This window comes from Ammospiza caudacuta, chromosome 14 (genome assembly GCF_027887145.1).
Source record: "Ammospiza caudacuta isolate bAmmCau1 chromosome 14, bAmmCau1.pri, whole genome shotgun sequence".
NCBI classification, from domain to species: domain Eukaryota; kingdom Metazoa; phylum Chordata; class Aves; order Passeriformes; family Passerellidae; genus Ammospiza; species Ammospiza caudacuta.
The window spans coordinates 4,288,603-4,348,983 of record NC_080606.1 but is presented as its reverse complement, the minus strand read 5'-3'; the positions used below and the strand labels follow the sequence as shown (position 1 = coordinate 4,348,983).

The window sequence follows — 60,381 nt, the reverse complement described above, 5'->3', positions numbered from 1 at the left end:
CTGGGATCACTCCACTTTCTCAGGTGCCCTTGGGTCAGAGATACCAGGCTCTGCAAGTGGAACCAGTGCTGAGGACTGTGCTCCATTGAGGTTGGAGGCATCAACAAGGTTAAGCTGACCTGCATTCCATATCAGAATCACTCCTGTGGAGAGAAAATACAGGTTATTGCCATAGAGACTGATTTCTGGGGGAACAGAAGGCCCAGTGTGTGGACTTTGGAAGCAAGGACAGGTTACACAGGAAAATGAGGGAGATGCTATTCAACAGTTCATGTGGCCAGAGCTTGATCAGTGTTCAAGCTTGCCAGTGCTGTGAAAGACAGCAAAAAGGACTTATTAAAACATATTAACAGCAGAAAGAGGTTCAGAGATCACATCAGTCTGCACTTGATGAGGTCAGACACCTCACAAACAGGGACATGGACAAAGCAGAGATGTTTAATACCTTCTTCCCCTCTGTCATTAACATCAGATGAGCCTTGGAGCTGTGATTAGGGGCAGGATAAACTCCCAGCCCAAATTGGACGTGTTTGAGGCTTGCTGCTCCAACTGGATGCACACAAATCTATGGGGCACAATTCTTAACCCCATAAATCTATGGGGTTCATCCCAGGGTGAAATGAAAATGCTTGGGCCGTCATCACAGGATCTCTCTCCATTATTTTTCAAGTCTTGAGAGCCTGGAGAGGTCCCTGCGCACTGGAAGCTGGCCAAAGTCCTGGTTTTCAAGATGAGCAAGAAGGAAGACCCTGGTATTTACAGTCCTGTCAGTCTCACTCCAGCGCCTGGTAAAAGAGAGTTATTTTTCTGGGCATTATTGAAAATCACTTGAGAGACAACACAGTCTTTTGGCTTCCAGCAAGGAGCAGGTTTCTGGCTGAGAAAATTTCTCTGGATAAATCTCTCATTCTTTTCAAGTTTTGGGACAGGGGGAGGGTGAGAGCTGCGTTTATTTATAGATGTATGTGTGTTTGTGTTTCCAATTTCTCTCTCTCACGGTGCAGAGCGCGCTGCCCGTGTCCTGCAGAGGGAGGTGACCCGCTCCCACACGGTGGCACTGCTGGCCTGCCTGTGTCCCGCACGTGTCCCCTGCAAGGGTCCTCAGAATGGCCCTGTGGACGCTGGCATCTCACAGAAGCCCAGCGTCGCGGCCCTGTGCAGCTGGCTGGTGAATCACAGAGCGATCTGGGTCACCTTCTGCTCCTCCCTGCAGCATTTTGGGGAAGGGGAAAGGCTGGGTTACAGCAGCACTGAATGGTGTGGTGAGAACAGTCCTGCTCATCCTGCTCAACCCTCGCTGCCTCGGGGCACTCATGGGGCCAAACCCCTCCTGCTGCTCCTGCTTTCCCTGCCTCAGCTTCCCCCAGACCCCTCTTGTTTCTCCTCACTGCTGCCATGCTGAGCCACTTTTCCAACATAAGCTCCATCAATGCCTTTTCCCTCAAAGCCTGCTCATCTCTCCCAGCACCCCTATAACTCCTCTGTAGCCCCATATTTCTCTTCACAGAGAAAAGCAAGGCACAATTCTTCCCAAGAATATTTCTGGGATTTGCAAGGCACAATTCTTCCCAAGAATATTTCTCTGAACCTCAGAGAAAGAAAACACAATTCTTACCTTATTTGCTGTGCCTGTGTTGTGCCAAAGTAGAATGCAATATGGAGATTGTTTACCCAGAGTGATGGTGTTTTGTTTCCTTGGCCTGTCAGGGCCAGGTGTGTGTGTGTGTTGGGACTGTTGGGTGACAGTCACAAGATTCTGGGCAGTGTGTGCAGGGTTGGGTGCTTGGCACATCCAGTTTTAGATGTATAGAATAATACAGTAAAATAAAGTAATTAATTCAGAACTGGCTGGATGGCCGGGCCCAGAGAGTGGTGGTGAATGGTGTCACATCCAGCTGGCGACCAGTCACCAGTGGTGTCCCTAAGGGGTCTGTGTTGGGGCCAGTTTTGTTCAACATTTTTATTGACGATATGGATGAGGGCTTAGAGTCTTTTATTAGTAAATTCGCTGATGACACTAAATTGGGAAAGAGTGTAGATCTGCTAGAGGGGTGTAGGGCTCTCCAGAGAGATTTGGAAAGGTTAGATGCATGGGCAGAATCAAACGGGATGAACTTCAATAAATCCAAGTGCCGAGTACTGCACTTCGGCCACAATAACCCCCTGTACCGATACAAGCTGGGGATGGAGTGGCTGGATAGTGCCCAGGTGGAAAGGGACCTGGGGGTGCTGGTTGACAGTCGATTAAATATGAGCCAGCAGTGTGCCCAGGTAGCCAAGAGGGCCAATGCCATCCTGGCCAGTATCAGAAATGGAGTGGCCAGCAGGAGCAGAGAGGTCATTCTTCCCCTGTACTCGGCACTGGTGAGGCCTCACTTGGAGTACTGTATCCAGTTCTGGGCCCCTCACTTTAAGAGGGACGTTGAGTTACTTGAGCGTGTCCAGAGGAGGGCAACGAGACTAATAAGGGGCTTGGAACACAAGCCATACGAAGAGCGACTGAGGGAGCTGGGGTTGTTCAGCCTGGAGAAAAGGAGACTAAGGGGTGACCTCATCGCTCTCTACAACTTCCTGAAGGGTGGCTGTGGTGAGCTGGGGGTCGGTCTCTTTCTCCGGGCGATAACAGATAGAACAAGAGGACACAGTCTCAAGTTGCGTCAAGCGAGATGTAAGTTAGAATTAAGAAGGAAATATTTCGCAGTAAGAGTGGTCAGATACTGGAATCATTTACCCAGTGAGGTGGTGGAGTCATCATCCCTTGAAGAATTCAAAAAAAGACTGGATGTGGCACTTGCTGCCATGATCTAGTTGAACAGTTAGAACATCGACTGGACTTGATGATCTTATAGGTCTCTTCCAGTCTTGAACTTCTGTGATTCTGTGATTCTGTAATTAGCCTTCGATATCCATGGAGTCAGATGCATCATTCTTTCTCCCCTCATCACAGCACTGCAATACTCCTCCATGCTCTTTTTCCCTCCTGTGCTTTCCTTTGTGCCCACATCCCTTTCCTCTTTGCTGCCTTTGAGGCCTGGCCAGAGCACAGACTGGCAGGTGGGGAGGCCTTTCTTTTCCTGCAGTCAGGCTTTGGATTCTTTCATAAACAGCTCAGGCACCCAGGGCTGTGTAAGGTGCAGGGTCTGGCTGTGTTTCTGGACAAGCAGCTGTGGCTTGCAGGACCAGCATGGCTCTGCTGTGGCCACACTGGACTCTGCTTGTGGCTAACACCCTGCCAGGCTCGGGCTGAGCTGGATTTTGGCCTTTCCATGCCATGAGGGCATCCATCCGTCTGTCCAGCCCACGCAGCTGCTAAACTGGGTCCCGCCTGTGTTTTCCTTGGAGCGTGACAGTCTGTTTGTTAAATAATGTAGCGACACGAGGTTCCTTGAACTCAATTTATCTTCCCGGGTAGCCATGGGAACAGCCGGCGGTGCTGAGCCGGGCTTGCCTCAGATCTGCTGCGAGGAAGGCTCTGGTGAGCCCTGCTCCCTCCATCTCCAGCCGATGCTGTCCTGCCTGGCAGCTGCCCTCATTCAGCCTTGTCTTCTTAAACTCTCCTTACTCTTCTTCAGCCAGCAGCATGGCTGTGGTCACCAATTGTTGTGGTGTTGTGAGGGTCCCCAGGATGGGGTGAGAGAGGAGAATTGACTCCAAGTTCTAAGAAGGCTGATATATTATATTAATTATATTATATTATATTATATTATATTATATTATATTATATTATATCATATCATATCATATCATATCATATATCATATCATATCATATCATATATCATATCATATCCTAAAACTATGCTGCAGAAAGAGAAAGGAGACATCGGAAGGCTAGACAAGAATAAATAATATTTATTATTTATTACTCAGAGAGTCTGACACAGCTGGCTGTGATTGGTCGTTAATTAAAAACAGTTCACATGCTGGGTAAACAATTCTCCAATCACATTCCAGAGGAGCAATATACCAAATCACATTTAGTATAGTCAAGAAAATGATATACTAAAACTATACTAAAGAAAGAGAGACATCAGAAGGCTAGACAAGAATGAATAATAAAACTCATGACAGACGCAGAGAGTCCGACACATCTGGCTGTGATTGGCCATTAATATAAAACAATTCACATGCTGGGTAAACAATTCTCCAAATCACATTCCAAAGGAGCAAAACATGGAGAAGCTGAGGCTTCTTATCTTGCCAGGAGCAGAAATCCCGGTGAAGTGATTTTTCATAAAATATCACAGTACACATGACTGTATTTTAAACTTGGAAATGTTGAGGATGATGGGGAGTTTGAGGAAGATGAGGGTTTGGGAGCAGCCAGATGTGACAAAGGGAAGAGGTTGCACCCAAAAGATGCTCCAGCTCCCTGTGCTGCCTGCAGTATATGGTCCATGGGAAGAAAACAAGGGCAAGTGCAAGTAGTTCAATGTTGTTCAAACCTGAGGTGGTTTCCATCTTGAAACCTGATTTCCTCCTTCATACCTTAAATGACTGGCTCCAGGGAGCTGAGGAGAGCCCACCCTTACAGTCACACATTCCCTGTCCCTCCTGAAGTGCATTCTTTCACCCAGGCCGTGGGTGTGGAGGAGGGGATGTGTGGGTGGCCAGCCAGCATCACCCCTTTGACTGAAACTCGTCATTTTACCTGGAAAGCCATGAGGCATGTGACAGAAACCAGTGCTTAGGTGATATCACCAAACGTGTGCTGTGTGCATTTCCTGAGAATCAGAGTTGAGCAATGCAGTGATGAGGACAGAGATCCCCATGCTGCATGGTGAGGGTTGTGCCACATCATTTCCTCCTGGAAAGGGCTGCATTTATAACTCACAACTTACCAGAAGGAACTTTCTCTCTTGCTATTGCAGGCAGAAAGGACATGTCTATACAGCCGTGGGGTTTTTTGCAGTTTGTAGGACCTGTGTCTGTCTCTACTATTCCTGATCTCCTGCTTGGTTGAATCCTGTTTCACTTCCAGCTCATCTTTTGAGATTTCAGAGCTGTTTCTGTGACCTCTCCTGACTTTTTCAGATTGTGTTGTTTACTGTGTTTCCAGGTCAGTGCTGCAGGTGGGAACACTTGAGACTGAAGGTATGCCCCTTGTCTCCCTCCATTCATGGTTTGAGAGTAGCATTTCTTATCTTCATTCATTGTTTGGTGTTTTGCTTCTGACATCTCTCCAGCCAGTCCTCAAACCACAGGCCTACACCCCAATCATATTCAATTTTCAATAGAGCTGTTGAGAAGATTGAATCTGTACCAGGATATTGCAATGAGCTGAAGTTTTACTTTAGCAGTGTTTGGGATGCTTGCACCAGTTATTATGGTTGCATGAAATACATTTTCAGAAGTACAAAACAGCCAATGATCTTGGGAGCATCCATGCTTCTGACCATTCTGGGAAGTTTTATCCCCAAAGCCAATCATGCTTTGAAGCATCAGCCCTGGGTGGGTGAAAAGACAGACCTTTATTTTCTTCTCCAAAGCTGCTTCTAAAGCAGGAAATGTCCACACCTCCCTCAGACTTGATCTCAATGTTCTTCACGGCACATATGCGTAATCTTAGCTGCTGCTGCTCCTCCTCTTTGCATCTTTTTTTATTCCCTCCCATTTAAGTAGCTCTGTGATCTGAACTTTATCCCTAACATACTTGACCTTGTTTTTCAGCAGATTATTCACAGACATCCCCGGAGTTTTTCATGGCGTGTGTCAAGCCCTTGGGCTAAAACCTGTCTCCTGGTTTATTCCTGCCTCCCAGGGAAAGGAGAGCATGGCTGAGTGATTGTCGTGGTTTAACCCCAGCTGGCAACTCAGCCCCACGCAGCCTCTCACTCCCTCCCCACTGGTGGGATGGGGGAGAGAATTGGGAAAGTAAAAGTGAGAAAACCTGTGGGTTGAGATAAAGACAGTTTAATAACTAAAGCAAAAGTCATGTATGCAAGCAAAGCAAAACAGGGAATTCATGTACTGCCTCCCATGGCAGGCAGGTGCTCCAGGAAGGCAGGGCTCCATCGATTACTTGGGAAGACAAACCCAGAATGTTCCCCTTCCTCCTTCTCCCCAGCTCTGTGTGCTGAGGGTGATGCTGTCAGGTCTGGGGTGTCCCTGGGGTCAGCTGGGATCAACTGTGCTGGCTGTGCCCCCCAGCTCCTCTCTGGTGAGGGTGAGGAGCAGGACAGGCCCTGGCTGTGTGCAAGCCCTGCTCAGGGAGAGCTCAAACACCCCTGGCTTACCAGCACAAAACCAAACCCAGCTGCTGTGAAGGAAATTCAGTGTGCCCAGCCAAGCCCAGCATGGTGATGTGCAGAAAACAGACACTGAGGAGTCAGTGAGAGGAAGGGGCTGTGCTCAATGAGGAGGTGGTGAGCAAAGGGCAGCTTTGATGCAAGCATCCATCAGCAGAGAGCCGTGAGCCTGCGGAAGCGTTCAGCAGCCTGTGAACAGCCAGCAGGCTTCATATTCTCACCTCTCTGTGTCTGACATCAGCAGCAAGATAAAAATATATGCTCCTTACAGCAATACATGGGTCTTTTGGCATTTCTTGAGCTGATTTGTTTTCCCCAGTGTGAGGAAATAACACACGAAGTAGTTCTGTGATGGAGCGTTTCCTAAATGGATGTAGCTTGGCAAGCTGCAGCTATTAATTTTCCTTGGATAAGCTGGTATCAGAGTAGCTGGGCTTGAAACTTGGCACTTCTCTTCTGCATCTTTCAAAACTCTCTCGAGGATGCCAGCGCCAGGATTTGCTGCCAGAGTAGTTTGGGGGATTAAATTGTGTAGTGGAGATAAACACATATTGGAGGTGAGGAGGTCAGAAAGGCATCTTCAGAGATAAGGATGTTTGGTAAAGCCTTCTCCTCCCAGTGCACACTGTGCCAGCACCGTGCTGTGCCCCATGAAGTCCTTGGCTGCAGCCAGCAGCCCTGGCAAGGCTGTGGGGACCCAGCCTGTCCTGCCCTTGGTCCCAGCATGGCATGGGGGTGTGCAGGAGCAGGCAGGGGTGCAAGGAGCCAGGGAAGAGCAGTGGTGTATTTCCCCTCAGCTCAGTCTGCTGAAGGCACTGTGGCTCTCTTCATCCCATCACTGAGCTGGAGCTTTAGTCCTGCATTTCCTGGGCAGCCTCCCTCTGCTCTGCAAAGATCTTGCATGGGAAAGGGCAGCTGCACTCAGGGACAGCTGAGGGAACCTTGTCTCCTCACACAGGACTGGGCTGCCTTTGCACTGTGTTTTGCACTGATTATTCCCTTTTATTCCCCATGAGGATTTTTCTCAGTGCTGAAGTTGGCTGGATTAGCTGCACCTGTGGCCTGTGAGGTAAAAGAGTTTCCAGCTGCAGAACCCCAAGGCAGGAATCAGCCCTTGGCACGCTGATCACCCAGCACAGCAGAGAGATGGGGCTCCCTGAGCTTTGGGAATGAGGCCATAACCCCCAGCAAGACCCTTGTTTGTGAGCAGGCCCTGAGGTGTCAGCTGCAGGCACAGGTCTGCCCAGGCAGGTGGAAATTTATTGTGCACTAGCAGGGTCCTGGCAGCTCCCTGGCTGGGCTATGGGGACTTTGTTCTGGGAGCCACTTCCAGGGGCTTTGCCTTGCAACAGGGGGGACCTTCCCCTTACCAAAAATATCCCTGGACCCAAAGCCTGCTCTCCTTGCTTTGAAACAAGGAGCTAATTGTTTGTCTCCCTGATATCTCTCCCCTGCCACCTCCCCAGCAGCACGGAGGTGGAGTGAGCCTTGCCCTGCCAGCAGCCAGGCCTGGGGTGAGACATCATGCCAGTTCACCATCTGGAAACATTAAAATAAATGGTGTTTGGGAAGGGCAGGAGGCTGAGGAGGAGGTGCTCATTTGTGGGAGGATCAGAGGCTCCAGTGATCAGTGAGATGTGTGCCTGGCTCCTGTGGCAGTGGGGAAGAACAGAGACAAAGAGCAGTGCCCTCGTTCCTGTAAAAGTGTGCTGGAATTGTTCAAAGGGCATGTCAGCATCACAGTGGTGCATCCAGGGATAGCTGAGGTCAGCCCTTAGCTCTGTAATTGCTTTTCTATGCCCTGAAAAATACTGAAGGCTGAAACTGTGCCCACTGCCTCAAAAGGAAAGGGCTAAAAATTTGAGTAATGAAAATGCATCTGTTGGAGAAATCTTGGGAGCACCTGCCAGGCAGAGCTGGTGCTGTGGGACTTTGCTCCAGTGACCTGAGAAACCTAGAGAGACAGCTTTTCTGGGAAAGCAAGTTCGAGGCAATCATGCTGCTTGTGACGTGAGTCTTGTTCTGCTCTCAGCCCTTTCTAGCAGGCTGGACATCCCAGAAATAGAGGGTGTTGTAAGTTCTGTGTAAAAAGACACCTGACTTAGGGAAAGATTAGCTTGCCAGTGAGGGAAAAACTTCATTCAAAGCACACCCTGAAATCCTGAGTGGAGATAAAAGGCAACCCCAAAGCTGACTGATTTCTCTGCTTATGGGGAGATCTGTTCCTTCCAGACTCGTGGTGCTCAGCAGAGACCCTGGAGGGGCTCAGCTGTGCCTGGGGTCTGAGCATCTTCTAGGCATGAACCTTTGTTAGCAGCTGCCAAAATGTTGGTGCCCTTGGGCATGGAGGTGTCAGGATGGCAGGGATTGCTTGGGGTGATTCTCTAGACTTGCTAAGAGGGTTGCAGCTTTGTTTGTCCATGCAAAGGTGTTTGGGATTCTCTGCTCTTCCTCTCTTCTGTCTAGCATGATGCTGTGGAACCATTACCACTTATCTGCAATTCTCTAAACCAGTTCTCCAAAGTAGATTTTGGCAGATTATGGAGATGGACTATGTTTTTCCTAATACTTCTGTAAAATCTGTAGAAGACCTTATCTTTTACCACTATAAAAGTATGCCTTGCTCACTGAATTGGTGTGGGTTCTACTACAAAGCCTTTTTTTTTGCTGCTACAGATTGCAGGTACACGAGGCTTGCTGAGATCACTAACCTGAAGCTCCTCCAGTAGCGATTAGCCTCCAATTATTATGGAACAATCTGATTGTGATGTTAATGCAACGCCTGGAAGATCAAACATCCGTGTCCTCTCCATGGGTATCAGCTTTTCTGAGATAAACACCTTTTATAACCCTCCTGATTGATTTCTGAGCTGCTGTTCAAACAGGAAGGTGCTTTCTAGCAATCTCCAAAGGCCTCTGTCCCCTGCAGTGTCATGGGGTTCATTCTGCCCTCATATCTTTCCTCCAAGACTGGAGGATCCTTTAAGGTGCCTTTAAACAGGTCTCACCTGGGAGGCTGTGCACAGCCATGAGTTTGTGCATCAGTTTTTCCCCTGATAGGAGGTGTTTTCCAAAGAGGAGCTTGTTCCTCACGCTCAGTGCCAGGTGTCCCAGCAGGACCAGAAGAGCTGGGCACCAACAGCCCATGCTTGCTGTGTGCCCTGACTCCATTCAGGGCCATCCCCACAGCCCCAGGAGGGCAGGCAGCCTCTGGAGGTGAAATGTGAGTGCAATTGCCAGCTGAGCACCACAGATACCAGCGCTGAATACATCAGGCTCTTTCCTGGGCTCAGGGGCATGGCTGGAGCAGGGAATGCCTCTCCCATTCTGTCGGAACTCAGTGCATCCCTCCAGGTGTCCAGAGTTGCTGGGACCCTGCCCAGGGGGCTCAGAGACCCTGGCACACAGCCCAGAACACCTGCGGGTTTGATTTTGACCCTTGGAGCAAGTTGCCAGCTTTGTATGAGGACATGAAAGTCACAGAGGTTTGAATGGTGTAGTAACAAAATGATCACAGGGTGAAAATGTAGATTTTAGGATTTTTGGTATGGGGGTTATGGGGACAAGATGGAGGAACTTGGGCATGTCTAGCTTTTCTCCTTCTTCTTCTTCTTGTTCTCCATTTTCTGCAGTGATGTTGGCACTTTGGGATTGGTTTAGAGTAGAAGTGCATTGTCTAACATAGGTGATGGGTATTGGGAATTAAGTGTAAATATGTTATATGTAGTTTGTAGTATAAAAGGACAACACCACCTCAGGGGCGGTCAGAGTGCCTGTGGCTGCCCTGCTGAGCAGATCTCAGCTGGGCAGAAAGAAAATTTTATAGATAAGAATTAATAAACAACCTCAAGACCAAAAAGTGAAGAGTCCAGATTCGTTCTTCAGTTGTATGGGCTGAAGCAGAGACATCCTGCACATCTCGGGCAACAATTAACAACAGCAACCCGAGACCATTCCTGCCAGTGTGTGACTTGAGCCCAGCCTGGCAGTCAGGATCTGGGGTGTCCAGAGCAGCCCCTTTTGGTTGTGTATCCTCTGCTGCTCCGGAGAGGCTGCTGCAGAGCCATGGGCATTGTTCCATATCAGTCCTGGCCTGCTGAGGGGCCAGGAGGCTCTGGCATGGCGTGGGAGGCAGCTGGGTGTGTGCTGTGGCTGGGGAGAGGGTAGAGGAATGTGCTGGTCCTTTCCAAGTGCCCCAGCCCATCAGGAACCTGGCCTGAACCTCCTTCCCCCTCCCTTCTCTCCTATCTGAGCAATTCCTGGGGGTGGTGGGCAGAGATGGGCCCTCCCAGAGAGCTTGCATGGATTGTTTGCTGCTGCTCCAGGTCAGCTGTGCCAGGCAGAGATAAGCAGCAGGTTGGGAATGCCAGAATGAGCTCTGCTTGTCTGGAGGGCTCCAGGGAGGCAGGAGATGTGTGATCCTGGTGGCTCTAGGGCAAACCTGTGCCCTTTTCAACCTGGGCATCCCTGCCCAGTGCTCTGCATGAGAAGAGGCTCTGCTTGCCCCTGGGGCAGTGTTTGGTGGGCAAGGGCTGGGTGCAGGGCCCTTGCAGATGGGCTGGGCTGTTCCCTCTTTGGAAGAAGAAGTTGTGACTTTCTGCACATTTCTCGTGACCAGCTGATGAGGTTGCAGTCCCTGATCCTGGGTTGGGGTGTACTGAGTGTTTATAGTGCCTCTATCACTTCTGAAGATAAGGGCACATTATTTTATTGCTCCTTCCATCAAGGCATCATCCAGAGGGGAGAGAGGGGAAAGACTCATTTCCTTATGGCAGGGGATTAGTCACTGCAGCCTGGCCCTCCAGAGAGGGCTGCAAGGCTCCCCATTCCACCACACCATCCTGTGAGATGGGGGCTTGAGATGGAGAGAGCCCTTCCCCACCCAGCCCTCTCCCCACCCAGCCCTCTCTCCAGCCCTGCTTCCCCATCTAGTCCTGAACTTGGCTGTGCCCTCCTGTGCCTTTCCTGCAGGAATCCTGGGGCACCCTCAGCTTTTGCCACGGAGCTGGTGAGGGGCAGGAGCCTGCAAGGTGCTGGTTCTGTGCTGGCTGTTAGAGCTCCATCCCTTACCTCACACTGTCCACCAGCAGAGCTGCCCCTGGGGCAGTCTGGGCTCCTGTTCTCTCTGTCCCTATGCTGGGCCACATCCAGGTTGCCCTCAAGAACCTGCTTTATCAATAATGAGAACATGGTTATTGCAGGATGCAGAGATAACCATTGCCACCACAGCTGTGCACCCAGTGTCCTCCCCTCCCTTTCCCCATCCTCCTACTCAAGTGGAAAATCTATGTCACTGTGCCTTGCCCTGTAGCCAGGTTTCACATCTTTGGGTGCATTCACATTGAAGGCCAGGAAAGCTGGAGGGGAAAAATGTTCCCTTCCCCGAACCCACCCAGTGCTTGATGCAGGGGCTCCCCTGTGGCAGGGCTGGTGGCCCAGGGGCCTGGGGACCTGGTCCCTGTTCAGTGTGATGGTGTTTCTGTACCCCAGCTGTGAGCTCTGCCTGTGCCAGCTGCCTTTTTCCTTCTGGGGGAAGCTTCCCTTCTGCTCCTTGAATTAAAGCATTAATAAGCCCAGCACCAATCAAGCTCTGAGCGTTTCAAATGCCCCTTTGTTTAATTAGCACAGCCTTTGCCTGCAGACAGCGGTGGGAGGCGAGGGGCAAGGACTCAGTGCCCAGGAATTCCTCCTCTTTAAGGTGTGACGTTTTGTGCCAACTATTTGCTCTCCCACTCTCTCCACCAGCTGCCCAGAAAAAATAATAAATTAAAATTTATAGCCAAAGCACCCTCAGAACTTGCAGCATCTCCTGGGGACCTGCACCAGCAGGTTAAGCCTCTTGCATACCCCAGGGCATTCTTTTCCTCAGGGCAGGAATAAATAACCCAGCTGGTCCAGAGTTGATGCTGTGCTTTGTCTCTTGGCCATGGAAATGGGGTCACTGGCCTTTGCCTGGAGATCCACCTTGGTCCCTTCAGTGACTGTCACCCCAGGGTGGGTCCCTGGTATCTCCTTGCCCTCTGAGGAGGGGAGAAAGCGTGACCCAATGTTATCAGGAGCGTGCTAACCCCACAGCAAACACGGTTTCACTGGTGCAAGGGTGACGCTGGTGACGTTTGAGTGCGCAACATGGTCCCCTCCTCTCCATGGCCTAATCTAAATTGCTTTATGAGGGGTCAGCAGGTAGACCAAGGCCTGCTGCTCCCTGGGGTGGTCTCTGGGTGGCCCTGAGCTGTGGCACAGCAGGGCAGGGGTTCTCTCACTGGGTTAGTGGTACAGCACATGGATTCAAATGTTCTTGCTCCCTGGTGGGCTGTGGGGCTGGTCTGCCTGCACCTCCTCTCCTGCCATGGCCTGGCATGTGCCAGCACCCCCCAGTGCCACCAGCAGCCTGTGTGGATGTTCCTGTGCAGGGCTACAGCCACACAGCCTGTCCCTCCACACCATTGCCTCCTGCCTGCCCATCCCTTGCAGCTTTCCAGTGTCTCACTGGTGGCATTTTCTCCCAAAACAGACCCTTCAAGGACCTCGGGGCTCAGGACCTGCCTGTGAGGCCTCTCTGCAGCTGAGCTGGGCTGCTCAGACTCCACCATAGCCAGGAGCTGCCCCTGGTCCTTGGGACCATGTGTGCCCAGGGTGCCAGTGCTCATTGGGGTGGGGATGTGGGAATGCCAGGGCTGCCCAGCACCTGGGGACTGGGGTGTGCCACACACAGGGGCAATGAATCCCCAGCCTCATAACACCTGCACTCCCAGAAGCAAGAAGCGCTGAGGGAACAGAGGGAAGGTGTTATTATCCCACAGGGAGCTCTGCATGTCCCTGCTGGCACCTTGGCAGTAGTGGTGCATGGCAACGTCCCAGCGTGGTGCCCAGGGACAAACTGTGCCAGGGAGTGGCCCTCCTCCCCCTCAGCAGGGCTCCCACCTGCCGGGGCTCCCGGGTGACAAAGCCATCAGCCGTGGGGTGGGGGAGGCAGCCAGAGCAAGGGCCAGGGGCACCTTTCACATCCTGCCCCCCTCCACAGCCCCTCGGTGCCGGAGAAAAGCTCGGATACAGTGTGGCTAGAAAGACGTATTTATTGCGACATCGGTTTGCAACCAGCACTCACCCCCAACCCCCGGCAGCACCTGCAGACCCACGCACATGCCCTTGACCCTGCTGCGGTGCCTCCATGGCCAGCGGGCCGCCCCCTGAGGCCACGAGCCCGCTCCCCTCTGCAGGCAGGGTCATTGGGGCTGCGGGCTGGGGTCCCGCCGCGCCAGGAGTTGCACGGAGGAAGGAACAGGAGGCGGGTTCAGGGTCCTTCAGCAGTGTAAGCCACCGGCTGGGATCTCCGAGCAGACACAGGCTCTCAGAATGCCGGGGAGAGAGCGGGGCCAACCCCCCCAAGCACACGGCGATGCCCGTGCCCTCTGCTCTTACCGCGCTCCCTCGGTGCCAACCCGGCTGCCCTGGGAGCCGGGAGAGGTGCCAGCCTGCTTCCCCCTGCAGCCACTACACGTATCCTGTCAGGTTGTAGGAATTGACTTCACTCTTGGTCTTGTGCACCTGGCTGACGGAGGGCTGGGGGCTCTTGCTCGCCAGCAGCTGGGGCTGGTAGGCGCTGGAGTAGGCGGTGGTGGTGTCCCGGGCAGGGCAGGACGTGCAGAGGATGCAGCCGCCGACGAGGGAGAGGAGGGAGGAGATGATGCCGAGGTAAAGAGCCTCGCCGAGCTCGAACTTCATGCTGTCGGGGATGACGGGGTTGCGGAAATCCCGCAGCACCACGTGGATGTTCCACACCAGCGGGATGAAACACAGCAGCCCCCCGAGCACGAAGACAGCGCCGCCCGCCACCGCCACGCGGTCCTTGCCCGGCGAGCCCTGGCTGAACACGGTGCACCTCATGCCGAACACGGAGAGCAGGCAGGCCAGCGAGGACACGGCGCAGGAGCTCACCATGAGCGCCTGGGCCGCCTGGATGTCGGCGGGCAGGTTGAGCAGGGAGCTGTAGATGTCGCACTGGGTGATGCCCGTGCTGTACGTGGCGCACTCCATCCACAGCCCCTTGGTGAAGCTGATGGCTGTCACGATGCTGGAGCCGATGTAGGAGCTGGTTTTCCAGCTGGGCAGCAGCGTGGCCGTCAGCGTGCCGATGTAGCCCAGGAAGGCCACGGTGTAGCCCAGCAGCTGGAGCCCCATGGACACCATGGTGGCGGCTGGCTGTCACCTCTGTCGCTGGCCGAGGCTCGCAGCTTGTCGCCCAGGTCCCTGCCGTGTGCTCACGTTCCCATGGCCCTGCGAGAGGCTCCGCTCGCAGCGCTGCAGCTCCACCCCGCTGCCGGGGGTGCCGGTTTTGTGCGGGGTGGGAGCCCGGGGAGTTACCTGCGGGAGCGGAAAGCAATCCCTCCCGATTAACGATTGACCCGAGCCCGTGCAGGAGCGCCAGGCGCCCTTTCACCCCCGCTATCTCCCCGGGCAGGCTCCAGAGGCAGCGCTGCCCAGGACGGACGCCAAAGCCCTCCCCTGCACTGACGCCGCGGGCAGGGATGGAGAGCCAGCTGCTGCTGGGGGGAAAGTGCCCACTGCCTTCCTCGAGCAGTCTTCCCTGTCTGCTGTGATGCCTCGAGCTGAGGAAGCCAAAAAAGCCATGGCTGCACCATCATATTTGGGACTGCTGGAGGTGACTGCAGGTGGTGAAGGAAAAGCTCCCCCAGCTGAGGAAAGGGGATGGCACCTTGTCCCCATCTGCATGGGGCTCACCCGAGGCATCTGCAGCCACCCACGACCCACCCCGAGCTGCTGAGGCTCCTTTGGCATAAAGGGACACGGCCACCTGAGATTGAACCATGGATATCTGCCTTTCTGAGCTGCTGGGGACAAGGATGAAGAGGGACGCATGTGACAGTGACACCTGCATCTCCAGGAGAGGCTGGAGGCCCACAGAGGGCAGAATTACATCAGGGCTGGCATCTCCTTTGGGATACTTTGTGGAAGCATGCCAGTCAAGCGGGGTGACCTGTCCTGTGGAGGGGTGACCTGTCCTGTGGAGGGGTGAGCAGTTCGGGGTGCAGCTCCTCTGGGATTTTGAGTCAGTGCCACCTCCCGCCCACAGCCCTGTACACAGGCAGGGGAGGTTGGCAGAGGTGGTGGAGAGGCTTGGTTTGTTTTCCCTCTGCTTTGTTTAAAAATTCCTCCTCCTGTGGTGCCTTGCGAAACCGGGCTGAGCCCGGCATCGCGGCCAGTGGCCTCCCTCCCCCGGGAGTGCTCCTGGCTGAGCGTGCTGCCACCACCCGGGCCTGCCCCTGCTCCCGTCCCCCCCGCTGCCACCTCAAATGCTCGGCACCAAAGCTTGCCAGCTTTCTGTCTGCTCTCCTGTGCTCTCACCAAGTCCTCCCACACCTAGAAAAGAAAAACCTGGGTGCTCTGGGTGCTCTGGGTGCCGGCAGAAGGCGAGGGAGGGGGCTCTGAGGTACTTACGGAGGTGGCTGGAGGTGCAGGGTGGGACCCGGGGTGGCTGCAGCCGGGGGTCACCCAGGACTGGCGGCGGCTGCTCGGGACAGGGTGAGCAGCCAGGGCCCCAGCCCAGGGGATCAGGGGCTGCAGTTGTTCAGCTCCAGCTTTGCACAATCCACCTGCAAATCTCCTGGATCAGAGGCTTATTGCAGATCAGAATTAAACCCTTTGGGTGTCGGAAAGGATTGGGGAGCTTGCTTTGCTGGTTGTCTATGAATTATTGGGGTAGGTTCACCTAATGGGTTCAGCTTTGAGGCTTGCTGTCATCCTTCTGGACAGCCTTAGTGGCTGGCAGGTGACTGTGCCACCATCCATGTGTCCACTCTGGGCTGTGCTGCCTGTTTTGGGGTTCGAGGGGCAGTGAAACACCAGCAGGTTGAGCTCCCCACTCCTCAGAGCCAGCCTGAACTTTTGGTTTACTCTTCCTGGCCCTGCTTGTCCTCCACGGGGTTTGTTGTTGTAAGACTGCTGGCCCAAATGAGGAGCAAATGGGGAAGGTAATGAGAGCCGTGCTGGCCCCGTGCCCCCTCCTGCTCACCGGCTGCCACAGATGGACAGGGGCAGGCAGGGCCTCTGGTGACAAATTGTGCTCAGAGCTGAGCAGGGTCTGGCTGGAGTTTGTACAGCAGTGTTTGGATGCTGATAGCAGAGCTACAGAAGGGACCATTTGCTATTTTCTTTCCTTGTCCCAAACTGAAACTCTCCCAGGAGCTGCCAGTGGCATTTTCTTCAAGTGCTTGGGTAGGAGCAGTGGGCAGGGACGGGATGAGCGGCCCTGCTGGAACCAGGGGCTGCATCAGCCTTGCACCCTCACTTTGAGGAGCTCTTCTGTCCCTCCTGATGTGGTCCACATCTCAAAAACTCACAGGAGAGGGCAGGGAACACTGGCAAGTGCTTGCTCTCCCATCTGTGGGGATCAATGGGATCTGGCAGCTCCCTGGGGTGATGGGCCATGGGTGCCTGAGCAAGACCGTTGACCTGACAGTGCTTGGGGTCGATCCCTGCAATGTGTCCTCGCTCCCTGTCTGCCCTTGAGCCTCTCTGGAGCCATCAGCTGCCTCCTGGTGGCTCTGTGCTTGTCACCACTGTAGCCCATCACTGTCCTCCTCGTGCCCTCTGTGCTGTCCCCAACACAAAGCCACCACACTGTGCCCATGGTATGCCAAACACGCAGTCCCATCCCATGCCCACTGCACTGTCCCAATCCCATGCTCATCATACTGCCCCACCATTTCCCATCCCTTTCCCATCTCCCTTGCCTCCCTTATGCAAATGGCTACAAAGAGCACTTAATCATCCTTGTTAATTGTCTCTACCCTCCCCTGTTCCCCCCCGGGGATTTTCTCACAAATGGTGTCCAAATTTTCCCTTTTGTGTTTTGCTTTTCCACCAGAGATCGCAGCCCCTCCGCCCCCAGCCTCCCCCCGGCCCTCTGTTTACACAACTGGGACAAATTTCACACCGCTGTCCCCACAGCCCCAAAGAATTTGTGAGTCACGGCCCAGACAGAGCTATAAATGTGTCCCCACCGAGGGTCTGCAGTGTCACAAGGGACAGCATCTCCTGCCACCATGCAAGCTGCTGCCTGCTGCCTGACTGCCCACGGGCTCCGGGTGCCGGTGCCCAGTGCCTGCCCAGCCCCGGGGCTGGAACAAGGGACAAGGTACCAGGGGAACGGGGCTGGCAGGAGGGATGAGGGAGCTCCAGCTGGGTTTGGGTGAAGGCTGCGGTGCTGGGGACACTGATGCCATCAGCCATGGATGGCATGGAGGGTGCTGGAGACACCTCTGATGCCAGCGGCCGTGGGTGGCACAGAGGTGCTGGCAGTCAGGCAGGACTGGTCGGGCGGGTCGGGCTGTGGGGCTGCCTCACCCGAGCAAGGCAAAGGGAGCAGGTCAGGGTGGGTGGCTGTGGCGCTGAAGTTCCTCTCTCTCTCTCCCCCTTAGAGCCCTTCCTCTCTGGAGACCGTGGCTGCCCCGAGCCCAGGAGGGACACGCGCCGCGGCGGGAGGAGATGGACGCTGTGAGTTTGGCAATGTCCCCATGCCCCTGGGGTCCCTGCTGGCACCAAACCAGCCTCTCGGTCACTTTGTCCCATGGAGTCCTTTGTCCCAGGGCCGTGCCGTGCCCAGCTCCCTTGGAGCACCGGCCGGACCAGGCTGAGCCCCTGAGGAAACAGGGCCACAGCAGCCCTGAGGGAGCCGCCTGTTCCCAGCCGGGCGGGCATTCCTCAGGGCGTTAGCGGCATGCCTGGGCACCTGCTCTGGAGCACGGGGCAGAGATTACACTGGCAAAAAGCCCGTCGGGAGGGTGTGGGGGTAGATGCCAGCTTCCCCGCGGGGCTGTGAGCGCCTCAGCTCGGGGGCAGGGGAGGGGGGAGTCGCTGTGTGTGTGGCACCCCGGTGCCAGCCCGGGCAGCGGGAGCGCGGTACCACCCGGCTGTGTCTCCTCAGGCTCGGGCAGCGGAGGGGCACGGCGGTCCCGGCAAAGTGTTGGCGTCCTTCCAGCACCCGGTCAGGTACGTGCCCTGGCCCGGGGCCGCGGGCGGGCGCGGGGGCGCGGCGGGCGGGGGCTCACCCCGGCTCTCCCCACACAGGCTCCTCTGGCCCAAGTCCAAGGCCTTTGACCACCTGTACAGCGTGGGGGAGAAGCTACTGGAGAACTTCCCGGTGCAGGCCACCCTCTGCTTTTATGAGGACTCGGGCAGCGAGGAGGAGGATGATGAGGAGGAGGAGGAGGAGGAGGAGGAAGAAGAAGAGAAGGATGATGAAGAAGAGGAGGCGACAGGGGATGTGACCGCGGGACACCCGCGGAATGCTGGCAGCCCTGACCCCAGCAGGCCGGCGTGAGGCAACAGGCAGGGGAAGGCACACAGCGCTGAGTGCGGCAGCGGGGCCAGACCCGCCCGGAGCCTCGGCCAACCCCCGGGGCCGCCCCCGGGCCGCGCCCGCGCTCCGCGGAAACACGGAGGGGCTCAGGACTACAGCTCCCAGCGGCCACCGCGGCACCGCCCGGCAGCCGCAGCGCGCTCTGATTGGCTGCCGATCCATCCCCGAGCTGGGGGAGGAGCGCGTGGCCACGCCCACTCTCCCGCCCCGCATCCCCATTGCAAGAGGAAGGCGGCGCGCGCGGGCCGCGGAGGGACGCGATTGGTGGAGGGGCGGGACGGGGCGTGTCGGGGGCGGGGCCTGCCCTCCCCTGCCCGTCGGCGGGAGGGAGCGGCTGCGGCGGGCGCGGGGCCGCCATGAGGTACCGGCGGGGCGCGGGTGCGGCCGCGGGCCGGGGGGAGGACAGCGGAGCCCTGGGACTGCGGCTGCGGGGCTGGAGCGGGGATGAAGGGGCTGCTGCCGCGGAGAGGGGAGACGGGAGCCCTGGGACTGGCGCGGCGTGTCCGGGTGCGCGGCGAACAGCAGAGCGGCGGAGACGAGGAGGACGTGTCGGTGGGGCGGAGGGTGGGGCTGGAAGGACCCCGCACAGCCCGGGAGGTGGGGCTGGGAAACCCTGCTGTGGGGTGACAGGGGACATGGGGGTCTCTGTTGTAGGGTGACAGGTGAGATAGGGGACCCCGCTATGGGGTGGCAGGTGAGGAAGGGGACCCCGCTATGGGGTGGCAGTTGAGCTAGGGGACCCCGCTATAGGGGGGCAGGTGAGCTAGGGGACCCCGCTGTGGGGTGACAGGTAGGCAAGGGGGATCTGCCATGGGGTAGCAGATGAGCTGGTGGTCCCTGTTGTGGGGTGACAGGTGAGCTGAGGGTCCCTGTTGTGGGGTCACAGGTGAGCTGGGAGTCTCAGCTGTGGGGTGGCACTTGGGCTTGAGGGCGCTGCCGTGGGGTGGCAATGAAGGCTGAGGGGGGACTGGAAAGCCCCTGCACACCTGGGCAGGTGGGCTGGGGGTTCCAGCCGTGGGGTGACAGGTAGGCTGGGGGTCCCTGCTGCAGGGTGACAGATGAGCTGGGGGTCCCAGCCGTGGGGTGGCTCGATAAGCTGAGCACAGTGGGGATCATTGGAGCTGGGTTTGGGCACAGAGGGGCCGGGCTGGCACTGCCAGGGCAGCTTGAGCAGCAGGCAGGGAGCAGGCTGGGGTGTGACGGTTGTTTTGGGAGGGCGAGGCTTCCTGCCCTGTCAGGCGTAGCCGGCGTAGCCTCTTCTCCTCGCCGTGGATGTTGGCACGGAAAAGCCCCAATATTGCTGGCATCCAGCTGGCACCGCGGCTACGTGATGCTGGCACTGCCAGCACCCTCCCTGCGTGCATGGCGCGGCACTGGGGGCTCGGGGGGACTGGGCCGCCCCCAGGCTGTCGAGGAGGTGCCACCTGCCATTGTGGACCCCCATGTCCCCTCGGGGCCCGCGAGGAGCCGGCTCCAGGCGCGCTCCGTGTTTTCCCGGCACGATTTCCTCCTTTGGCAGCAGTGACGGGAGCGGGGGCGGGGATGGGGGGAGCCTGGGGGGGACACAAATGTGCGACTGCAGCATCCTCACTCCCATGGCTGCATCCCCCGCGCCTCCCCACGGTTGCCTTAGCAACCTCCTATCGATGGGGTATTTATAGAGGATGGGAAGCCGGAGGGGGGGCATCGGGAATGGGTGGGCGTCTGCTAGGTCAGCCTCCAGCTTCAGGCTTCTCTCGGCTTGCGTGGGGGCAGGAGGGATGCTGCTCCCCTCGGCGTCAGCGTGTGCGCTGCTCCCGCTTTTCCTGCTCGCTGGAGCCAGGGGAGGTGGCCAGGAATTTGCGTGTGGAAATAAAAATAAGTGGCTGGGACGTCTGCCCTTCTCACCGGCATTGTTTGTGCTTGGAGGCTTGTGTGCAGCTCCCTGGTTGTGGCACTGGGTGCACTGACACAGATACGTGGAACAAAGTAAAAGAGTGTAAATGAAATGAAACAGCATTAAATTTGTTTTCTGGTGTGTGATGTGAGAACATCCTTCTTTCTGTGTCTTTGTTCTCCTGTCCATCAGAGCGGGAGGATGTCTGTAACAAGGAGGGTTTGTGTGGAAATTGTGGCATGTGCTCTGTGCTGTGCTTTCTTTTTTATCCTGGGGCTTTGGGTCTCTGTTAGAACTGATGACAGCAGAAGTGGGTCAGGTGGTCCCTGCCCAGAGCCTGTGGGGGAATTCATGGATCCAGAGGCCTCTTACATCCCCCAGAAGGGCTCAGAGAAGCAGGGTTGGGCTGTGGGGCACTGGAATTAGCAGAACTCTCCTGTGTACTTCTGGTGCTGCTTTCCTTTGCTTTTGCTTCAACTCCAGCCTGAGGTTTGCAATCTGAGCTTCCCACACTGTTGGGAAGAAGCTGCTTTCTCTCTCTGGACACAGCTCCAGGCTTGCATGCCCTCTTGGCACTTTGAGGTGTAGGAGCCTTGGAAAGCACAGCAAACCTGATGCTGGCAGGGAGAGGGGCTGCATTTACTGGAAGGTGGCTGTTGTGAGATGTGCTGCTGTGCAGCATCTGCCCTTCTGGGTGCCTGCCTTTCGTGTGAAAGGAGAAGTGTGTTTCCAGCCCTGCTGACCCTGTGAGCAGCTCTGTGCTGTCCCTCACCTCACCCCAGCAGAGCAGATCCAAGTGTTTTGGGAATAACTGGATATCTGAAGTCCTGGGCCTGACACCGGCGTGTGGTTTAGTTCCTGCTGTTTGCAACCATGCCTGCTCCTTCATCTGCAATAAATCCCTGCAGGAGCTGGGCACTCCTGTCCCCTCTGTCTCCTGACAGAGTTGTGGCTTTGCCACAGCAAGTGTCACACACAGCAATAGCCAGCCCAGTGCACTCTGATCCATGGGGCATTGAGCACAGGGAAAAGACAAAGCATGGAAAACAAGCAGATATCCTCTGCTTCTGCAGGGCTTAGTTTGACTTCTGTGGGGTTTTGTTTAGTTCAGATTTGCTTTTGAAGCACAAAAATTGCTTGTCCAGCTGGAGAGCTGCTGTCCTGGCTGTGCAGGCAGCTCTGTCACTCTGTTGCTGCCCTTAGCTTGGCCCAGGAACCAGATTGTGGGTAGGAGTTGCAGAAGTGAGAACTGGCACGTCTGTGAAGTTGCTCTAAAATAAGATGATTGCTTCACCTGTATCCATCAATCTCTTGTGGAAGGGAAGAGCACCAGGCTGCTCCCAGCAGTCTGTGGCATGGAGGTCATCTTGTCTGCTGGTGAGACATGGGGTCTATCCTTCATCCAGTTTTTCCCTTCCTCCTTTTCCCCTCTGCAAGGGCCCTGCTTCTCCCTGGGAGCTGAGGGTGCCCTGAGCCCCTCCAGCCCCTCCAGGCAGGTGAGGAGCAGGGAGGCAGCTGGAATCCTTGGCTCTCTGCAGGGGCACTGCTGGGCTGGATCTGCCATGGGTGCACTGCTCAGCACTATGCTTTCTGCATCAATCTGATCCTGGGTGATGGAGGCTTGGGCTTTGAAACTGGGGTGGAAATGTAAGCTGTCAGTGACTCTGTTTTCTTTCCCTGCAGGTAGGCAGGAGCCCCCCTGGCCGAGTGAGGCAGCATGGCAAGTAAGTGCTCCCAGGCAAGGCGGAGAGGGGCTGGTGGTGCTGGAGAGAAGGGGATGTTTGACAGCCATCTCTCAACAAAGGGGTGCCTGTGCATTTTGGGGGGTGTTATTGTCTCTGGGGAGCAGCTACCATCAGCTGTTGGCCCTGGGTGAGGTCTGAGGTCCGGCCTGACTTGTGCTTCTCTCTCCCCTCTGCAAGGTGGGAGTCGAGAGGAGGTGCTGAAGGTCTGACCCCTGCAGCATTTCTGTCTCTGTGTGCTGCTTGCTGTGCAGGAAGGGCCTCCCCAGGGCTCTCTGGGCTGCCTGTCTGCTCTGACATCTCTCATCAGCACTGCTCCTGGTGCCCATGGCTGGCACCCTGGCAGTGCCCACCCTGGGGGCCACACTGCCCTGTGTGCCCGGTGGCACCGGGGCTCTGTGTTCTGTGCATGCTGCCGAGCCCAGCCCCACCCCGAGCTCGCTGTGCCACACCCAGAGCACTGCTGGGCCAGCACTAAAGATGGGCTGAGCCTGGCAGGGCTGCAGAGGGGTGTGTGGCCTGTCCAGAGCTGGGCTCAAGCCTCCCTCTGGCTCTCCTGGGCAGCCTGCATGGAGGCTGCATGCCCTGGTGTGATGGGAGTGTGAGGAGGAGATGGAGAGATCTGTCTGGGATCTCAGGATTTGCTTGGAGTGCCACCAGAGCCAGCTGTGAAGGTGGAGGCAGTAGCCACGCTGGGGAGGAGGAGGAGGAGGACCTCAGGGATGACAGGTATGCCTTCTTTCATTATCTCTGCTGTGCTGGTGCGGGAGGGAGCAGAGATCTTCAGGCAGTGCTTTTAAAAGGCTGCTTTAATCTTCAGTTAATGAGGAGGATGCCCAGCTGGGTCCCTGCCTTCCTCCACTGCTGCCTTTTCTCCTTCCCAGAGCTCAGTGCTGGCTCACCAGCATGTCCTTGTGGTGAAAAGTGTCCCCTGTGGTGGCAGCGTCCCCTTCATGGTGACCCTGATGTGCAGGGGGGATGTGGTGATGGGCAGGTTCTCCATCCCATGCTCCCTGCCATCCCTGGTTGTCCCTCTGCAGGCACAGCCACAGTCCTTCCCCAGAGAAGCAGCCCGAGGGTGTCTCCCCCAAGCAGAGCAGCTGAGACATGGGGTGGTGTCCACCAGGGACCAGCAGCACCTCAGGAAAGCCAGCAGGAAAGGGCTGAGGTGAACCCAGCCCTTGCTCCTGCTTCCCCTGCCTAAAAGCTCTGATCTTTCCTGAGCACCGGTTCTCCAGCTGGTGTGGGGAGGCTTGGAGAGGCACAGGGGATCAGCACTGGGGCTGCTGGGCACTGGCAGGTCCCCTCAGCCCCCTGGGTTGGGGACAGGACTGGCTGCTCTTCATGTCAGCTGGGGATCCAGCAGAGATGAGAGGTTTCCTGAGGGCCACTGGTTTTCCTGCTCTGGTCCTGAGCCACTTTGCACTTTCAGGGGGAGGGAGCAGTGACTCAGTTTCTGCTCTCCTGCCATTTCTATGTCCCTGAGGGAAATTGCATGTGGGGAAAAACACACACCTCTGTCACAGCATGCTTGCAGTTGGGACAGTGCTTTTGATACCTGCCTGCCTGTGTGTCTGTTTTTATTTCCTACCTTAGTGGCCAGCTCAGCATGGCAAGCAGGGAAAGGGTCCAGTGACTGCTTTCTGCAGGGATGGATGGAAAACCCTGACAGTGAGATCTGCAGCCAAGCCTGTTGCTCTAGCATGTGCTGAGGAAGTTGAAATCCAAGTCTCAGGCTTAAGTGCCAAGGAGGGGAGAGTTTATACCACGGCCTGATCAAGGTGGGAGGCAAAGGAGGTGAGGCCAGACTTCTCCAGCAAAGTACAGGACATTTGCAGAGTGAATGTTGTCTTTGTAAAATTTCATCTCCTTCTGGAAAGGCTCAAGACAAGGTCAGCCTGCCAGCCTGTTCCCTCTGCAGCCAGCATAGCCCGCAACTGTGAAAGCCAAGGCAAGCTGATCCCTGCCCTTCTGCAAGAAGCCTTCTGTGCCTCTTGAAAATGCTTTTTCGGTTGTCCTTGTAAAAAAAAAAAAAATGGTTTGCATAATAAAGTCGATTCTGAGGGAAGATCTGTGACTCACATCATTCATGCTGCTCTTCATTCACACCTCAGTGGTTCAGCCCTCTGCAAACTCTCACAGAAGCAAGGCATTAATAAATCACAAGGGGAAAATGCACCTACACAGCACAAAAGCAGCTCAGTGCCTCCAAGCCCAGGCTGGTGTAGCACAGTAGTAGTTGTTTCTTTCACCATGATCTTGTCCCTGTTGATATTTCCAAATACTCCCACAAATACCTTGCTGTATTGTTTCAGCAGCAGGATACATGGAAGGCAAAGCAGAAGGAAACTTGCCTTTCTCCCTGGCAAAAGGCTCCTAAGGAGAGAAGTTGGTGGCTTTTCACTGACTGTTTTGCTTGTGGAGCCAGTATTTTGTTAGCACCAAGCTGGTCAGATGGGAGATTGTGTCCCCCTGCCTCCTCTGATACTCCTGCTGCTGTGTGAATGGGTTCACCGTGTTGATCCAGTGGAAGACTGAGCCTGAGGGTGAAGGAGGTCAGTATGTTCCTGTGGATCACCCAGCTGAACTGATTCGTCTTCCCAAGGGAAGCAGCAGGATTTTGTGGCTTGGTGGGAAGAGCTGGAAGCAGCCTAGAGCCAAGTGTGCTGAACTGCATTGTGGAAACACTCATTCATGAAATGCGTGTTTGGATCCTGGAAGGATCATGTTCTGCGTGAAGTTTCTGCTCTCTGAGCAAACAGCTTCTTTGCCTCCTGTGCTGCTGCAGGTCCTGGCAGGTGCTGGCCTCCTGCACCCCCTGGAGGTGTCCCTCCTGCAGGATATGGAGAGAGGCTTTGGTGTCCCTCTTGCAGGCAGGAAGGTGCTGTTCCTGCTCCTGGCTTCAGGACTGCATGCATTATGGGAGGACTTGAGGAGTCTCCCAGGCTTTGGGAGCAGAGGAGAGTTTGTGAGGCCTCTGCACCAAAACATAGTGGGGAGGAGAATGTGCTGCTGTGTGAGGAGAGGTTGCTCAGGCCCCTGACTCACATCCCCCTGTGCTGTCCCTCTGTTTTGGGGATATTTGCCCTTGTTCTCCTGGGCCTGGGAGAAGACAGTGGTTTTTCTGGGGCCTGGACAGAGTCCTTGATGCCACCTGAGCTTGCATGACGCTGAGCAGCTGGCAGCAGGGACACCAGCTCCTAGCAGGCTGTCATGTTGAACTGTGGGCTCTGAGTCCCTCTTGGTGCTGGCCCCATGTCCTGGCACAGCTCTGTGTCCCAGTCTTGCTCTCCTGGTGGGATCTCCCTTGCCTGCAGCAAAGGGGCAGAAAGATGAAATCCATCAGGGGCAGAAGGTTGAAAACCAATATTTTTGGAGCCTTTTGTCTATACCTCAGTTGCTCTGTGTGGCTGCAGCTGCCGCTTCTGGTGTCTCTAGCATCTCAGCCCTGACAGGAGGGCTCCTGGTGCCATGTCTCTGTGCAGACCCCAAGAGTGCTGTGCCCCTTTGGCTGTCCCACCTGCTGTCCTACCTGATCGTAGTCCTGGGTTTTTGGTGTGGCATCAGGAAGCTGGGTTGGAAAGCTTGGCTGGGCAGAGGCCAGCTATGGGGTATGGGTATCTGTCCCTGCTCACAATGTCTGTGCCTTGTGTGTTGCAGTGTTCTTGGGGGCCAGGAATGCCCACTCGCTGCTGAAACGCTTTCCCAGAGCCAATGGCTTCCTGGAGGAGATCCGGCAGGGCACCATCGAGCGGGAGTGCATCGAGGAGGTCTGCAGCTATGAGGAGGTCAAGGAGGTGTTTGAGAACAAGGAGAAGACGGTGCGTGTGTCCTGCATGTGTGTCCCAGGGCGTGTGGGAGGGCTCACCCTCAGTAGGCTGCAGACAGAGGGAGAGCACAAGGGGAACAGCCTCTCCTGTCCCTTTTGTCCTCTTCTGGCTGCAGGCAGCATGTCGTGGCCTCACTTCCCAGCACGGCTTTCCCTTCTCAGGCATTGCTTTTGCAGGACTCCCTGCCCACAGCTGCAGGTTGAGCTGGTGCTCCCATGGCACATGTGGCAAATCTTGGCTGTTGTCCATGATTCTCTAGGCTGGGCTTGGTGGGGAATAAATTTTTCCCTGCTTGCTCTGGGATACTGAGGGATGTTCCCAGGACCTTCTGTGTTGGTCCCACAGCACCTTAAATTGAAAGGGTAGCAGACATTCAAAACACTGCTCCTTTTGTGGGCCTGGGGAGAGCAGTGGTTATTGCTGGTGGTGGGTGGGGTCCTTCTGTCACCTGCAGCACGTGATGGTTGTTTGGTGGTTATTTGATGGTTGTTTCTCTGTTCCCGTCACAGATGGAGTTCTGGAAAGGCTACACCAGCTCTGTGTACTCTGTCAAGGACCCCGGGCACAGCACGGAGCGCTCTGACGCTATGTACGTGGTGGTGCCCCTCTTGGGAGTGGCTCTCCTCATAGTCATCGCCCTGTTCATCATCTGGAGGTGCCAGCTGCAGAAGGCCACCCGCCACCGCCCCTCCTACGCCCAGAACCGGTACCTGGCCAGCCGGACGGGCCGCAGCCTGCCCAGGGTCATGGTGTACCGGGAGCGCTCGCAGAGCCAGGGGGAGACCCAGTACCAGCGGGAAGCCAGCGGCCGCGGGGCTGGGGATGCCCGGGCCGGGGGCACCCCCCAGGCAGACAGCACCCTGTGCCCGCCCGAGCATTCCGTGTCCGTCCTCTCCAGACTGTCCAGCGCCACTCCCCCGCCCTCCTACGAGGAGGTGACGGGCCACCCGGAGAGCAGCAGCAGCGGCGAGGAGACCAGCGTCTCCTACAACGAGCCTCCGCCCAAGTACGAGGAGATCGTGGCCACGGCCCCCGCCGCGGGCAAATAGCGGGTGTGCCTCCCTGCTGCCTCTTCACACTGTCACACTCACCCAGCCACCCTCCCTTCGCCGTGCCTGGCACCCCCTTCAGGTGTTCGTCAGGCCCCCATCTCACCTGTACAATCTGGTGCCATCACACAATAGCCTTACCCTCCTAACCAAAAATGGCTGTCCCCAGGTGGGGTGAGGCAGGGCTGGCTGTGGGATGGCTCTGGAGCCGTCTCCTGCCCCTCACTCCCCACTCACGTAAGTGCTGTAGCAGCCAGAGCAGAGCAGCAGCTTGTTCCTGGCTCAATGTGGGGGTCTCCCCATGGTGCATTTGATTTCCTCACTTCCCCCTCCAACAGACATAACATTTCCCATGATTAGAGCAGCCTTGCTGCCTCCCTGGGCTGCTGCTCAGCCTCACCCCATGTTCCGGGCCCTGTTCTTCTCAGGGCTCTGATTAGGTGATGGAGATGCAGGATTGGTGTGGCAAATTTTTGTCCATCCCTGCAGTTGGTGGGGCCAGCTCTGTGGGGAGATGGTGATTCCCCCACGTGGATTTGTTGCCGAGTGGGAGTGGGGAGCCCGGGCCACACTGTGGTACCTGTAGGGATATTTGCTGTGTGGAGACCAGGGAGGAGCAGCTAGAAGGTGCTCTCTGATCTCCTGGATCTCTTTGGAAAGGGAGAAAGGGCTCGTGGTGGTCTTGTACTTGAGGTAAGTGACTTTGGAGTAGCAGGGCCTTTTCCTGATGCTCTCTGCTCTCCCCCTGTGGGTGCTGAGCAGCTGGAGGTGTGGCTGCTGCAGAGCTGGCCAAGGGGGTCCTCTCTGACCCCGAGCCAACTGTGGTCTCATGGCTTTAAGTGATGGGGATTCAGCTCTCTCCTGGAGCGTGGCCTGTCTGGTGTCTGCTCCAGAGGTGAGAGCCTGCAGACAGGCCAAACCTCCCCTCTCCCTATCCCACACCTCTCTGCCCTGCCTGGCTCCTCTCTTTGGGGCTCTTTGTCCTCCAGAGCAGGTACAGTGGGATGAGGGACCCCACTCTCCTCCTGACCTCTCGGGTGGGCTGTGCCCAGGGCTGTGGCCTGGAAGTCGTGCAGACAGGGGCAGGAGCCACAGGACCCTGCCTTGACAGTCAGGAGCAGGGCCAAACCCTGCTCAGGTGGTTGTGTTGCCAGGGCAGGGCAGAGCAGGGAGCTTTGCTGTGGGATCAGTGTCCCCTTTCCCTGGGCAGCTGCCTGTAGGGTCCAGGCAACGGGGCTGCCCTTCCCCAGTCACATCTGATGGATTAATCCAAGGGTTGTCCTCCAACCCCCCAGAAGCAGCCCAGAAGCTCCCAGCACTGCCACCACCCGCTGTTCACCCAGCAGCAGCCTCTCCACCAGCACCAAAAGGCTATTGTCCATCCATCAGTGGCCTGCACCCCGCCCGGCCCCAGTGATGCCCTCCAGCTGGTGCCCTCAGCCCAGAGCTGGGGCTTGCCCAGCCTGGCTGCTCCTGGGGCAGGACATGCTGGCACCTCGTCTGTCCCCTCCCCAGCCTTAGCAGGGTGGGGTTATGGGGAGAGCTGGCAGCTCAGGGCCAGAGCTAGAGAACAGCAGAGGGAGACACAAGGGTGCTCTGCATCCTCTGTCTTTGATGCTCGGTCATTATCCCTGCAGTTTGTATTCTGTAAAACTTGGTATATTTCTGTGCAAAAAAAAAAAAAAAAAAAAAAGGTATTTATTAAAAAACCCTCACTGTCTGAGTGGCACAGGGTGGCTTTTTCCCACAAAGGGTGTTGTGGGGGAGAGTGATACCAATAACCCCCACCACGGCCGCTGGACTGTCCCCAGTGAGGATGGGAGCGTCCAGGAGCAAACCCCAGACACCCAACTGGAGCCCTGAACTTCACCTGGCCGTGTGGTGAGGTCTGAGAAACCTGAAGGGTGTCCTGCGTGCCCCGAGCTGCCGGCAGGTGAGATGCAGAAAGGTTTTCTGAGGGTCTTTGAGGGGATTGAGGTGCACAGGTTGTCCTGCCGTCCTCTGTGCGCTCCTAAACCCCTTAGATAATCCCCTTTAAATAGCAAGACTAGGGCAGCGGGGGATTTAATTTAAGTCCTTTCAAACCCAGATTTTACGGTCAGGTCCTGGACCCTGTCCGCATTCAGAAAGTGTTTAAAAGTGCCGTTAATCCCGAGGGGATCATTTATCGCTGCGGAGGGCAGAGATTAGCTCCGGCACGGGGCGGCCCGGGGCTTTGCTGGCCCGGGGGCTGCGGGGACTGCGGGGAGCGGGGCTGGGGACATGGGGAAGGTCCTGGCGACAGCAATCCCTGTGTTCTGCGCAGGGCTGGGGACAGGAGGGCTCCCGGGGGAGGTGGCACCAGCATGAGTCGCAACGCGTTAACCACCGGCTGCGGCTTTAAGCGAGGGGGTAGCGGCGGGACACCGGGGGCAGGGCTGGACACCGCGGGGGCCGGGCTCATTACCGGGGGCTGAGCTCATTACCGGGGCCGGGCTGGATACCGGGGGCCGGGTTGGATACCGGAGGCCGAGCTCATTACCAGGGGGCCGGGCTGCCCCCACTGGCACCGCCCCATCCCGTCCCGGCTGTTTACAGGTCCGACAAGTCGCGGCGGTGTGCGCTACACAGTAAGTGTCCCGTGTCCCTCCCCGGCCCGCAGTGTCCCCTTGTCCGCTCCCACGGGGCTCTGCGGGCCGCTACAGCCACCCCGCGCCAGGGCCGGGATGTCCCCAGGGCCGGGAGGGCGAGGGACCCCCCTGTGCTGTGTGTGTCCCCGGAGCCATGCCGGGGCAGAGGGCTCACCCCGAGCCAGACGAGAGCCCTGCCGTGTCAGGGGTGTGACCGTGTTCACGGGGGTTTTAGGATGAGGGAATAGATGAGGATTTGACTCCATGTTTCAGAAGGCTTGATTTATTATTTTATGATATATATTATATTAAAACTGTACTAAAAGAATAGAAGAAAGGATTTCATCAGAAGGCTAGCTAAGAAGAGAAAAAGAAAGAATGATAACAAAAGCTTGTGGCTCGAACAGAGAGTCCAAGCCAGCTGACTGTGATTGGCCATTAATTAGAAACAACCACATGAGACCAATCCCAGATGCACCTGTTGCATTCCACAGCAGCAGATAATCATTGTTTACATTTTGTTCCTGAAGCCTCTCAGCTTCTCAGGAGGAAAAATCCTAAAGAAAAGGTTTTTCATAAAAGATGTCCGTGACACAGGGGTGCCCCCGAGCCGCAGGGCAGAGCTGGGAGCAATCCCACTGCCCCCTCCAGCTCCTCACCCTGAACGGGGTGTGCTGCACCAGGCCTGCCTCGTTTGGGGTGTCCCGGGCTGGAGAGGGACACAGAGAGGGAGGTTGTGGAGTTTCCCTCCCCAGGGCAGGTTTTCCTGGCTTGCAGGACTTAAAGCCACTCTGGTTTAGTGAGCCGGAAATTCCCTGTCGCTGCAAATCCAAGGAGAAGTGCCAAAGCAGAGCTGAGCCTCTCCAGGAGAGTGGGGGGTGCTTGGCAAGAGCTCGAAAAAGCCCTAAAGAAAGTTAAAGGAGGAAATCCAGCCACTTAAGCATTTTGTTTTTATGTGTTTTGACAGCTGATTTTTTTTCCTCCTTTCTTAATAGCTCAGTCTCAGAGCCTGCTTCTCACCCCCTCCCATCCCTCTGTTCCTTGGGAGCTGCAGTGGTTTCACAGGTGATTAGAAAATGAACAGCTCTGCCCTCTCCAGATTTACTGTTATTAATATAAGCTGGTTTCCCGGAGAACATGCTGGGAAAGCAGCACAGGCTCCTCTGCAGCACCACAGATGTGAAAGGGAATCCTGGTGCTCTCCATGGCTCTCTACCCTGCCTGGGGTCGGAGGCAGGTTCCTCCTGTTGGGCTGACACATCTGGGACCATTCCAGGAGTTACTCTCCTGTTTCTGAGTAGGGGGTGCCTGCAAAAATCCAGTTTCTTTGGGGTTTTGGGAGAAGAAAAAACAGTTTCTTTGGAGTTTTGGGAGTGTGTGTGTGTGTGTGATGAGACCCCTGGGTTGGGGCTGGGCAAGGTGGTGGGAATGGTGTGGGGCCCCTCTGTGTCCCCACAGTGCCTCCAGGACAGACCCAACACAGGACAGGGATTCTGTCTGCAAGCAGGGAATCACCACTGCTGCTGCTGGGCAAATCTCTGGGAAATTAAAAGGTTTTTAATGGCAGAGGAGGAGGGAGCAGCACGAGGTGAGTGATCACTGGAAGTGCTGGTTGTGGCAGTGCAGAGCTGGTTCTGCCACCCTCCTGTACTCAGAGTGTCAAGGCCTGGCAGCTGCAGGGGACAGGTCCCATGGTCCTTCCCCAGGGATTTCCTAAAGGGTTGCAGGGGGCTGGGGAAGGTGAGGGAGTCCAAAGTGCCCTCTTAGGGTGGAGAATTTTTTCTAGAAGCAAAGAAGGACCTTTTTGGGCACACTGATCCCAGCCCTCCAGAAAACATTACTTCTGGATGGAAGATAATTTTTTCCACTAGCACTGAGCTGTGTGCTGAGCCCTGTCCTTGCTGTCAGTTGAGACAGTGGGTGCTAAGCTCATCCATGGCTCCCAGGACACCTGCAGCCTTGTCCCTGTGGGACATCCCCTTGTCCCAGGCCACTCCTGCAGGGTCTGTCTTTTGGCTGTTTCTGCCTGTGTTTCAGCTGTCTTACAGCATGTTGTGTTGTCCCTGTGCAGGTGTAGGAAGAGCTGTCTCTGTTGTCACTTTCAGAAGTGCTGCTCCTGTTGCCACTTCGCAGCTTTCTTTCCCTCTGTATGAAACCCCAGGACACCTGAGGACATCTCCAAAGATGTGTGATGGAGCAGACCTCTCCTTAGGGGTAGAAACGAGCCAAGGCACAGACTCTCATTTAAACAACATGAAAAGGGGCCCTCTTTATTCTTCTTCACAGCTCAGCCATCCTGAGTGACTACAGCAAACTCCTGCTGTTGGCTTCTCTGACAGACTCTGCTGGCTGTTCCTGCTGGAGTATGACTGCAAATGTTTCCTTGGTATGACCAGAGGCTTTTACCTTGTTTGACTGTGGCTGCAGGCTCTAATTTTATGAGACCCATTCTGACCTCACAGCAGATCTTTTGTAGCAGCAACTCTTTTCCTTGTTTCATTCTTCTTTGTATCTCTCTGGATTATTCCTTCTTCCTCAGGATCCTCTTCCTCCAGGCTCTGCCTAACCACCCAACCCATCCTTTTATCACCCTTACCTTCATTATTCACAGCTGTGGCCCATTCAGGACAAGGCTGTTCTTTGGTAATTATTCCAGCTGTGACTTTCCAGTGGTCAGTCCCTTGTAATCTCTCCTGTTTCACCCCCAGATGTGGCCGCTTTGGGGACTGGACCTGCACCGGGCGCGCTGTGACCTGCTCTTCACAGAGGCCATCAACCAGAGGATGCAGGTTCCCCCCAGGCTGAAGGTGGCAGAGAGCTGCAGCCCTGGGGACAGGGACACAGTGGCAGAGGATGTCCCTGCGTCCTTTAGGATGTACATCCCTGAGAGGATTTCTCTGGCAGGTAAAGCCCTGGGTTGTCTTTTGGGGTGGGGTAAACATCCTAGGGAGTAGAACCCTTTTATAAACCCCCTTTTTGTGTGCTTTGCTAGAGGAGAGGATGGGGGCAGATAGTGCAGAGCAGGACGCTGGATGGTTTGGGAAGAAATGGGAAAATGTCACCAGCAGAGGTTTGGAGGAGCCTTAATGTTGTCATTATATTGCAAGAGTTCTATTGTCATTACATTGCAAGGGTTCCATATTGCTAGTTTCATACCTCCTTGATATTTCTTGTAGGCAGCTCCTCTAGACACTGACTCTTCCTCATCCTCACAGCAGCCAACTGACTCCAGATCCCCCCAATTCCTCTCTTTTATAACACTCTTCTTATTTGCTACAGGTGTGGCCTGTTAACATCAGGCCTGCTCCTAATCTTTAATAATTAATCCAGCTGCAACTCTTTAGGGGGTAAGATTACTTTCTAGAGTACTTTTATTTACTTATATTCTATCCCCCTACACCTTAATTCCAACAGGTGAGGAGCAAAATGTGGCAGCATCTCCCTCCATGTCTCCTGCAGTTCCCTCTTGGCCTTTGGGAAGGTCCCTGCTTTGGGATGCAGGATGTAGGATGTTTGGCCCTGTCTTTGACAAATAGCTCTGAAACCTTGCTGTCCTGAAGCAGTGGCTCTGCCTCTCTGGGCTGCCCAAAAAGCCCAGGGCATGGTGTTCATCTGGCACTAACCACAGGCTTGACTCTGCTTGTGTGTGCATCTCTCTTCCCTCTCCTGAGGCCGTTCAGGTTGGTGTAATTCTTCCCTCTCTCCTTCCTGCAGAGGTACCAGACACGGGTTTGAGGCCAGTGCTGCTGACCCAGCCAAGGAAGGTGCCCTCTGTGGTGGTGCATGTGTCCCCAGAGCCCTGTGGGGACGTCCCTTTCCTGCCCCCAGCCAGCAGAGCCAGCGCCCAGCGACGCAAGCGAGCGGTACCGTGGGGTCAGGGAGGGGTGCTGGGGTGGGGAAGGGGAGCAATCCCAAATTCGGGGTTCTCCAGATAGTTGTTACCACCCCAAGGCAGGATTCATCCTCCAGGAGGCCCTAGAGTGAGGGGGTGGGGATGGTGGGGTCTCTTTCTGCCCCAGAGTCAGTGCACACCTGTGTGCTGTGGGACCTTGATCACATCTCCTGCTGCATTTTGTGGGCAGGGGGCAGGCTAAGGGAGCTGCAGTCCCACCACTGGCTGCTGCTGCTTTTTAAGTCCTGTTTTCCTCCTTGATGAAGTATGTGGCAGAGCTGGTTCATTACAGCAGTGTAAAGGGTTCTGGGGTCAGAGCCAAAAGCAGATTTTAGCCTTGTGTGAGAACCTTTCAAAGAGAGGTCCCAGGCATGGGCAGGCAAAGACTTGATTTGGCTGCTGGAGCTGCTGGTCTGCCTCCTCAAGTGCTTCAAACTCCCTGAAATTGGAGAGCTGATCCTGGGTGGGTTAGGTTCAGGGTTTTTGATCTGAAGTTGGAGAGCTGATCCTGGGTGGGTTAGGTTCAGGGTTTTTGATCTGAAATTGGAGAAATTGGAGAGCTGATCCTGGGTGGGTTAGGTTCAGGGTTTTTGATCTGAAGTTGGAGAGCTGATCCTGGGTGGGTTAGGTTCAGGATTTTTGATCTGAAATTGGAGAGCTGATCCTGGGTGGGTTAGGTTCAGGGTTTTTGATCTGAAATTGGAGAAATTGGAGAGCTGATCCTGGGTGGGTTAGGTTCAGGGTTTTTGATCTGAAATTGGAGAAATTGGAGAGCTGATCCTGGGTGGGTTAGGTTCAGGATTTTGGATCTGAAATTGGAGAAATTGGAGAGCTGATCCTGGGTGGGTTAGGTTCAGGGTTTTGGATCTGGCTAGAGCTCAGCTCAGCAGGCTCCTGCTGGGGACCCTCTGTCTGCTCTGGGCACATCTCCCCACCTGCAGCAGCATCACCAGCCTGGGGCTCCTGCAGAGCTCCCCTGAGTGCTCTCCCTGTGTTAATGGGCCCCTGCAGCCCACCCAGGGCACTCAGCCCTGTGCTGACGTGGTTCTGTTCCATTCCCACAGGGCCACCACAGCAGCAGGACACGGAGGGACAGGATCCCGAGTGACAGTGCCCAGCTGGCCTTGCACAGCCCAGGACAGCACCACGAGGGGTGAGCAGGGGCCCAGAGCACCCAGGGTGGGTGGGGAGCAGCATCTGCTCTCACTGGGCTGTTTTGGAGCTGTTTTGGTGTTCTGGGAGGGACAGGGGGGATCTAAATCAGAGCAGTGCAGTGCCTGGCAGGTCCTGCTCATCCATGGATGAGAGAGGAACGTGGCCTTTGCTGCCAGGGATGTTTGTGGTGGGCAGCTGTGAAGGCAGCTGTGTTGTTCCCCAGAGTCTCTGCAGTGGGGAATTTGTCTCTGAGCTGGTCCTGGAGCAGGGACTGCTGTCCCCCTTGAAGGCCAGAGCTGCCCTGGGTGGCAGGAGAGCAGCATGGCACACAGCTGTGCTTGGCTTTGGAGCAATCAGGTGTCCCTCTGAGCCTGGGGGCTGCTGGAGAGGGTTCTCCCAGTGATGCCATCTGGGTGCCAGTGGCATTGCCCAGAGATTTGGAGCTGCTGGAGGGATGAGGGGCAGTGCCTCATGCCAGGCTGTGTGAGACAGGGAGTAACAGGAATGATTCTGTGTGCACCCAGGCCAGGCTCCTGTGCCCTGCCTGCTCCCAGTGCCCCACTGCCCCTCTGCACAGAGGCAGGCAGGATCTACTCCATGCAGAACATCTTCCAGACCATGTACCTGCTGGGCCAGGTGCTGTTCCACCATGTCCAGGACTCTCTGTGGGACCCAAGGCCGTGCAGGTGACGTGTCCTGAGCCAGCTCTGTGTCACCCTGCAGGGAGTGGGCTGGGCCTTGCTGGGGCACGAGCTCTGTGAGCTCTGGGCTGCAGGATGCTCCTGCATGGCTGCCTTGGGCTGCCTCTCTCACTGTGCCAGCTCTGGGTGCCAGGCCTGGGCGAGCCTCACTAACCCAGCCTTGAGTCTGCTGCTCAGCTTAACACCAGTCCTGGGCACCTGAGTGCCCTGTGCTGCTCTGCCATTGCTGGGGGGTTGCTGCTAAGCAAAGATAAATTTTTCTGTGTGATTTTGCAGCTTGTTGAAGAGGGTTGTATGAAGGGAATGAAATCCAGAGCAGATGGCCTGACCCAGGGGCTGTCCCTGAGACAAGACACATCTTTGGCTGTGCCTTGGTCACTCTTAATCAGCCTTTCCATGAACTCACCCCACAGCCAGTGCCCTGGCCAGGCTGTGGTGTCCCTGGAGCAGGTGTGCAGTGCCCTCAGTCCCTCCAGATGTGCTGGAGGAACCATCTCCACCACCCTCACCTGTGCACCTGCAGTGAATTCTCTTTGCTCAAAGATGTCCTTGCAGCCTTAAGGTGTCCCCACTGCTCTGAGGCTGCTGAGCACCTGCAGGAGCAGCTAAATACTCCTCATTCTCCTTGAGCAAAGCCTCCAGGCAGAAAGGGAGGAGAAGCAGCATCCATCATCACATCCATCATGAGGGCACATCCTGCCTTCCCTCCCCAGCTGCCTGCTGCTTGTTGAGGATCCAGTGATGTCTCTGCTCTTAAAAACTGGAGGCTGAGGCTGTCTTCGAACATCATTTTAATTTCTTAATGGCCAAGAGATCTGGTTAGTGGCTGCAAAGGACCTTCTCCCTCCTCCCTGTGGCAGTGCAGGGCATGCAGGCCATGGTAGCCTGCAGAGCTGCTGTGATGCACTGGGGTCACTCTGGGGCTTCTCCCCAGGCACTGATCTCCCTTTGGAAGCAGCCACCTTCAAACACCTCTTCTTAGTGCTTTACATCCCTTCAGATACAAACATCCCCTCAGTATGACAGCTTTGTACCCCTGTGCAACAGTAAAAAACCCGAAAGGACTGTGCTGACTTGTTTGTCCTGAAATTTTAGCAAAGTCTGGTCTCAGACAGAGCCTGGAATATCTGGCTGACAGTGACCTCTTGAAGGGTATGAGTCACCAGAAGGCAATTTCCAGTCTCCACTTTAAAGGGTGTCTACCTGTATCAACTGGGATTTTGAGTGAAAAGCTGCAGGATGTGTCCTTTTTTCATGCTTCTCTACTGGGGAAAATTGCATTTTCTTTCTGTTGTGGCTGTCATTTTACACTGCAGCTACATTTTGTGCAGGTATTATCTCACAAATGGAGTTTCAGACAGGGATTCAGTGAATCTCGGGGTTGTCTTCAGTGAGATCAGCATCATGTGGCAGAGATAAACACCCTTTCCTCCCCAGGGAGGGCTCCAACGAGTGGGGTTAGGGGCTTGGTAACCCCCAGGGCATCAGTAAGTGCCTATGTGAGTTATTGGTGATAGAATAGCTGGCTTTGGGCTAGCCTAGGATGACAGGAATTTATATTTTTCTCACTGTAGATCTGCTTTATTTTGTGATTCAGTGGTGTGGACCCTGCAGTGAGACTGTGCCTCCAGGGGCTGCCCTGGACATCAGTGGTCTGTGCTGCCTCTGCCAGTGCAGCAGCTCATTCCCTGGGTTTCCAGGGAGGGAAGAAAGTGCTGAACATTTGGGTTGCTTGTTTATGTTTCAAATTGCAGATAAAATGTGCTACAAGAGCAAAAAGTGATAGTTCCCTCCAGCTGGTGGCAGATGCAGACAGGATCACCCCTCCATTCCAGCACTGTCCTGTCACACCTGCTTACCTGGCTGGCCCTAAAGATGTTTTACCCAGCCCTCAGTGAATTCCTGGCACTACAGAGGGTGGATGCTTAGTAGAAATGTTTTCTCTCTGTTGCACCTCTAAAGAAATACAAGCCTGTGTTTCCTGTTACCTGTCCTGGCACGTGCTGTCTGTCTGTCTGTCCCCTTTGGGTGCATGCTGGAGGGGTACCAATGTGCATGGGGGGGTTCAGGAGAGATGAGTGCATGCTGTGCCGGGGCTCTTTGCCTTCTCCTGGTGCAGCACAGCCTGGGCACACATTCCCTGCACTGTGGTGTTGTGAGGGTCCCCAGGATGAGGTGAGAGGTGAGAATTTGACTGCATGTTCTCAGAAGGCTGATATATGATATTATAGTATATAATATTATATATTATTATATATTATTCTATTCTAGAATATATAATATGTTAAAATACATTATATATTATATTAATTATATATTATAATATATATTATATAATATGTATATTATATATTATACTCTATTATATATTATGCATTACATGTAATATATATTATATATTACATATAAATTATATTACATTATATTACATTATATTACATTATCTATATTATTTATTATATTAGAAATGTTAAACTATACTAAAGAAAGAAAAGGATACATCAGAAGGCTAGAAAAGAATGATAATGAAAGCTTGTGACTGACTCCTCAGAGTCTGACACAGCTGGCTGTGATTTGTATTTAATTTAAAACAATTCACATTGTTTTTAATTAATGGAACCAATCAAAGCTGCACCTGTTGGGAAACCATCTCCAGACCACATTCCCAAGCAATTAGGTAATTATTGTTTTCATTCTTTTCTGAGGCCTCTCAGCTTCCCAGGAGAAGAAATCCTGGTGATGGGATTTTTCAGAAAATACCACAGTGACACTGCATGGCTCAGCTCCCTGGGGCAGCGCTGCATTTGTGGGGGTCAGCTGCACCCCCGAGCAGTTCTGGCCCCCCTGCATCTCTGCTTTCCTTCCCCAGCTCCCAGGAGCCCGTGCCAGCTGCAGAGAGCACCTCGGAGGAGGCGGGGGTGACCGAGGTGGCAGCAATGAGAAGGCAGGTGAGATGGGCCAAAGGGCTGCAAGTGCTGTTTGCTGGGAAAGCCACAGGGGATGGGTGAGGAGGCTGCTGGGACAGCTGCTCAGTCCTGGTGGGCTAGTGCTGTCAGATTGGTCCTGCCTACATGTGTGTTATCCGTGGAGCTCCTACCCCGAGGGGCTGCAGGACCCAGCCAGACCCCTCTGGTGGCACTGAGAGGGCTCAGATGCTCTCTGAAGGGAAGGGAAGAATCCTCCTGAAGCACCCGCTGCAGACCCGAGGTGCTGCTGACACTCCTCCCTCACAAAGGTGGCTTCTGCTTTAGAGAAGGAGGACCTGAAGTGTTGGGGAAGATGGAACAGGAAAGCCTTATAAATGTGATTGCCTGGCAAAAAATTCTGAGAATATGAAAACTATAAGCAAGATGGAAATGAAAGCAAGCTTTGAGATCCCTCAGTTACTGAACAACTGGAAAACAATGGTGTGGCCAGCTGAAGGTAATCCCCTTTTGATGGAACAACACCCTCTGCTTGCAGACAGGCCCAAGGGTCAGAGCAGACCCTGCCAGTTTGGCAGAAGGGGCCCAAAGAGGAGTTTTTAGGGTTTAAAATGTAACACAGTATGGTAATGTAGTGATTCTTATAGGCTGTATGGAAATGCTGTAGGATTTGTATTTTGTGTTAGATTGGCTAGTGAGAATTAGAATAATCAGCACAGAAGAAGACTTACGGTATTGGAATGGGAACTTCTCTCTCTTTTACTCTTTTGCTCTCTTATCCTCTTCACCACTCTCTTGCCTTCTTTCTCTTTACCTCTCTCTCCCTCTTTGGGCCTGCTCTGAGCTGTGGCTGGCAGCTCCCAGCAGGGCCCTGCACCCAGGCCCTTTGCAATAAATGCAATAAACCCCAAATTCCAAGCCCTGGCTTCAGAGATCTCTGTCCATCCTGACCATCCTACCCCTGGCACTCCTACACTGAAGGAGCAGAGCTCCCTCTGTGCCTCCCTCCTGTGCCATGGGTGCTGACATGGGAGGTGACAGTGCTCCTGTGCTTCCCTTGCAGCTGGCCAGGATCTCGGGGAGGCTGCGTGTGCTGGAGGAGCAGTGCCACGCCTGGAGGCAGAAGGAGGCCCTGGTGTACTCTGTGATGATCTCTGCTTGCCTCATCAACACCTGGCTCTGGCTCAGAAGATGACAGCCCGTGCCCAGCCTTCCCTGCTCACCTGGCAGGGTGGGTGAGGGCAGGCAGAGGAGCATTTCTCATGTACTTGCCAGCAGTGAAACTCTTTTTTCTTGCCTAGGACTGCTTTCTGCACTGTGGGCCCTCAAGAGTGTGTGTCCTTCAGGCCTTGGTGACAGTGAGGGTGTGAGAAGCTGCTGTGAAGAGCTGAGGTCTCTGAAGAGCTGGTGGCTGGCACAGGAGGTGTCTGTCCTGTGCAGGTGCCCTCAGGCTGCCAGAGGAGATGCAAACCAGAGGAACTGAGTGTTTGTAGGTGTGGGGTCCTGTTACAGTCACAGTCTGGCCACATCCCACCTTGGAGATCTCAACTCTGACCTCATAAAGTTCTCAGCTAACTGCTGTGGTCTGTTCCTCACTGAGTGTTTCTAAACTTCTGCTGGGTTTCCTTTTCTTCCTTTTTCTTCCTTTGCTGGAGGAGGTGCTGCCAGTCTCCTGTGCCACAGACTCCCTTGCAGGAGTGGAGCGGCAGGGGCCAGGAGCTCCATCCCTGCAGCCACAGCAGGTTTGCAGATGTTCACATGGGAGAGCCTTGCTGACATCTGGGCTTATCCAGGGGCTTGGCTCTTTCCCAGAGAGATTTACATGGGAAACGTCCCCATGGTGACTCTCTGGATTATAAAACCTCAGAGCAACAGCAATAGCACCAAACAGGGCAGGGAAAATAGATATTTGTTAGGCTCCCCTGGCAGAGGGGAGTGGAGGAGTGTCTCTCCCAGGTCTTGCTGCCAAGCTGTAACTTCAGAGATGGTGCAAGAGCATGGGTGAGGGAAATTCCTGACCCAGATGCTCTTTAGCTGTGAACAAGCTCACTTTAACAGCTTTTCTGTTTGTTCCCTTCTCCAGAGTTTATTAACACTTGATTCTGAGGTGACTTTGAGATGTTTTTGGTGGCTCATCCAGCACATCTGCTGGAGGTGTGCACGCAGGCCCTGGGGGCAGGTTTTGGCAAGGCTTAACAGGACCTCTCTGTGTCACCTGTACCTAATTATAGCTGGATCTACATGTCATCCAGATGTCCCAATAGCTTATTTACAGACATCAGAGCTCGGGTGTTTTCTGCTTGACACCGCACCAAGCGGCCGTGACTGCAAATCTGGCAGCTGGACAGGGACTGATGAATAACTGATAAATAACTGTCCCCAGGAAATTGCAGCTCTGAGCCTGGGGCTGATTGCTGAGCTGGGGACAGTGCTGGGATTCACTGCACACCAGAGCCAGGGTGGTGTGCTGGGTGCTATGGCAGGGGGATGTGCTGGATGGTGTCCTGTGGAAGGGTCACCAGGGGACCTTGCACAGCTATTCTGCGTAAGGGGGTATGACTGGGGCCAGGAAATGAGGGAAATTGTCTATTTTCTCTCCTTTGAGAGGTGTTAATGTGTTGTGGAGGAAGCTTGTGTTTGGGATTTATTCTAAGGATGACTTTGGGAAGGCACACCACCTTCAAAGTGTGGCTGGAAGGTGTTTGGAGGAGAGGTGGCCAAACTGGATGTGTTCTCATGGGCAGGTTGTGGAAAATGACTTCTATGTAAGGCACAAATGCTGGTGTAAATCTGGAAACACTGACCCCAAAATGCATATTTAATAAAGTCTTTGTGTTCTGGATGTGTTTGTTTTCTGTGGAGTCTGGTCCTGATGTCCAGTCAGTGGGAGCAGGTGAGGTTCATTCCCTTGGCAGCAGGACTGTCACCTGCTCATGGGTGTCTCAGCTGCCCTGGCTGAGGGAGAATCCCGAGTAGGAAAGCTTCTGGTTAATGCTGCCCCTGATGGAGTGTGATGCTTTTATTTCCTTTTTTCCCCTCCTTTCCTCCTCCTGGCTGCTTTGTCCCAAGGCAGCACACGTGGCAGGGCTGGGTGTCCCCAAGGGCCACTGCCACGACAACTGCACAGCAAATAAAGTGTTTGTGCATGATGGGGCTCGAGGGAGCAGCTCTGGAGCTCCCATGTTCCTTTTGGAGGCAGCTGCAGGCAGGGAGCAAACAGAGAATTGGAATGGGGGCACATTGCTGCCAGTGCTGCTGGTGAGCTGTCACCTGGAGTGTGTGATGTGGGGAGAAGAGCAGGGGGACATCCTGTGCTGCTGGGTGCTCGCCCAGGAGCCCCAGCCCCAGCCAAGGCTGGGAAATTCTGTTTGTTCCCTTGGACTGCCTGCTGCGTGGGTGCTCAGGGAGATCAGAACAAGTGGAATTCAAGGCTTTGAAGGGGAAAGGAGAAGGTAAACCTTTGATAGCAAAGATAAAAGAGACTCCAGGCGCCGGTGCTTTCAGATCAGCCCTGCACAAGGTGCAGGACTCCGTGTGCCTGTCGGGGATGGATCCTCAGCCACTGCTAATGGTTACATCCTGAGGGGGAGGAGAGAAGCTGACCTCTTCCTGGCTGCCTTGGGGATGCAGAGTTTTTGCTAACTGGGCACTAGAATGACTTCCTGAGCGAAACAAGAGGGCAGAAATTGGTGAAAGGTGCACTTCATGATCACCTTCAAACTCTGCAGCTCTCCTTGCTGGGACTCCAGAGCAGCATTTTGGTCCCCTGCTCTGCCAGCAGGCAAAGAGGTAAGTGAATGTGAGTGTGCTAAATGTGTCTGCTTTTCCCAGTTTTCCATCCTAGCAGTAGCTGTGCCACACCTCTGAAGCAGGGACAGAATCACCATTTTGCCCTTCCCCAGGGCAGGGCTGGGAGGGGAGTGGGAGCAGAACCCTGGGCAGCAATCCAGGTGCATCCCCTGGTGTGGCAGCACCTGAGCCCAGCTGGGGCTGCTGGCTGTGCCTGTCCCTGGCTGCACAGTGACCCGGGACACAGAGCAGCTCAGCAGGGCTGGGAACTCCAGCATGGCTGGCATCTCCAGGACACAGAGCAGCTCAGCGGGGCTGGCATCTCCAGGACACAGAGCAGCTCAGCAGGGCTGGCATCTCCAGTGGGCTCCCTCTGGAGTCCCTCCTGCCCCCCAGGAGCTGATGGCTGGGGGGAGAAGGGAACACGTGCACAGGGAAATGGAACATGCCTGAGCAGCACATCTCTCTCCTCCCCTTTTATCCCCAGGCACAGCTGCCAGCTCCTCAGAGTGTGCCTTGCTGCTCAGGGCACCGGGGCAGTGGCAGCCACACGGGGTGGGCACTGTCCCCGCTGTCACAGTGCTGGTACACTACTGCTCCTGCCCTGCCTTTGTGTTTGAAAAGTCCGAGGGAGCTCCTGGGGCAGGGATGTGACCCAGCCAGCTCTGCCAGCCCGCCTGAGGCAGCGCTCCAGGATATGGGGGACACCGGGCTCGAAAGTGAATGATGGTGGCGGCACTGGTGGCACCAGTGCCAAAGGAAAGGAAAGGAAAGGAAAGGAAAGGAAAGGAAAGGAAAGGAAAGGAAAGGAAAGGAAAGGAGACAAGGCAAGGAAAGGCAAGGCAAGACAAGACAAGGGGTGGAAAGGAAAGAGAAGGCAAAGCATAGAGAAGCCAGGCAAGCAACCCAAAGCAAGGCAAAGGAGGAGGCAGGCAAGGCAAGGGAGGGGTAGGAAGGACAAGGCAAATAAAGGCAAGGTAAGGGAGAGGAAAGCAAGCAGGGTAAAAGAGGGGTTGGAGTGGGAAAGACAAGGCAAGGGAGAGGCAGGGAAAAGGAGGAGAGCACAAGGCAAGGAATGGGAAGCGGAGGGGCAGGCAAGGCCAGGTAACAGAGGGCAACGAGAGCAGGAAAGGCAAAGGGGAGGTGGGCAAAACCAGGGAAGAGAAGGAAACAGAGGTGTTCCTCTGGCAGTGAATGAGGAGCCTGAATGATGAGGAGAGTGTCTCTCATGGCTCCAGGCAGCTGTGGGATCTCTTGGGGAGAACAAAACAACCTGCAGGACGCCTGGGGAACATGGTGTGGGCTCCTGCCATGGTGTGGGACCCTCTCTTTCCACGCTGTGCTGGATTCCTGCGTTCAAACCTGTGGTGTGTCCTGCCTGTGTTTCCTGTGGCTGTTCTGTGCTCGTTGCAGGTCCCTGGGGCAGGGTGTGTGCCCCTGGTCCCCTCTCCCTGAGGATGCCAGCCAGGAGCAATGGTGTGCACAGCTCCCCAGCCAACCACCAGCCCCAGGGTGGCACGGAGGGCACCAGCAGGTCAGCAGCTCCCTGCTTTGGGCAGGGGAGGGAAAGGCCTGGCATGGGCACTGTCACAGACATATTTTATGAAAAAAAATCATTTTGCTGGGATTTTTTCTCCAGAGAAGCTGAGAGGCCTCATAAACTAAATGTAAACAACAATTATCTGCTGCTGTGGAATGCAACAGGTGCATCTGGGATTGGTCTCATGTGGTTGTTTGTAATTACTGGCCAATCACAGCCAGCTGGCTCAGACTCTCTGGTCAGTCACAAGATTTTATTATCGTTCTATTCTTTTTCTATTCCTTGCAAGCCTTCTGATGAAATCCTTTCTTCTGTTCTTTCAGTATAGTTTTAATGATATATAATATAATATAATATAATATAATATAATATAATATAATATAATATAATATAATATAATATAATATAATATAATATAATATAATATAATATCAGCCTTCTGAAACATGGAGTCAATATTCTCATCTCTTCCCTCATCCTGGGACCCCTGTGAACACCACCACAGGGCAGGGCTGTGGTGCCCAATCTCTGCTGCCAGCTTCCTCCAGTGTGCCTGTGTGTGTGGTGGCACAGGGTGGGTGTGGTCCCCCGTGGTATCACATAACAGAGAGACACAGACTTTACCAGGATTTTCTGGGAGGGGCTGTGGGAAAACTCAGAGAGAAGAAAAACAATTATTATCTTCACTTGCTACATCTGCTGTTTGACACATGTGGAATGTGTTATGGAGATTATTTACCAAAAGGGATTTCTTAATTAGACTTTGGTGATAGTGTTTTAATTTATTAACCATTTAGGTCAAAACTGTGTTGTGACTGTCTGTAAGGGTCACAGGTTTTTCTTTTTAGTATGATATAGTATAGTGTTAATATATTATAACTCAATAAAACATTTAAGCAGCCTTCTACAATCATGGAGCCAATACCCATTATTCTGGGGTTCACCACTACAATAATCTCCTTTTTCCCCATGGCAGGACCTGTTCAACCCAGGATGGCACCAGCTCAGAGCTGCAGAGAGGAGCCAGCCTGCCTGGGGGGGAGCAGAGGGCTGACCATGCTTTCCAAGGCCAGGGAGCCTTGGCCAGGTATTTGTGTGTGCCCTGGGGTGGGGTGAGCCCTTTGTGTTCTGGGGCCTTCTGTGGGGTGAGAATCCCCTTCTGCTGTATGGAATTCATGGGATGAGCATCTGTGAATGCTGCCCTTGGTGCCCCAGTGCCCCTGGAGAGGGTTTTGGTGTGGGATGGCTTCAACCCCAGTGTGCTCAGAGGCTCCTTTCCCTGCAGGCGGCCTCTCTCTGCCTCAGTGCCCCACAGGTCCCTCATATTCCTGTGGGAGTGACAGCAGGAGTGGGGTAGAAGTTGTGGGACTCTGTCAGGGTGGTCTCTACTGCTTGTGTATTTTTGGTCCCACATCATCACTAAAAGGGGTAAACCACAAATTCTAGTGCTGGAGTGTCACAGACACCTTTTATGAAAAATCCTTTTGTTAGGATTTTTCCTCCTGAGAGGCCTCAGGAACAAAATGTAAACAATGGTTATCTGCTGCTGTGGAATGCAACAGGTGCATCTGTGATTGGTCTCATGTGGTTGTTTTTAATTAATGGCCAATCACAGTCAGCTGGCTCGGACTCTCTGGTCAGTCGCAAGATTTTATTATCATTCTTTTCTATTCCTTTCAAGCCTTCTGATGAAATCCTTTATTCTATTCTTTAGTATAGTTTTAGTATATAATTTTCTTTTAATATTATATATATCATAAAATAATAAATCAGCCTTCTGAAACACGGAGTCAGATCCTCCTCTCTTCCCACTTCCTGGGACCCCTGTGAACACCACCACACTTGAGAGGGAGCTGTGAGAGTTTTCTCCCCAGCTGCAGCTCCCCTGATGTCTCTGTTGAAGCTTTCCCTGTCCTTGCTGTGTGTTGTTAACCCCTGGTGTGCCTGTGTCCCTGTGCAGGATAGTGCGGCTGGTTCTGGTGCTCAGGGACTGGGCCAACAAGAGCCTGCACGAGGAGCAGCAGAGGCCAGACCCCTTCCTGGAGCGATTCCAAGGCCATGAGCTCCTGACAGTGCCTGCAGGAGCTGCTGATGAGCTCGAGGATGAGGAGACTGAGAAGTTAAACAAAAAGTAGGGTCCCTTTGCTCTGGTCCCTGCCGTCCTCGGCTGGGGATCAGCTGTGTGTGGAGATCGGGTGGGAAAGAAGGAACTGGGGTGGGGTGGTGGGAAGGGTCCCTCCTGCTCTCTCCACCCCATCTTGGCACCAGCCTGGCTCTGCTGGGCTGTTTTGCTGACACACAGGAGCTGGTGGAGTGTCACTGTGGAAATCTTAGACCTGGCCTGTCCCTCAGCCCTGGGGGACCATCCCTCCTGCTCCATACCCATCAGACCTCCCCAATTCATACCAGCCCCGCACTAAGGTTGTTTTTGGAGTCATGGGTCTGTAATAAGATGCAGCTTGTGCATGTGAGGGGCTGGACACAAGGCAAGGGATGCAGGACTGCACACAGCAGCCACTTCATCCCACCCAGGAGCCACCAACCTGGGATTTGCCACTCTCATTCATCATCTGCAGCATGAAGGGAATGTGTTTGCTGCCTGTGTCCCCACAAAGAGCAGCTTTGTGAAAAGGCTCTTTCAGATCCAGCCCTTTCATCTCCTCAGCTCACACTCCTGGTGAGAAGCAATAACCTGGCTTTTCTTCTGCTGGCTAATTAGAGGGCAAAGCTCACAGCCTACCCTGGACCCTGCCATTATACATGGTAATTAAAACACCAAGAAATAATTGTTTTCTGTAGGAGAAAAATAATCTGAGCCTTGTATCTGGGTCTTTACTAGTAATGGAAGAAAAGGCTGTTCTGCCCTGTGAGACTGAGGGGAGCTTGTTCATGGCTAGGAGGAGCTGAGGTGTGCTGGGAAAGGGCTGCTCAGTGCCTGGGGGTTCTGGGGGTCCAGTGGGAACTGCTGGGGTTTTCTAGGCCCTCATTTCCACAGTAAGCAGAGCCCCAAGTCTGGTAATCCCACACATGAGCTGCTCATGGCTGTGGCAGGCTCCAAAGCCTTTGGGAAGAGGCAGATTATTCCCTCCTCCTGGGTTAACGCTGTTTTTCCAGCCGTGGCCCTGCTGCCCAGAGTCAGTGATTCTGGCCTCCTGTCATGGCAGCACTGGTGATTTAAAGCTGAAATTACCAACCCCATGAATGAACAGCATTGCTGAGGTTTTGGTGGTGGTGGGTGCTGGCTGCAGGTGAGTCCTTCCCCTGTGGCACTGCTGTCTGTCCCAGGGAGCAGAGCCCCTTTCTCAAAAAACAACTGTTCAAGCTGCACTTTCTGGTTAAAAATAAGCCCTTTTTATGGGGAGGCTGGATCACCACTTATCTGTGGGTGCACAGAGGGTGAACATGAGGGACTGGGGCTGGCTTTGAGCTGAGTGCCAGGGCCCACACTCTGGGCACTGCCTGTACTCCAGGGAAAGGAGACTTCCAAGCAGGGGTGATGCCTTTGAAGCTGCCACAGTAATGGGGTGGGCATGGGGAATCTGTTGGCAAGTGGGTTGGGTTTTCTGCCTGTCACTGGAGGGAGTTTTGTGTTCAAAAGCAGGGAAGGAGGGAAGGAGGGAGAGGATGTTTTGCCCCACCAGGCTGCTACAAGCCTATCAACCCAGCCACAGAGTTTCTCTTGCCCAGCCTCTCTGGTGAATCTGGCAAGTGGAGCACACACTCCTTATCTCAGCGTCGCAGGGCGAGCAGGATCAAACACTTGGGAGCAGTTCAAAGGCTGGAGCCGGGCTGTGCAGCCTGCAGGAGGCACAGGAGGCAGCCCTGCCGTGCCAGCTACCCCCAGGACACTGCTCTGGGCCTTGGGCAGCCCTCCTGTGCTGCCACTGATCTGCAGCACACTTTGCTCCCTGTTCCAATCACTCTTCTCTTCAGATGTGCCTGGCACCGGTCCCTGCCTCACCTGGGAGAAGCAATGCCATGTACATCAGAACTTTTCTGATCCCCCCCTTCCATACATCTGTTCCTGGCTGTGCCACGGGGGTGCTGTGGCATGTGGGCCATGTGCTTCGCCTCACCATCCCACAGGTTCCTCTTTTGCTGCATTCTCAGCTCAGTTTTAGGGATAAAGGAACCTGAACAGTGCTGGGATTTGGCACTGCTGGCATCTGGCACTGCTGGGATGGTCCTGGCTCAAGGCTGGCCCCCAAGCTGCAGCTCTGCTGGAGACACCGTGCTGCAAGGCATGAAGGATGTGGCTCACATGCTTTGTTCCAACCCTGTTTTCCACATTTCCAGGAGGAAATGGCTGTTCTTTGTGGTGGACCCTTCGGGGGACTGCTATTACCACTGGCTGGCTGTGATTGCAGTTCCTGTCCTCTACAACTGGTGCCTGCTGGTAGCCAGGTGAGCTGGGAGGTTGTTCCTGCCTCCTGTCACCCTCCTGATCACCTGCTGGTTGTGGTCAGCCAGGACCAAACTGACACTGCTGGGCACTGAAAGGAAAGAGACCCTTCCCATCACTGTCAATTCTGGCCCAGATGGAAAGGGCCTTGGTTTCAGGGTCATTTGGGAGATGGTTTCAAAGGAGGGCAGATTTTTCAGAGCAGAGAGTTTTAATTCCTGGAAGAGGAGCACCCAGTGGCCAAGCTCTGTTGCAGAGCTGGGTGCCTCAGGATCAGCCAACATTCAGCTGTAATAGTTAGAGATGTGGGGATTTGTGGTCTCACACCCTGTTTGATGACCTTCCTCCACCAGGGCTTGCTTCACTGACCTGCAGAAGACCTATTTAGTGCTGTGGCTGGTGTTGGATTACATCTCAGATGCTCTCTACCTCGGGGACACAGTGATCCGCCTGCACACAGGTGAGGAGGTGCATCATCCTGGCTTTCCTTTAATCCCTTACAAGTGCAGATGAGCTGCAAGGGACAGGCCCAATCCCCAGGTCCATTAGAAGGAGGGTTTTGCCTACCTCGGTGTTCACTAGTATAAAACAGTCTACAGAGAAAGAATCTAATTAGAAGATCTGAGAAATGGAGCAAGTTTCAATATGAAAGATTAATCATGCCAGCTTTCAACTTCACCTTTGAAAAATTGTACAAAATTACCTGCATTACTATTAGTATTCGGGTACAGTTGAAGGTCTGTATCTCTGATTTTGCATCAGTTCAGCTCATAAATTATCTGCATGGAAAAATGGTAGAATTTAATGTTCTCGGAAGGCAGCACTTGGCTCTACATTTTCTGTCAGAACTGCAATAATTAATGATCTGGAGGATGGAAACCTTTGTGTTCTTTTTCTTCGTGGCAAGAGACTAAATCCCTGACTTATATCTTTGGGTGGCTTTTGCCAGATGAAGGCCTTGAGTGACAACGAACTGAGTAGAGCAGGTGTGACCGTGTTCACAGGGGTTTTTGGACCGGGGAAGAGATGAGGATCTGACTCCATTTTTCAGAAGGCTGATTTATTATTTTATGATATATATTATATTAAAACTATACTAAAAGAATAGAAGAAAAGGTTTCATCAGAAGGCTAGCTAAGAATAGAATAGGAAAGAATGATAACAAAGGTTTGTGGCCTGGCTCTCTGAGCTAGCTGGGTTGTGATTGGTCATTAATTACAAACATCCAACATGGGCCAATCAAAGATGCACCTGTTGCATTCCACAGTAGCAGATAATGTTTACATTTTGTTCTTGAGGCCTCTCAGGAGGAAAAATCCTAAGGAAAGGATTAATCCTAAGGAAAGGATTTTTCATAAAAGATGCCTGTGAAAAGCAGGAACTGGTAATATTTGGGTGACCCTGAGTATTTATGCACACAAATCCATGGCATACCATAGACTATTGCCCAAGTGCTCACAAAACCTGCAGAAAAATCAAACCTCAGCCGAGATAATCCTGTGATTTGCTTCTCTTCAGGGTTCTTGGAACAGGGCCTCCTGGTCAAGGACCTGAAGAAGCTGCGGGATAACTACATCCCCACGCTGCAGTTCAAGCTGGATGTTCTCTCCATCGTGCCCACAGACCTGGCCTATGTTTGGCTGGGGTTGCACTGCCCCGAGCTGCGTTTCAACAGGCTGCTGCGCTTCTCCCGCATGTTCGAGTTCTTCGACAGGACCGAGACCAGGACCAGCCACCCCAACATCTTCCGCATCAGCAACCTGGTTCTCTACATCCTGGTCATCATCCACTGGAACGCCTGCATCTACTACGCCATCTCCAAGGCCATCGGCTTCGGGGAGGACAGCTGGGTGTACCCCAACATCACAGAGCCTGAGTACGGCTCTCTGACCCGCGAGTACGTCTACTGTCTCTACTGGTCCACACTGACGCTGACCACCATTGGGGAGACCCCTCCTCCCGTGCGGGATGAAGAGTACCTCTTCGTCATCTTCGACTTCCTCATCGGCGTCCTCATCTTCGCCACCATCGTGGGCAACGTGGGCTCCATGATCTCCAACATGAACGCCACCAGGGCGGAGTTCCAGGCCAGGATCGATGCCGTCAAACACTACATGCAGTTCCGCAAGGTGAGCAAGGACCTGGAAACCAAAGTCATCAAGTGGTTCGACTACCTGTGGACCAACAAGAAGGCGGTGGACGAACGGGAGGTCCTCAAGAACCTCCCTGATAAGTTAAGGGCAGAGATTGCCATCAACGTTCACCTGGAGACGCTGAAGAAGGTGAGGATTTTCCAGAATTGCGAGGCGGGGCTGCTGGTGGAGCTGGTGCTGAAGCTTCGCCCTCAGGTGTTCAGCCCGGGGGATTTCGTGTGCCGGAAAGGGGACATTGGGAAGGAGATGTACATCATCAAGGAGGGCAAGCTGGCCGTGGTGGGGGAGGATGGCACCACACAGTATGCTCTGCTCACTGCAGGGGGCTGCTTTGGTGAGATCAGCATCCTCAACATCAAAGGCAGCAAGATGGGCAACAGGCGCACGGCCAACATCATCAGCTTGGGCTACTCTGATCTCTTCTGCCTGTCCAAGGAAGATCTCATGGAAGCAGTCACAGAGTACCCTGATGCCAAAAGGATCTTGGAGGAGCGTGGCAGGGAGATCCTGATGAAGGAAGGGCTGCTGGATGAGTCAGCTGCAGAGGAAAGCACAGAAGGGAAGAGCGTGGAGGAGAGGCTGGACAGGGTGGCCTCAAGCCTGGACACGCTGCACACGCGCTTTGGCCGGCTCTTGACCGAGTACAACGATGCCCAGATGAAGCTCAAGCAGCGCATCACTGCTCTGGAGGCCAGGATGAGGCAGGAGGAACTGGAGGATTTCTTCTCTGACAGCTCAGACAGTCTGTTTGAGGATGAGGAGAAAGCTTCACCTGGGGCTGGGATGCAGTGAGGGGAACAGAGTCAGCTGGACCATGTCTGACCCGGTGCTGAGGCAGTGTTTGCTGTTTCACAAGGCACACCCTGTGGCTGCCTTGCCCAGGGCCTTTTCTCAGGTCCTTAGCACTGCTGCTGTGGCACTGCCTTGATGGCAGCCCCTGAGGTGGCTCCAAATCAGGGGATTCTCCCAGCTCCTCCTCTGTCCTGTCACTTTTTTCATGCCTTTTGGGTTCAGCCTTTATAACTCACTCCAGGTTGTCAGTCCTCAGTGAGTGTCTGCAAACACTGCCCAGAAACTTTACCCACATGGTTCCCAAACTCAGCTAAGACAGGCCAAACTGTGCTTCTGTCATCTGCAAGAGAGAGAGGCTGGTCTGGGTCACTGTCACTGCCCTGGGCACGGAGCTGGCCTGCAGCTGCTGCCCCTCTCTTCTGTTGTTTGGTGCTGCCAGGGGGCACCTGGGGCAGGTGGTTTGGTGCCCTGAGCACTGCCCCTGCCTGGGGACAGCGTTCCCAGCCCTGCTGCTGTGGAAGCAGCATGATCCCACTGGGGCTGTGGGTGCCTTGCATGACAAGTGCAATGCAGAGGTGCAGTGCTAAAGTCAGAGAGCAGCAATCAGACTGAGAGCGTCTCTCTCCTCCATCTAATGACATTCAGATGTGCCAGGACAGGTCTGACTGAAAGGACGTGTTTTAAAAGGATAAAGCCATGGTGGGAGCCAACTGTGCCCATATTTGCCTGGCTGTGGGTAGCTCAGGGAGAGCACAGAACACATTTATTTTCTTAGGCAGGGGGTTTTCTTGTACTCAGTGGGAGTTTTGGGGCTTTGCAGGCTGCATGGGCCTCCCCTGCCTTCTGGAGGAGAGATGAGTGGCAGAGCCACAGGGACACGTGTGAGGGTGGAAATGTGGCACCACTGTGAGAGCCAGCAAAGCTCTGCCAGGCTGTGCTGCAGCCATGGGGGCTCCATGGTGTGAGCAGCTTGATGGAGAGAAGGGGGAACCATGCAGGGACAGCCCCAAACTCCTGCAAGCAGCAGCAGCACCAGTGCCAGCAGCAGTGTCACCCCTGCCTCAGGGCACAGGACAGTGCTGGCACTGGAGGATGACACCTCATTTCTTGGTGATGGACCTGTGAGCCCACTGCACCCATGGGGTGGGCCTGGGCTGGTTTCCAAGCAGGGAAATATTTGGTGCAGAAGGGAATTCATGTTCTGGGTCAAATTCAGCCAAGAATTTGGTTAAAATGATGGGGGGATACACGGGGAAATACCAACCCAGATGGGCTCATAATGGAAAACTGAGAGTGTTTCCTTTGTTCTTTTTTTTCCTCCAATCAAAAACTGCCTCTCTGCATTTCTTATTAATGTTTTCCATTTAAAAAAACGGCCTAGCTTTTTGGTATTGTAGCAGTAGGAACAGTTACATTACCAAAATTAGAAGTTGAAGCAAGAATAAACATTTTTCATCATCTCTGAGTTAAATTGTGGCGCTTCTAGGTTTGTTGTTTTTATTTTTTTCCTTTTATGATCAAGATGCTCTTGGCTGAAGTCAGTGTAGTTGCAGTCTTACTCCTCATAATGCCACGAACCACGGCTCCCAAATTCCCCCTCTCCTGGGAGGATCGGTCACGGATTTGCAGCTGGAACTTTGCAGAACCCGCCCTGCACTGCCCCTTACCCTGCACCACCCGTTCTCCCCCGCACCGCCCGCTCCCCGTTCCCGTTCCCCGCTCCCCGTTCCCCGTTCCCCGTTCCCCGCTCCCCGTTCCCGTTCCCCGCTCCCCGTTCCCGTTCCCCGCTCCCCGCTCCCCGTTCCCGTTCCCCGCTCCCCGTTCCCCGCTCCCCGTTCCCCGTTCCCGTTCCCCGTTCCCCGTTCCCGTTCCCCGCTCCCCGTTCCCGTTCCCCGTTCCCCGCTCCCCGTTCCCGTTCCCCGCTCCCCGTTCCCCGCTCCCCGTTCCCCGCTCCCCGTTCCCGTTCCCCGTTCCCCGTTCCCGTTCCCCGCTCCCCGTTCCCCGCTCCCCGTTCCCCGCTCCCCGTTCTCCGTTCTCCGTTCCCGTTCCCGTTCCCCAGCCGGCGCTGCGGTGCCGCGGGCGGGCGGCAGAGGGCGCTGTGGGCCGCGGAACGGCCGCGCCCGCGCGGGACCTCCGGACCCGACCGTGCGGGATGGGGACAGTGAGTGCGGGAAAAGGGACACTGAGCGAGACAGAGGGACACTGAGTGAGACATCCCCGAGCAGAATAGGGGACCCTCAGTGCAACAGAGGGGATCCTGAGTGAGACTGCGTCGTGAGGGAGAGCAGGGACCCTCAGTGCGACATCCCCGTGCGGGATGGGGACCTTCAGTGCGACATCGCCGTTGGGGATAGGGGAGACCCTCAGTTCGACACAGGGGACCCTCAGTGCGACATCCCCGTACGGGATGGGGACCCTCAGTGCTACATCCCCGGGTGGGGGAGGGGACCCTCAGTGCGACATCCTCAGGGCGGGATGGGGGGGACCCTCAGTGCGACATCCTCCGTACGGGATAGGGGACCCTCAATGCGACAGCCTCGTGCAGGAAGGGACCCTCAGTGCGACACAGGGGACCCTCATCTGTGCAACATCCTCGTGCATGATGGGGTCCCTCAATGCGACATCCTCAGGGCGGGATGTGGGAGACCCTCAGTGCGACACAGGGGGACCCTCCGTGCGACATCCCCGTGCAGGATGGGGCACCCTCAGTGCGACATCCTCGGGCGGGAGGGGGGACTCTCTGCGGGACCCTCCTTGCGGGCAGCAGGACCATCCAGACGGGACGCTCCATGCAGGCGAGAGAGCCCCCTGTGCGGGACCCTCCTTGCGAGCGGGCGGGGACACTGCCTGCAGGACCCTTCATGAGGGTAGGGAGACCCTAAATGCGAGACCCTCTGTGTGGGACGCTGCCTGCAGGACCCTCGGTGCGGCCTTTGGCAACGCCACCACGGCTGTTTCTCGATGTCCCCTCCTTCCACCGCCCTGCCCGTTGGCTCTGCTCCATCCGTGCCCCTGTCTGAGGGCTCTGCCCCGTCCGTGCCCCTGCTCCTGGGCTCTGTTCCGTCTGTGCCCCTGTCCGAGGGCTCTGCCCCATCTTTACCCCTGCCCGGGTAGGAGCAGGGGCACGGATGGAGCGGGGCAGCTCCTGCCGCGGCTCGGGAGCTGCTGGAGGTTGAGGGAGCTCTGTTTTTACTCCGGGGATGGGCAGAAAAACCAATCAAGGCCCCTCCCTCCCCCAGTTTTAATCCGAGATAATAATGCACTCGGGAAATTTTAAGCCTTCAGACAAATGACCCCAGGGGATGGCTTTGTGAATTCAGAGCAGATCCTGCTTGTTTCCTCAGGGCGGCAAGCCAGGAAATCATGGATTGATGAACCGCTTGACGGGCCTGCTAATGAAATTAGCAGCAGCTCCGTGGCTTTTTCAGTGAGCAGGACAGGCAGATGTTGGAGGAAGCACACAGTGGCACAGCTGCACTCGCAGGCTGCCTCAATTCCCGGCAGAGCAGACACGGGGCTCAGCACATTCAGCTTTGGCTGCTGCCCGTTTCACAGGTGGCTTCCCTAAGGCTGTGCTGGAGATGGGGAGCAGAGAGCTGGCAAGGGCATCCAGGAGGAAAACCCCACTGGAAGGGTCTGCTTGGCGCCCTGCAGAGACACAGAGCATTGAGCTGCCTTGTCCATATATTACTAATCATTTCCTCCTCTTAGCTCTCTCCAAAGATAGCTTCTGTTGTACAGAGGTGTGGTTCTCAGTGTGTTGTGGATGGGAGACATCAAATGTGCAGCAAATATATTGACTTTGGGAGAAGTTGAGAAATGTGTACTTCACCAGGCAGCCACCCATCACCCCCTGACATCTGCAGCAGATGTTTTCTGCTATCAAAAGATCTTCACAGCTGGCCTGCCTGCCAGAGCTGCAGGAAAAGGCCTGGGATGCTCAGGTGAATCACCCATAACTGTGTTGTGCCATGCTGGGTTTCCCTCCCCATCACTTCCAGGAATGGAATGGATGTCACTGGATGATACCAGAAAAAGCTCTCACTGACCTCTGGGAGTGCAGGTGCCCATTTCACAGCTGGGGAAAGGAGGGAGCCTGCAGGACACCACAGTGATAACTGCTGCCTCCCAGCTGCCTGCTTGCTGTTCTTAATGTATTCATGAAAAGGCCACTTGGTGTTAGTGAGCAAACCCCAAAACAACCTCTGCTCAGGCTGTGGGCAGCAGGGCTGCAGCACTGGAGCCCATCTGGCTTTGCCCCTTCTCCAGAGCCCAGTGAGCTCAGCAAGCTGCACACCAGGCTGGAGCAGTGGACTGGGGATTGCAGAGAGGGTCTGGCATGAAGCCTGAGGCACAGCAAACCCAGCCTGGTGAGCAGATGTGTGTGCCAGGGGTATGGTGTGAGGCTCAGGGGCAAGCTCCCATCTTGCTCTGTCATCCTGACCATGCTGGGCTGGTTGCACCCAAATCTCTCGAAAATCAGGAAAGTTTGGAGGCAACTCCAGCATGGGCTTCTTTTAGAGCTCCCTAGACAGCTTTTCTCCCCCCAGCTCCTGCCTCCTCTGCACCCAGGGGAGCCAGGGCTGCTGCAAGCAGAGATTCCACCCCTTCCCAAGGGGCTGGCACTGGAGGTGGTGGAGGTGGTCCCATGCAGCTGGTTCCTGCAAGGGAAATATCCTGCTCAGGCTCCTGTGGGTTCAGAGCTCTGAGATCAAAGCCCTGCCTGCTTCTCCTGCAGGGAGAGGGAGGCCCCAGAGGAAAGGCTCTGCCCTCAGCTTGTTCTCGTGGTCCTTGGGTGGTGCTGGATGTGCCCTGTGCTGGGGCTGCTCTTGGGAATTAAATGGCTGGAGAATAAATGGAAGGAGCCCCTGCCAGAGCCCTGGTGGGGCTGCTGTGACGGTGTTCACAGGGGTCTCAGGTTGGGGGAAGAGATGAAGATCTGACTCCATGTTTCAGAAGGCTGATTTATTATTTTATGATATATATTACATTAAAACTATACCAAAAGAATAGAAGAAAAGGTTTCATCAGAAGGCTGGCTAAGAATAGAAAAAGAAAGAATGATAACAAAGCTTCTGTCTCGGACAGAGAGTCTGAGCCAGCTGACTGTGATCGGCCATTAATTAAAAACAACCACATGAGAGCAATCACAGATGCACCTGTTGCATTCCACAGCAGCAGATAACCATTGTTTACATTTTGTTCCTGAGGCCTCTCAGCTTCTCAGGAGGAAAAATCCTAAGGAAAGGATTTTTCATGAACAGATGCCTGTGACATGCTGCAATCTGGGTTTTCTTTGAGCACTAAAGGACCTTTCTGAGGTGTGGTCCCCCCTCAGGAGGGCAAGGCTGGTGCTGAGTGCCCAGCATGTCCCAGTTTTGTTCCTGTGCAGTTAAACCCTCTATCAGCCCCTGTTCATGTGGGGTCCCAGTGAGGTGTGGGCACTGTCACCACCCCCCTGAGCACATCCCCAGCCATGAGCAGCAGGACCAGGGTGGATGGAGGCTGCACCCCTCTTGTAGAGGCTGCAGAGTGCACACCAGGCAGGTCCAGCTGTGTGAGCTCCCTGCTGGCTCACCCCCCTCCTTCCCTCCTGCTCTGAACACCAGGATGCTGCCTCCTTCTTGGGTAAACAAGCTGAAGTACCTGTTCCTTCCTGAATCCAAGCCTGTGTTGCCATGACAGCAGCTCAGGGTGATGGGTGAGCAGGAGGTGAAGCCATCCCAACCACCTCCCTTGGAGGGATGGAATGGGAGATCCTGGGGTGCCTTCCAACAGCCCATCTCCCCCTGACCCAGCACCCTGGGGCTCCTGAGGGTGAAGGTTTCCTTTTCCCATCATAGAGCTCTCCCTGGTGCTCTCCTCAGCCCAGCCCTGCCTGGTCCTAAACTTTGCCTTTTGGTCTGGGCCAGGTGTCACATTTCATCTGCTGGACTGGAGAGTGGAAATACAGGAGAGGATTTGGGTTTATCCTTCTGGGAGGCAGATAAAATCTGTCACAGAGAGTGAATCCCTGTTCTGCTTGCCTGGACGGGTTCCTCGGCAGGATCCTTGATCTCCTGCAGGGCTGTGATGCCCAGGTGTGGGGTGGGATGGGGGCAGGCAGCTGTGAGTGGCACTGGCCCTCTCTGTGTCTGGCTGTCACTGTAGGGCACAAAACAACACAAGCTCACACCGCTGCTCTCAAGGTGAAAAAAGGGAAGTTTATTTTCTGACTCCAACATTTATAGTTTTCCAAAAGTGACAGTGGATTGGAGGGTGACAGTGCCACCTCTCCAATGACACTGGACTGTGACAGTGTTCTCAGGGGTTCTTGGATGAGGGAAGAGACGAGGATCTGACTCCATGTTTCAGAAGGCTCGATTTATTATTTTATGATATATATTATATTGAAACTATACTAAAAGAATAGAAAAAAGGATTTCATCAGAAGGCTAGCTAAGAAGAGAAGAAGAAAGAAGAATGATAACAAAGGCTTGTGGCTCAGGCTCTGTGTCCGAGCCAGCTGACTGTGATTGGCCATTAATTAGAAACAACCACATGAGACCAAGCACAGATGCACCTGTTGCATTCCACAGCAGCAGATAACCATTGTTTACATTTTGTTCCTGAGGCCTCTCAGATTCCTAGGAGGAAAAATTCTAAGGAAAGGATTTTTCATAAAAGATGTCTGTGACACTGGACAAACCAACAGTCCATCAAATTTCTCTTCCTCCATAAAAGAATGCAAAACAATTAGTTATTTACAGAAAGTGTGTGAGGAAGTTCGTTACAAGAATGTCAACATCAAAAGGCTTAGAAAATCTTAAAGAATCAGGGTGAGAGCTGTGCTCTGGGAAGAGCTGCCAGGGAGCTTGGCAAGGCAGGAGGGTCTGCCATGGCCTGGTGGAGCAGGCTGCTGGATGGGGATGCAGGAGAGGAGGCAGAGCAGGAGCCTGAGCTGTGCCTGCAGTCCCCCAGAGCTCAGAGGGAGCTGTGCTGTGACACCACCACAGGCAGAGGATGGACACCCCCCCTGGGTCCATGCCCATGATTTGGGTGCAAACCTCACTGAGGAGGCTGCCAGGGCAGTGTTAATAATGAGAAGGTACTGTGTCACTTCTCTGAGAAGCTTTTGGAGCATATTCAGAGCAGGAGTCCTTTCCTGCAGGTTCCTCTTTGCTTCTAAGCCCTGGGATGGGGATGATGCACTTGGGGACTCTTGGGGACTCCCTTCGTACTCCAGCCCATGGTGACATCTGCTTGCTGTGTGAGGCCAGAGAGACAGGGAGCAAGCTCTCAGGCAGAGTTTCTGGCTCTTTAGTGATGCCATGAGCAGAGCTGTTGGTAGCTGTGCCACACAGAGAGATGGGGAGACGATGGGATGGGATGGGATGGGATGGGTGGTGCAGAGCAAGAAGAGAGTGACAATTTCTTACCCCATGAGTGGCTGTGGATGCTCCTGAGCCTGTTCCCAGCTCTGTCTCTGGCACAGCACTCTATGGATCCTCCTCATCTGGCTCGTCTCTTGAGATTTTTACTTTTTACTCTTGTGGGAAGTGAGGATTCAGCAGCATCTTCCCCTCCAGACAGACCCACCCTGGCCAGGCTTAGGCAACCCCAGCTCCTGTCTTGTCATCAGCATCTTCCTCTTCACAGAACTGCAGGATGGCCTGTTTGACCTTAAAGATTACCTGGTTCCAACCCACAGGGACACCTTCCCTTAGACCAGGCTGCTCAGAGCTCCATCCAGCCTGGACTTGAGCACTTCCAGGGATGGGGCAGCCACAGCTTCTCTGGTGCCAGTGCCTCACCACCCTCACAGAAAAATATCTTGCTAATAGCTAATCTAAACCTACTCTCAGTTTGAATCCATTCCTATCAACTCTCTGCTAAGAGACACCTGAGACCCTGGTGCTGGCCCCCATCTCTCCCACCCCCATGTGAGTGACAGACACTGGCTTTAAAAACCACCCTGTGCAATGGTGAGCAGAGCAGGTGAGCTGGAAGTTGTTTGGATTTTCTGTCCCCAGGCACGCCGTGAGTCCTGCCTGTACCTGAGTCGCAGAGACAAACATCTCCTGTGTGCTCTCTGCTGATGTGAAGGGCAGAGGGCTCTGCCAGCGGTGACCTTTGAGAGCCTCGCTGCAGAGACACATCCTGACTGTGCTCCCCCCATTTCTGGGTGCCTGCCTGCCTGCCTGCCATCAGCCAGCCTTAAAAATACACAGGGCAAGTCAAACGGGGATGCACAGGGAGCTGAGGGAGTGGGAACCTTGGAGATTGCTCTGGGAAAATAGGGGGCTCCTCCAGCCAGGATCTATTCACACCCAAGATAGCTCAGCTACCTTAGAAGGCTTAAAATCAGCAGGATGGCTTCTATGGTAGTGTTGGAAACCAAAAGTTTTAATAAAAGGCAACATAACAAAACTCTTTACAGAGAAAAACCGAGCCAGGTGCAAGAGGTTCTTGCTCCTGGTAAAACACCTCACAAAAGCAATTAGTTCCTTTGTTCTTTTTCTAGTGAATTGCACTAGGGGGACTTTTTGGCTCCTATCCAATTGGCCATCCTTAAGTTTGAGGTGAAGTCCCCCAGGCCTATGAGGTGTCTTTTCACCTAATTGAGGAGAGAAACTTCTGGGCTTTTTTCCTTTTTGAAGAGACAAAGGATTATTTTGTCACTCCATCAATAGGGGATACAGTCCTACACTCTGATAAGGAAAAGACCCAGTGTCTCAGGCATGGAGCCATGCAGGAGAGGGTTGTTAGAGCAGAGTTTTCCTCATGCAGGAAACCCCAGGGAGCAAGAATAGACCTGACTGCAGCCCTGCTGTGCCCTGTTCTGTTCCAGGCTCCCATCCCTCCTTCCCTGCCCCACCCTGCCTCGGTCCGGGTGCTTTGAATGCCTCATGAATCGATACTTTTAATTAGCTGCCAGCCCTCATTTCTGCTTTATTGCTTGGACAAGCACATTGAAAGGGAGCACGCTGTGGTGAGCTGGTACCCTGGGCGGGCTGTGAGCATGGGCTGTCTCTGGCCCCTGGGAGCCCCGAGATGCTGCCAGTCACTGGGACAGGGGGGCAGAGGATGGCAAGGGAGGGCGTGCAGGGGAGATGGAGAGATGCCTGGATTATTTGGGAGAATAGAGAAATGCCTGGATTATTTGGGAGATGGGGAAAATGCCTGGATTATTTGGGAGATGGAGAAATATCTGCATTATTTCAGAGATGAAGAGATGCGTGGTTTATTTGGGAGATGGGGAAATGCCCAGCTTATTTGGGAAATGGGGAAATGCCTGGTTTATCTCAGAGATGAAGAA

The 60,381-nt window shown here is 54.5% G+C and overlaps 4 protein-coding genes across 4 annotated transcripts; 3 read left to right on the top strand and 1 right to left on the bottom strand.

Moving 5' to 3' along the window:
• Positions 1-13,305: 13,305 nt before the first annotated feature.
• On the bottom strand, positions 13,306-14,554 carry CLDN2 (claudin 2). The gene has a single exon (XM_058814290.1). It carries the CDS (start codon positions 14,435-14,437, stop codon positions 13,742-13,744), a length of 696 nt encoding a protein of 231 aa, XP_058670273.1. The 5' UTR covers positions 14,438-14,554; the 3' UTR covers positions 13,306-13,741.
• A 4,402-nt stretch (positions 14,555-18,956) lies between these two features.
• PRRG3 (proline rich and Gla domain 3) lies at positions 18,957-27,126 on the top strand. Its single transcript, XM_058814289.1, has 4 exons — positions 18,957-18,990; positions 22,189-22,229; positions 25,908-26,068; positions 26,587-27,126. The coding sequence occupies exons 2-4, from the start codon at positions 22,223-22,225 to the stop codon at positions 27,124-27,126; spliced, it is 708 nt and encodes a 235-aa protein (XP_058670272.1). The 5' UTR covers positions 18,957-18,990; positions 22,189-22,222.
• Positions 27,127-32,027: 4,901 nt separating this feature from the next.
• LOC131564029 (mitochondrial fission factor homolog A-like) lies at positions 32,028-41,146 on the top strand. The gene is made up of 7 exons (XM_058814288.1): positions 32,028-32,121; positions 32,444-32,639; positions 33,450-33,598; positions 34,692-34,780; positions 35,307-35,468; positions 38,353-38,431; positions 39,471-41,146. The coding sequence occupies exons 1-7, from the start codon at positions 32,101-32,103 to the stop codon at positions 39,600-39,602; spliced, it is 828 nt and encodes a 275-aa protein (XP_058670271.1). The 5' UTR covers positions 32,028-32,100; the 3' UTR covers positions 39,603-41,146.
• Positions 41,147-42,112: 966 nt separating this feature from the next.
• LOC131564020 (cyclic nucleotide-gated olfactory channel-like) lies at positions 42,113-51,083 on the top strand. The gene is given in 8 exon segments (XM_058814278.1): positions 42,113-42,161; positions 42,164-42,196; positions 43,610-43,730; positions 44,713-44,823; positions 45,697-45,867; positions 48,033-48,140; positions 48,492-48,598; positions 49,657-51,083. Coding segments are annotated over 8 exon segments (2,127 nt in total).
• Positions 51,084-60,381: the final 9,298 nt, after the last annotated feature.

What these genes read in the sequence shown, in the direction of transcription:
- CLDN2 (XM_058814290.1), bottom strand. Translation starts at nt 14,437, where the DNA reads ATGGTGTCCATGGGGCTCCAGCTGCTGGGCTACACCGTGGCCTTCCTG.
- PRRG3 (XM_058814289.1), top strand. An exon ending in TTGAGAACAAGGAGAAGACG is followed by an intron (nt 26,069 to 26,586) that starts GTGCGTGTGTCC and finishes TTCCCGTCACAG; the next exon opens with ATGGAGTTCTGGAAAGGCTA.
- LOC131564029 (XM_058814288.1), top strand. Translation starts at nt 32,101, where the DNA reads ATGACTGCAAATGTTTCCTTG. An exon ending in TGAGAGGATTTCTCTGGCAG is followed by an intron (nt 32,640 to 33,449) that starts GTAAAGCCCTGG and finishes TCCTTCCTGCAG; the next exon opens with AGGTACCAGACACGGGTTTG. An exon ending in CCAGGACAGCACCACGAGGG is followed by an intron (nt 34,781 to 35,306) that starts GTGAGCAGGGGC and finishes GTGTGCACCCAG; the next exon opens with GCCAGGCTCCTGTGCCCTGC.